The 72,089-nt window shown below is 38.6% G+C and overlaps 5 protein-coding genes and 1 non-coding gene across 7 annotated transcripts; 3 read left to right on the top strand and 3 right to left on the bottom strand.

The window, feature by feature from the left end:
- The first annotated feature begins 5,808 nt into the window (after positions 1-5,808).
- LOC134826145 (T-complex protein 1 subunit eta-like) lies at positions 5,809-12,269 on the top strand. Of its 2 annotated transcripts, none has more exons than XM_063838434.1 (13): positions 5,809-5,866; positions 8,012-8,165; positions 8,355-8,461; positions 8,641-8,766; positions 9,128-9,180; positions 9,301-9,440; positions 9,711-9,907; positions 10,090-10,223; positions 10,375-10,527; positions 10,682-10,804; positions 11,380-11,471; positions 11,597-11,722; positions 11,959-12,269. In XM_063838434.1, exons 1-13 carry the CDS (start codon positions 5,852-5,854, stop codon positions 12,162-12,164), a joined length of 1,626 nt encoding a protein of 541 aa, XP_063694504.1. In that variant the 5' UTR covers positions 5,809-5,851; the 3' UTR covers positions 12,165-12,269. The 2 variants fall into 2 exon arrangements, with proteins under 2 accessions (XP_063694504.1, XP_063694503.1); XM_063838433.1 differs by having other exon boundaries at positions 11,944-12,269.
- Trnaw-cca (transfer RNA tryptophan (anticodon CCA)) lies at positions 11,266-11,337 on the top strand. Its single transcript has one exon. It is a non-coding gene; the product is annotated as a tRNA-Trp (tRNA).
- Positions 12,270-41,903: 29,634 nt separating the features above from the next.
- Positions 41,904-43,076, bottom strand: LOC134814117 (guanine nucleotide-binding protein G(i) subunit alpha-2-like). The gene has a single exon (XM_063822155.1). It carries the CDS (start codon positions 43,074-43,076, stop codon positions 41,994-41,996), a length of 1,083 nt encoding a protein of 360 aa, XP_063678225.1. The 3' UTR covers positions 41,904-41,993.
- On the bottom strand, positions 41,904-46,050 carry LOC134814128 (guanine nucleotide-binding protein G(i) subunit alpha-2-like). Its single transcript, XM_063822166.1, has one exon. The coding sequence runs from the start codon at positions 45,994-45,996 to the stop codon at positions 44,929-44,931; it is 1,068 nt and encodes a 355-aa protein (XP_063678236.1). The 5' UTR covers positions 45,997-46,050; the 3' UTR covers positions 41,904-44,928.
- An 11,498-nt stretch (positions 46,051-57,548) lies between these two features.
- On the bottom strand, positions 57,549-60,340 carry LOC134816850 (uncharacterized). The gene is made up of 4 exons (XM_063825850.1): positions 60,236-60,340; positions 59,076-60,072; positions 58,752-58,885; positions 57,549-58,620 (listed from the first exon to the last, which is right to left on the bottom strand). The coding sequence occupies exons 2-4, from the start codon at positions 59,187-59,189 to the stop codon at positions 57,897-57,899; spliced, it is 972 nt and encodes a 323-aa protein (XP_063681920.1). The 5' UTR covers positions 59,190-60,072; positions 60,236-60,340; the 3' UTR covers positions 57,549-57,896.
- An 8,066-nt stretch (positions 60,341-68,406) lies between these two features.
- On the top strand, positions 68,407-71,885 carry LOC134819621 (solute carrier family 22 member 7-like). Its single transcript, XM_063829648.1, has 2 exons — positions 68,407-68,583; positions 68,757-71,885. The coding sequence occupies exons 1-2, from the start codon at positions 68,409-68,411 to the stop codon at positions 70,202-70,204; spliced, it is 1,623 nt and encodes a 540-aa protein (XP_063685718.1). The 5' UTR covers positions 68,407-68,408; the 3' UTR covers positions 70,205-71,885.
- Positions 71,886-72,089: the final 204 nt, after the last annotated feature.

The raw sequence follows: 72,089 nt of genomic DNA, 5'->3' as shown, positions 1-72,089 counted from the left end.
GGTTGGGGGTCCCCCTTTTTTTTCTTTTTTAATTTTTTTAAAATGACACTTGGTACGCTCGCCCATTTTCACTGGTCAGTCTGAACTTCGGTTTAGCACGTTGTACACTTATTCACCTAAGTTTCAGATTTTTTTCAGTTTAGCAGAGCTAGTACCCGTGTTTCAATAAAATCAAAAGATATCAGGGGAGTTCTTTAATAATGTTATGGTCATCTAGAATACCGAACTTCCTGGAAACGTTATTATATTTCCTCAGACAACGTTGTGAAGATGGGAGGTAAAGATATCCAATCTAGTGCAAACATTACCATATCTAAGAACTTGACTTGAAAAAACGTTGTAGCCAACCTCGGTTGGGATGTTACTGTGACAAAATGTAAGGGATACAACATGAAAATTAAAATCATCAGTTTTGTTATACACTGATATTTCTAGTCCTTCTGTGGAAATATTAATATTTAAATCAAGGTAGTTAATGGTTTTATTAAAACTCATTTGCGCGAACTACTGATTTGTGATTCTTCAAGTTCATCATCGGTACACTTTTGGTATATATAATAGATGTCGGACTTGTATTTTGTTTCAACTAGCCACATGTTGCACTTCTACTCTTGAATGTTGTGCTTCTACTTTTAGATCTATCAGCTGCTTTCGACACCATAAACCATAATCTCCTTCTTACGAAACTCAAGAATGCGTATGGTATTACAGAACTAGCACTCCGCTGGTTACAGTGTTACCTTAATAATCGCACATTCAAGGTTAAAGTTAAAAAAGCCACATCTTCTGAATGCTATCTGGATATTGGTGTACCTCAAGGATCTATTTTAGGACCACTACTGTTCATATTGTATACCAGAGATCTTGAGGAAATTGTCACAAAATATGGTTTCTCGATACATTTGTATGCAGATGACACACAGGTGTACTTTGCTTTCGATGTTCACAGTTCTAATCCTGATTTAACAGCTGTGAAAAATTGCTTTCTGGAGATAAAGCAATGGATGACAGTTAACTTCCTAAAACTGAATGATGAAAAAACAGAGTTCATTGATATAGGACCATATGTCAGCCCAATCCAGACAATGGATTTAGGAGACCTCTCAATCTGTCCTGTTAGCAAGGCCAAGAACCTAGGATTCCTTTTCGATCACCAAATGAATCTGGACTCTCAAATAAATGCTGTGTCCAAAGTATGTTATTTGAATCAAAGGGACTTATCAAGAATCGGTTCAAAGCTTTCTCATGAACTAAAAGTTCAGTTAGTTCACTCCAATATTCTCTGTTTCATAGACTACTGCAACTCAGTCTATTATGGTATAACAGAAAAGAATCTCCATAAGCTACAAAAGATACAGAACAATGCTGCTAGATTTATTTTTGGTCTTTACGGAAAAAATATACGTGAACCTATCATGCCTTACCTCAAAAAGCTCCACTTTTTACCTGTTCGGTTCAGAATCAAGTTCAAAATATCACTTCTGGTCTTCAAGTGTCTTAATAACATAGCCCCTCAGTACTTACAAGGACACATCAATCTAAGGGAAGTACGAAGACAAAGTTCCAGACTAGATGATGACTTTTATTTGTTGAAAGTTCCTCCTGCTCCTCATTTCAGACGAACGGATGCTGCATTTATGTTTTGTGGACCAAAAATTTGGAATGAACTACCCTACTCAGTGAGATCATTATCATCTGTAGAATGTTTTAAAAATGCTCTAAAGACGTTTTATTTCCACCTAGCTTTTGATAATATTTCTAATATTTGTCCATAAAGTCTGAACTGATATGAAAGTGCATAATTTTGGGAACTTCATGCAAATATTTGTTCATAAAATCTGAACTGATAAAAGTCCATAATCTTGGTATTTCAACACTAAGTCTCGCTTGAATGACTTAAATGTACATCTTTGTTGGGTATATTTTAATGTCGAAGCGTGTAATAAATGTTAGAATTTATTTATTTATTTATTTATTTATGTTTTTGATAATGAAATATCAAAATTTTGCTTTTAATTTTGGCTTCGTAATTTCAAATGATTACTGTTTTTCGGTGGGCCCAGCTTGCACAGGAGTTGCATCTGCACTCGACATCTGTGTTTTGGTGACCCACAAGTCATTTGATTACATACATTTTAAGTATTTTGCATAGTAAACTAGCTTGCAAATCCACACTTCTCTTAAGGTATATTTTGTAGTTTATTCCATTTGTATGTTATTGATTGATATTATTATTATTAAATCTAAAATAGCTAATAATTTAATTAATTATTAACAGGCCCCTTAACGTGGGCAATAACATACGCTTTAAAAATTATATATACAAATTCAAGTCTACTTTTCCGATTTTGCTAATTGTCTACCTTACTCGGGATTATTACGACGGGTTTATTAACGACCGGTTAAAATATGGTTCGGGAAAAATATAGATGTAAACATCAGAGAGAGGTCGGTTAATGTATACAAAAATATGGGATGGCTTCCTCTCCATTTGAGACGACAGGTTCATCTTAGCTCATATATGTACCGTATAATCAATGAAACATGTCCAAAGCATTTTATCGGGAAATTCTCGTATATTTCTGGTGGATCACGTGAGGCAGAAAACTGCAATCTTTATACTCCTAAATCAAGATCTCACAAGGAGTTTAACTATCTAGGAACTAAGGCCTGGAACATATTACCAAAGTCCCTTAGAGAGTGTGACGACGTTAAGAAATTTTCTAAGTTATACAAAGAAACTCTTATGAATATGGTGCTAACTGATGAGAATTACCAAGGGGATAACTCTTACGATAAATTCATGATCCCACCCAACACTAGCCAATGTATCTAGGCAGTTATGTTATTTCGGTTAAGTTATCTCAGTACATAGGTGAATCCAATCTATCCCCTGCAATCAAAGTATTTCCATGCCTATTAAGCTATTACAGGAAATTAGGAACATCAGTGGAAAGGTGCACTGTCAATCATTATTGCTCCATACCTCCAGTCCTCCTGTTATGTGCAATTCTCACTGCTATGTATGCTCCTCATTTGTATCAATTATATTGATGCTACATTGTTATTGAATATGAAATAATTTTCAACCGTATTAATTTATTAACTTATTGTAAATAGCAAGTTTGACAAAGGGATTACGTTTATTTTACCCGGAGTTCGTTTAAGTTTAGTATTGTAAATAGTTAATTTGACGAAGGGAATACGTCTATTTTACCCTGAGTTATGTTTTAGTTCAATCTTGACACAATTTTAAAATTATAATTTAATTATTTTATATATATGTATTGTCCATAACTAGGGTGGCCTGCTAACAGAACCATGATCTGCCTTGATTCATCCTTCAGCACAGAGAAAAGCTCCTTTTTTTATACATTATGATTACAGAGGATCTGATATTTAGATATATATTGCTGTGCTGTAAAAATTGACTTTATTTATTTATTTATTTTATTTATGGCGAAATTGCTCAAAACCCACCACATTTTCCCGGTCGCCATTTTACCGGTGTCCAACCTTTCAATTTAGATTCAAAAATTTTGTCTCAGATGTAAATTTCCTTATTAGAAATAAGCAAGTTTAGAAATTTTCGCATTGCTAGTAACGTGTTGGTAGTCTAGCACTCTAGAAAATTCGTTGTTTTGAATTAGCATTAAATGTTTACGTGTATCAAATAACCATTATGACTCAATTTGTAGAAAATCTTCGAAAGAATGCATCGTTCACATTGTTTAGAATTATGAATAAATGACTGATGAAACTGATTCATGTTATTGACAGTTTTAATTAATTCAAGTTTTAATTTAACTGTTACTTTTACTTTGAGTCCTATTTCATTATGTAGAGATAGTCAATACCTAAGAAATTAAAAATTGGCCTATATATACTATTTAAATCAACTTTGACAATAAGGATATATGACAAGATTGGGCAAAAAGGTGAATTTTTTGCAATTTTAGCCAAATGAAGTCGAAAAACCTACAACAAGTGTCCCAATAGTCTTCTTTAGTGAATATAAGACAACGATTAAAATGTGAGAACCCATACCCCTTGGGAACCCTAAAAGCTGAGTCGGCGGGTTTATTAACGACCAGTGAAAATGTGGTTCGGGAAAAATATGGCGAAATTACCCTAAACCCGCCACTTTATCCCGGTCATAATAATCCCGAGTAAGGTATTTAGATCTGTTTGGTCCTTCGTGGGATTTCCCCCATCTGCTGGTTGAGAATGCTCAACGTTATAACATCATGATGCTTGACTACTTTATTGACCTGGGCAGGCACCGGGCCGGGGCAGACGTATTATAGTGGCACAACAAAAGATTCCATTAAAATAAATGCTAAATTCATTGTAATTGTGATCGAATGAAGTTATTCCTCGATACTGGCTTGAATGTAAGTCACGGCATTACCAAAATCCACTTTTTACGCTGTGTGTAATTTTATGAAAGAGGACATATTTTCCTGTGTGACACCTGACACGACACGAAAAACCTACCTACCTACCCCACTCATCCTAAATTCCCATCACTTCAAACCATCTTTACTTTTTTTGAAAAAAATGTTTATGGAAAACAAAAATACGGTAAAACTATTCATGGTATAGAATGCAAAATGAGAACCTGATATGGAAAAGAATTAATGATGATAAGAGAGGCAGATCAGGTTTCAGTTTAAGAAGTTTTGCCAGATGAGCCAAACTATTCTGTCTCTGGTAAATGTGGGAAATTTTCAGCAATACAGACAGACTGCCAAGGTGTTAAAGTATTTAATTATTTTCCTGGTGTATGGTTCACCTATACTATAAGGACAGTTTGAGTATGGCCATTTCAAGGTTACTCCTTGTCCATGCTCACACAGGGACAGAGCGAGAACTTGTGGTTGAAATTAAGGATGGTGTCATGTTGAATGTTGATGAGTCGGGGTGTTATACAATTTTTCAGTAGCACAATGAATAAACAGACAACATCATGTACATGTTTTGCTTTCTGGAGATACGTGAAAAAAGCAGCGGAACTGTCATCTTTTAAATGAGGAGTCTCCAGCATCCCCGTTTTCTGAAAGAGCACTCACTGTTCCTGGTGTTGGGTAAAGAAGAATTGGGCAATTTGGGTGATGTTTCCAGAGTTGTTGTTGAGGGAAACAACTCTGGGAACTCGGAGTTTGTGTGGGCAACAAAATAAAGTAACCATTGAATGCCAGAGACCATGATAGACGGAAAGACGAGGAGGCTTTTGGCTGCTCTTGGAGAAGCATACTGCCTAGTTTGTACAGTGGGTCAAGAAAGTGCCTGTGGGAGGACTGCTACTGCAGTTCCAGATTTCTTCTATGCGAATAGATCTGCGCAGACAACAAGAGCTCTGTGCCAAGCACATGCTGATGAGAGTTAAGAGGTTAAGAGAAAGTAGATGAGGATTTGAACTGTGTCAGTTCCTTACACAGTTTGATCTTATGAGAACATTTTCTTTTGTTTTGCTCCTCCTCTATCATCTCAGGAGTGGCATTTTGACGTGGACCGAATATTCCTTATTGGTGTTATTTTGTATCAGATTTAAACATGTTTTTCGAAGACAGAGAATTTATGTTAACATTTGCATTCATGGTTAATCATCTGCAATGTTAGGACTAACCCTTATTTTAGGTTGGTCAGTGGTCACTGTATTTTATCTTGCAAGCTTAAGGTAGACTGACTTACTGATTGACTTAGGTCGGCTCTAAAGTCCAAGCAAAAGGTAGCTTAAGACCTAGATTCTATAACTGTAGAACTACAAAATGATAGTATACTCTCTGGATATTATTGTAACAAAAGCTTTAACCAAATCTTTTTTATAGGATATCCTTGAAGTCTCAAGATGATGAATTCAATGGTGAGTGATTTAAATTAATTTTTCGAAATAATTAATTAGATTGTAGTATTATGGTGTATTCTTAACACTTTGAGCCCTTATACATATATACACATGTATATCAAGCAAATGGTCAAATGGACTACTTTAAGCAAAATAGCCCATGACTTTATTTGGCTGAACCCTATTGCATTAAAACTCTGATTTACTGTTAAGTTTGGGACAAAGAAAGCAGCTGCAATTAATTATGGTTTTGTTTATTTTTGGCCACAAGGATTATTATGCAAATATTTAACCTGCTGCACTGTTTCTTCTTATCAATATAATTTACTCCCTATATTTTCCGTAAAACTACATCTGAAACAGAAGTTGCCTGTGTCTACTAAAACATGTTAATCTTCTTAAATTTATCAAGATTAATTTTAATATCAATAACAGACTGCGAATTTTTAACATAAGATGGCAACTTGTTCCAAAGCTGATAACACGTTATGATAAAAAGTTATTTGACATACATACATGCTACATGAAGAGGTCTCCTGCATCACACACATCTCTTGTACGACGTAACAGCTTCCTCCATTCCACTTGGTTCAGTGTTAACTGTCGTACTTCATCTCGGCTGATGTTGTCAACACCTGTAAAGTTAGCAGCATCCTCGAGTACACAGGCCATCCAGCCTTTTCGGGGTCTCCCTCTCGATCGCTTTCCATAGTTAGGTTTCCACTCCAGTAGAAAATTTGGTAACCTAGTCTCTGGCATTCTTACGTGTCCATACCACCGTAGTCTAGTAGTACATGAAAGTGTCTGTAGACTTTACGCCAGCACGCCTGAGAACTTCATCATTGGAGACATGGTAAAACCACTTTATCTTCAACATTCTTCAAGATTCTTCTCAGGGAGGTCAGATGGAAAACCTCAAAACGCTTCATCTGCTTCATAGTAGTGTTTTGCACCATTCCAACTAATGTTGGCACCCAGATAGACAAAGTTACTTGTCTTTTTGGTGTTGATCTCCAACCCATCATAAGAGCTGTAGTGAGCGATAAGGTCAGTGGATTCTTGCAACCCGTCTCCGGTATTGTCCATCACTGCCATATCATCGGCATAGTCCCCACATCCAGAAACACGCCATCTTGCCAGGCATTCTGGGAGGAAATTTTTTTGGGAGGAAAAAACGGGAGGAAAAAGAGGAAATTTTTGAGAAGTTACTCCTAAATTTCGAAATATTTGTTTGGAATTCAAATAGACCTCTATAACCAAATTGCTTCCATGGCTTTTATGCCTTTACAAAATTCAAAATTTTTCGCCTGCGGCGGGGTGTTTGCACTCGCCTTGCTCGTGAATTGGTCTATGCCACAGTCAGTGTGTATAACAACTTAGTGTCTATAACAACTTTCACAGCATTTGACAGCATTCTAATATTTCTATCAATATTGTAAATAAAGTGCTAACAATTTTATTTCCTGATCTACTCATATTAAAAATATCTCTCCATACTCAACCAATCCATTCACAATTATTTAGGCTTCAATAAATTTTCCTCTGACCCGCCTGTGCACATGTTGTAATCTGTAATGACTTCAGTCCTAAATCGGAGAGAAAGTCCGTCCAAACTGTGTTTCGGTCCAGGACAGTTCATATTGATCATAACCGATATCGTCTTATTTAAAAAGAAACTAAAAACTCATCTCTTTGAAAACGTATTTGTATAAGTATCATGTATTACCTTTCTCATAAAATCCATACTTCATAAAAATAAGTTCTTATGTACATGTTACTCATGAGTCGCTTTAGATGGTTTGAACTGAATCTTTGGGTTTTGAGTTCTTTATGGCTATAAAGCGATGTATAAATTCCTACTTATTATTATTATTATTATTATTTTAAAATTTACTACCGGTAGTACATTTTGGTGACCTCCAGTATCTCAATTGTGTCTCATGCCATCCATAATTACACAGCATATATCTGATCTCACCTAGCTAGTTTCTGTAATGGTCCGGAGCAGGAGTCAAGTCCCATGATAAATATTACTGAAGTCACTAAACATAAATTGACTTTAGATCTAACTTACGTAATTAAACCACATTGTTATATGTTTTAACTTACAAACCTTTTTACTGTTAGTTACTAGATAATTAAACGTTATCTCTCATTTCGCAGCAACCCCGAATCATCCTGTTGAAGGAGGGAACTGACACTTCCCAGGGAGTCCCTCAAATAGTGAGCAACATCAACGCTTGTCAGATGGTAGTGGAAGCTATCCGTACCACTCTTGGTCCCAGAGGCATGGACAAACTCATTGTGGATAGCAGAGGTAAGGAGTTAATTATCTACATCTGGTTTCTTTATTATGACAAGTAAGACTCCTCTACCAAGTAGACTTTCGAGTGATGATACATAATTATCACATAATTAATACATTCTTTGATTCTAGGAATATATATTGTTTATTAGAAAATTAATAGTAATCTATCCATTGAATTGATTCTGAAACTAATTACAGAGAAAGTAACGATTTCTAACGATGGTGCCACAATCCTTGGTTTACTGGACATCGTACATCCAGCAGCCAAAACATTGGTCGACATCGCTAGATCTCAAGATGCCGAGGTACACAAAACTTAGCAATGTTACCATGGCAACAAGCTTTACAATTTTCCGTTCTCGATTTGAGAAAATGTTTCAAATCTACATTTTATTGCAATAGAAAGTCTAAATACAAGATATTGTCCCATGTTTTATGACTCCTTGAATCACCCTTCAATGGTATAACGGTTAATGAACGACAGGTTGGTGATGGTACAACGACCGTTACGTTGTTAGCTGGAGAATTCATGAAGCAAGCCAAGCCTTACATCGAGGATGGAATGAACTCTCAAATAATCATCAGAAGTTTCAGAAAAGCCACCGCTTTTGTTAGTTTCTTTTCCGTTTTATTCAGTAACCGTTTTAACGTAATTATTTTCATATTGTTTCGTTGAATACGTTGAAACAATGGTTTCTAGACTGGTCTCTGAAGTCTTTCTTTCATTTAAGCTTGCTTGATATTGACGAAATCAAGTAATAACGACATTTATCGAGTCGTAAACGTAGCGCGCGGTGACAGTATTAAGTCGCAAGTCCATTCAAAAATACAAAAATGCGCGCATATTGCGTGCTGAAATTTGGAATGTTCTAGCAAGATAGTTTCAACGACTACATCATTCATGCGCTAAACTCACAAAATTTGCTTTTTCATCGAGTAAATTTATTACCTATTAAATATCTCCATTTCAGGCTCTCAAGAAAATCCAAGAGGTTCAAGTGACAGTTAAGAGGGACGATCCTATGTAAGTTTCTGATAGTATTCTATTATTCTGGTTAATTCATTTCGCGATCGTGGCGCTCGTGAACGAGACTACTTGACTCTGAACTATGTGTTAAACTCATTACACAATTATTTTGTTCAGGGAACAGCGTGAACTTCTGAAGAAGTGTGCTTCCACCTCCATGTGCTCCAAACTCATCGCCTACAACAAAGATTTCTTTTCTGATATGGTCGTAGACGCAGTTATGTGTCTTGATACTCTTCTCCCTCTGAACATGATTGGTGAGCTTTAGACTGTGGCAAACTATCTTTTTTCCACTTTTTTGTCGTGATGTAAGTAAGCTGACAAAACCTTTCATTTCTAGTGATTTTCTCCAGTTACAATTTTTGACCTAAACCTTAGGTTAAAACAGATTTACAATTTCTGTACTTGTTCATACTGGTATACATATTATAGTTTATTCAATTTTACTCCTTGACTACACTCTTCGATCGTGTTAAATAGTAGTAAGATGCCACCTTAAATAGTTTACAACATTAAAAACCTTTCAGGTATCAAGAAAGTAACCGGTGGATCCGTTACCGACTCCCAGTTAATTGGAGGTGTCGCTTTCAAGAAAACCTTTTCATACGCTGGATTTGAAATGCAGCCCAAGACATACAAACAACCTAAGGTCCTGAGTTTGAACATTGAACTGGAACTTAAAGCAGAGCGTGACAACGCTGAATGCAGGATTGATAATGTTGAGGTAGGTTTACCATTTTACATCCATCTTATGTTTATTGGTTATTTGTCTTGGCTTCTCTTTTATTCTTAAATTTGTACGCTGGCCATCCTTGGTCGAAGCTGTAAGTTATAGCTTAAATTGTTTATTCAATACCCTTTCAATAGTCTGTGTAATCATATCCAGGAATCATTAAAAAATTTTAGGAATACCAAAGGATCGTTGACGCCGAGTGGAACATTCTGTACGCTAAGCTCGACCTGATGGTAGCTTCAGGAGCCAAGATCATCCTATCAAAACTCCCCATTGGCGATGTCGCCACACAATACTTCGCTGACAGGTATGAACTAAATTAAGTATTCAGACTAAAGAGTATTGGGACTAAAAGTTTGACCGTTACACAAAGGAGCACAATTGAAACATTCTGTCATCTCAATTAAAGATATTATAGATAATTAACCAGAGCATTATTCTAAAATGTCCTCACTCAGGGACATTTTCTGTGCGGGCCGAGTCACACAGGAGGATCTGAACAGGACAGTAAAAGCTTGCGGAGGAACTATCCTCACCACTGTTAACGACATCAGGGATCAGGACATGGGTCTGTGCCAGTTGTTCGAGGAGGTTCAGATCGGTAACGAAAGGTGAGCTTCAGTTAGTAGTATAGAGAATAGATTTCCCCCCGACAACTTTAATTTTTTCAAATTTTAACTGTTTTTCGTGGATGTTATTCCTTGTTTCTAAATATTTGCCGGCTGTGGAACATGTAATCTGAAATCTGAATGTTATTTCTAACAGGTACAATTTGTTCACGGGGTGCCCCAAGGCAAAGACTTGTACCCTCATCCTAAGAGGAGGAGCGGAACAGTTCATTGACGAGACAGAACGATCTCTTCACGATGCCATCATGATCGTCAGAAGGTAATTGTTTAAATTGTTAAAATACACCTTTTACTTTCAGAGCCACAACATGAATAGGCATTTCAGCTAATCGGTCAGCGATTTTTTAATTATTGAAGGCTTCTGAACTTTCCATATTTTTATGTGCAACCTTGATCGGTTATAAATGACATTCGGATAATATTGCTGATGGGAGGGGGTGGGGAGGCGAAGTGAGTTTCTTCTGCATTCAAATCAGAAGGGCTTAGTTTTTCCAAATATTAAAGCCTTTTTTAATTTTCTATTCACCTCCTGCGAGTATTTCTCTTTCACTTTTTCAATCGCCGGCCAAACATAAACATTTTTGGAAGGTTACGACCTTTCGGATAAATTTGATTCGTCCCTCTCACAACCACCCAACTTGACTTATAATCGAACCAGTGTGATGGGGACGTTGCAATTATATCATGATTAAATAGGGAAATATTACTTTCTTGACATATGACTCCGTGGCGCAACGGTAGCGCGTCTGACTCCAGATCAGAAGGTTGCGTGTTCAAATCACGTCGGGGTCAAGTTCTTTTGCATTGCTAAGTAATAATTTTTGACTATTCTAGGGCATTGAAGAACGACTCGATTGTTGCCGGAGGTGGTGCCATCGAGATGGAACTCAGCAAAGAGCTGAGAAATTACGCCAAGACAATTCATGGTAACAGCTACTCGTGCAGTCTTATTTGCTTTAATGCGATTTCTTTTTACAACCATTTAAAAAACATGCTCCTTTTTTAAACACTCTTTTCTTGGAAACTCCTTTTTAAAGGCTCCTTGTTTCAGGAAAAGAACAGTTGCTGATCACAGCTTATGCTAAGGCACTCGAGATCATTCCCAGACAACTGTGTGACAATGCTGGATTTGATGCCATCACAATTCTCAACAAACTGAGACAGAAGCATGCCCAAGGTAAGTATTTATTGGATGCATGGAACGTTTTTTCGCTTATTTTTGTCGCTTTTCTCCTCCTTTTTTAGTGGCTGAATTTAACAGTCGAAATTGAATGAAGAAGTAGATAATGTAAATCTACTACATGTACTACATTTACCTAATCTAATTCTTTATTCAATTTCGACCGTATAGTACTAGTATTGCTATCCTTGATTGCTGCCCTTACTAACATATTCTAGATGATTCTTCTTCAGGAGGAAAGTGGATGGGAGTGGACATCACCTCTGAAGACATCGCCGATAACTTCGAAGCTTGTGTTTGGGAACCCTCTATCGTCAAGATAAACGCTTTAACAGCTGCCTGTGAAGCATGTTGCACAATTCTGTCTATCGACGAGACTGTCAAGAACCCCAACAGCAACTACAAGGCTCCAAATGCTTTACCTGGCAATCAGTTTTAGTATGTAAAAAGTTTTGAGATTGCAGGACAGTTGTTATTTCATGTGTTCACTCGATCGGTATTATATTTGTAATATGGAGTATTTGTATAATATTTTTATATTTAATCACGGAGTTTAATTTGTTATCTGATACTTGTATTATTAAGGAAATTAGAGAACCGTTTAAAAACTAGCCTGAATGAACGTAACATACCCGACGTAAATTAATTTTAATTACATTAAGCAGAATTGTCACAACGGCGTGCTTTGCACAACGCATGAGCTCGAAATCTTGCTCTCGGTAGACCCTTTTAATGCGTTGCGTCGAGAAAGCGCGCAAATTGTCACACAGCATATCGCAGTTAATTTTATGTGCTGCGCGCGGTCTTCTGAATTACGCTACCGTCATGATGTTCGTGTAACTTATGAATTAATGGTATTGAAACAATGCAGCCGAATTATAATATTACATGCTACAATTTCGGTTAGTAATCAGTACCGGTTGTCACTTTTTAATATTTCAAGAAACGTATCTAATGAATGTTTGCAATTGGCTGAACAAATCAAACTAATATGGTATAATTTTGATCTAATGTCAAAGTATTTGCGAGGCAGGTCACCTAAGCTAGTGTATTTGAGCATCTCTGCCACCTAAGCTAGTGTATTTGAGCATCTCTGCCACCTAAGCTAGTGTACTTGAGCATCTCTGCCACCTAAGCTAGTGTATTTGAGCATCTCTGCCACATATTTTTTCTGGAGAGCTTAAAATTCAGCACCCGATATGATCTAGTTTTGATTCCATAACATGTAAATTGTAAATGTATGCGCGTTGAACTTTTCCAGAATCTAGTTGGCCCGCTTATCATTTTTTAGTTCATTATCTCACTTTATGTACTTTATGTATTTTTTATTTATTTACTGATCACTGGGTAGACTTTTTAATAAACTTATCGAGTCTCACATACTACTGTATATCCCGGTATATCCATTTATAATTCGGTACACTTAAAACTTTCTTCCACTAAATAAGATCACGATAAATTACCAAAGATTGCGAGCTTTTAACCATTTACAGTATAAATTAAATTTATTGTTGAACACTGCTAACAATCTCCCAAATGTATACTACACTCCGGTCGGGCACGGAAATGCTAGCTTTATATTACAGTACACAGTACTCGCTGCCTTCTCTCTACGTGTATTAGTCCAGAGTTACTCAAATGTGAATTATCTGCCAGCCACCAGGTGGTATACTGGAGTAGTGGAGGCCGAGTGTTGCGTTAATGTACACTATATCATTACGGCTGCTATTCGGGCTATTGACGTCGCTCTGACGTTCTGATCTGTTGTTCAGGATATTCTCCAATAACCAGCGTCCCCGTACGAAACAGAGGTGTGAATACTTTCGGGTTTCAAGCTGTTCAATTGGTCATTTGAGGGGGTGGAGAAAAGTTAGGTCCTAATAAGGGCTGATAAATACCACTAATATATTTATTAGAACAGTGTGGAGCGTGGTTATTTAAAAGCATTTGTCACATGGGATTTAGGGATAAATTAGATGTTGTATATAAACTATTGTGCTACTCTCTGTATTAGTCTTTGTGTTACTACGCGTGTTGAATTATCACAGCCTGCTGAACAACCACGGAGGCCACACAGGATACAATTCTACACTCACTGCAACTCTCACTATTACACTCACTATTACACTCACTATTACACTCACTATTACACTCACTATTATACTCACTATTACACTCACACCAGATGTCCACTCTCTGACTCTCTCCTGGTTCTTTAATCGCTTGTCGCATGTCAGCGTCTTATTATCGCTGCCTAGCGTCTCTCTGTACTCTAATTCTGATCATTGACATCACAATCTATCCTATTTTTTCTACTTATAAACCCTCCTCATTTCCCTCTCTTCCTCTCTCCCTATCTCTACGTCTGACTTAACGAACTACCAGTAGACTGGTAACTCTTGAATTTGGCCGTATCTGGGACCGTTCATCACAATCCTTTCCTTAAAACGTGACAGACTGCACATGCTCTCAGACTACATAACTATTTCCCTCCTCTGTCTACTGGAATTAGTGAACAGCTCCGAAGTAGGACGGTTTTACAAGCTCGTCTGCTAGGGATGATGTAAAGGGTTATAATGGTAAAGGCTGAGTTCCAGTGGCGCCGTTCCATCCAGTTCTATTTGTACGGCAGCAGTTCTATTGATATGTAAAGCAGCTCATCTGGACGCATACTTCAGTACAGTACATGTAAAATGAACCGAGGCTTGTTATTAGCGGGTGAGAGCTCTATGAGGGACAAATTGTCAACTCTCTCAAATCCTTTGTTTCCTTAAAACAAAGAACCGTCTTAATATTATACATTATAAAGCTTCTAGGTGCAAACTGCAAAGCATAATATGCTTAATATTTCTAAGAAACAGATTTAGCAATATATTGCAAGTTGTTGCTTAACGTTAAAGAGATTTTATGATTAGGTGACGTCAGTATGTTGGGATCGATTAAACGGACTTTGCAAAATGTCATAGACATGATTCATGACGTCAGAGGAAGTAACGAATGGTTTGATTCAGAGTTAAACTCAGCTGCACACATGGAATGTTTAATATTTATAGTATAATTCACCATTATCCAAACGAAGGCTGAGTTATAATCATGGGCGGTATAAAGTTCATTCCCAACGTATTTCTCCGGTCACGTGGCGAAGAGAGGTTAATGAATTTGGTGGACAGACTAGAGAATATAAACCAGGGAGTATTCCTGCATATTATGAGAGGTATCATTGGACCTTGACATTGACTCAAGCGAAAATCACTGGCAAATTATCCGATTGGAACGAGTTAAAGAGTCGCATGTAGCTCTGTGAGGGTGGGATATATTTAGTAGTGACATCGCCGAGCAAAGCCTCGGGGATTACTAAGTTAGATATAAATGACGGGGGAAAACAAGGCTTCACAATCACACATGTGCAGGGTATGAGTTGTGCAATGTATAGAGACCTGGGTATTCGCCACAACACCGGAAAACTTCTTAAATCAGTGACACGTGACAGGTTACTAGGTAACGAGTGTGACACGTGTTTCCTTGCCGCAACTGGGCGCTGGATTGTCCTGACTGACGCGCTATCATCCCCCAACATCTGTCATTGCTATGTTGTAACTTCTAGTGAGGTCACACACTTACAATCATTATTACGTGATTATCTAGAACTCCCTGTTGGGATGTATTATATGTGCTGTATATTATACACCACTTGACACGCCAGCAAATGGGCGTTATCAGGAACTGAAATGTACTCCGCCGCAAAGTTTGAGCTATTTTTGATAATTCCCCGGAATTGTTATCAAATTGTTTCTAGATTATTTCAAGATTGGATACGACGTTATGACTTATGATTGCAATTGGTCGAATTTGACAGCAACTATAAACAGTCTAAAGCATTGCTTTAGTAAAGCAATCTTGAATTCAAAGGGAACAGACATTATCCTGCAAAAGCTAGATTATTTTGTACTCGGCAGGTGTCCACGATCGGACTGATGAGTTCTGCCAGTTTTGGAACTTCTTCAGAATTATTATTAATTTGTTCCCTAGGTCTTATCTGACCGTATTTGTCATGATCAATAGTTCAAAGGAAGATTTTTCAACCACAGAAACTAAATAGTTTTTGCTAGGGTATGCTATTAGATCTAAAGTTTCGCTATTTTTGAGTCTTCCCACAAGTTTTATTAATATTAACTTTGATCTTAGAACTCGCCTCGGTATATTAATTCTAGATTGAATATGACTAAATGATTGAAGTTGGACGAATTTGACAGCAGTAATCAACAGTTCTAAACGGCGATATTTAGCATGTACACTTTGGCCGGACATATCAACAGACATTTATATGTTAAACCAATCGTACGCTTTAACTGTTAATATCACGAGATTCAACTTTCTGAGCTATTATTTAGAACGACCGTGTGTACGTATCCATATTTAGAAACAATCGTTATTGAACTATTGGCATCGCATTTTTATGGAGCCAATCAAGTTCTATCTGTAGAATATTCCGGGGCATTTAGCCAATAATGCTTAGAATTTCTCTTTGGGGTTTCTGCTGACGGCAGAGAATCATTCAAGTGGTCGAAAGTCTTATCTTTGCATAATTGAGATTCATTTGCAATGTTGCAATTAGAATGTCATTAATAGAGCTAATAAACAAGGAGAAGCCCTGCCTCCCCTCAGACAAGATCCAGACCACCTTTAGAAAATTTTACTCGGCTGGCCAGTGAATAATTATCATTGAAATCAAGCCTCCTATTTCACTTCAGAAGGCGGGCGAGGGCTTCTTTCGATCGATAAATCTCAAAGAGCGCCGACCTTCCTCCTTCAGTTTGCTAGAATCAAGCACGAGAACAGTAACCCTATTGAGAATAACCCAACAAGTGACACATTCCAACACTCGCCGCAAATTCCGATCTTTAAATTTTAGTCTTTGTGAGACGCTATTGATCTATATCTCGCCTTTACCGTGTCTTTCATCTACTGGACCGTGCAGTGGCAGGGATACCACTGGGAGGAGATAATGTTACCACCAATTACTCACTCCACACGTGTAATTTGTCTGAGTGGAAATAAATGCTTTTCTGAGCATACCTGACGTGACCTTATCCGTGACCAAGTATCCCTAGCCATTTTTATTCAAATATTTTCACTTCTCAGGGAGTAAGCTTTTAAACAGAGAGAGGTTTGAGAACGGGCAGGCAAAGAGGCAACAATGACTTGATAATAAGGTGATGACATGACAGATTACTAGGTAACGAGCGTGTATTTGAGTGTAAACACTCACACGATAACAGGTTACTAGGTAACGAGCGTGTATTTGAGTGTAAACACTCACACAATAACAGGTTACTACTTACTAGGTAACGAGCGTGTATTTGAGTGTAAACACTCACACAATGACAGGTTACTAGGTAACGAGAGTGTATTTGAGTGTAAACACTCACACAATGACAGGTTACTAGGTAACGAGAGTGTATTTGAGTGTAAACACTCACACAATAACAGGTTACTAGGTAACGAGAGTGTATTTGAGTGTAATCACTCACACAATGACAGGTTACTAGGTAACTAGTGTGTATTTGAGTGTAAACACTCACACAATAACAGGTAACTAGGTAACGAGAGTGTATTTGAGTGTAAACACTCACACAATAACAGGTTACTAGGTAACGAGAGTGTATTTGAGTGTAAACACTCACACAATAACAGGTTACTAGGTAACGAGAGTGTATTTGAGTGTAATCACTCACACAATGACAGGTTACTAGGTAACTAGTGTGTATTTGAGTGTAAACACTCACACAATAACAGGTAACTAAAGTGTATTTAAGTGTAAACACTCACACAATAACAGGTTACTAGGTAACGAGCGTGTATTTGAGTGTAAACACTCACACAACGACAGGTTACTAGGTAACGAGAGTGTATTTGAGTGTAAAAACTCACACAATGACAGGTTACTAGGTAACGAGCGTGTATTTGAGTGTAAACACTCACACAATAACAGGTTACTAGGTAACGAGAGTGTATTTGAGTGTAAACACTCACACTGTAGCACCTGATTTACGACGTACACCCTGTCTCATTAGGCCTATTATATCTCCTACACTTTATCAGTATCTATCTAGATGATATCAGACACCTAGTTTGAGGGTGCTGACTGCTCAATCAAGTAATTTGTCTGATAGACAGAAAATACAGCGCACTGAAATTTAGTTTGAGTTGTCGGGTAAAGGCGACACTCAAGATAATGAGATAGATAGCATCTCTAGAGTAGAGATAACATCTCCAGGATAGAGATGATATCTCAAGACAGAGAAAAGATAATATCTCCCGAGTAAAGATAATATCTCGAGGATAGAGATACACCCGGATGATATGATGGGTGACCAGAATTGAACAGCTAATGTAAACATTAAGGAAGTAAATGTTTTTTGTTACATGATTTTTAGTAATGTTCGGCTGTTCCCAAAACCAAAACATTAAACTCTAGCTACAATACGAGCTCCTGCACATACAATTTGTTGCGGGGTGCGAGGAGGAACCCTCTAATTAAGGGAGTCATTTGCACGTGTAATATAAACGACTAGTTTAACCTTTTAACACATACATAAACGTTGTCATTATACCGAGGTTAGACTAACGCCACGTTTAACCCAACGTGAGTAAAGCAGCGACCACAGGTGCAACCTCCGCAAGCAATACAACCTCCACAAGCAGCCTGGGCCTTGTTGCAATCTTATTTCGCTGGAGAGTTAACGGGAACAACAATTTAGTGCAACGTCACGAGCAATTATTCGGCATTACTTTAGGCTTGGAGGTAAATGAGTTATGATTGAGTGACAGTTCATTTGCCTTTAATTTGCTAGATTATTTTGGTCCGAATTAGTATATTATTATTAAATATGCTTTGATTATACATTTTGTCTTGATACCTACATTGAGATATAAAATGTATTGGTATTTTAAAATTTGGCGGGCCTTAGGAATGAGATTTAACACTTGAACATTCGAATTCAGTCCACTTTAAAACATGTAGCATTTTATTTCACCAAAGAGGTGGATCAAATTTCATATGAATTTGTAGAATTACAATACTTAACATTCATCATGATAAATATAATAATGTTTTATGAAGGTTTAAATATTAAAACCTATAATTATATAACTGATACTCTCGCAAGGTTCGGTGATAATATTAACTTATAGTTGTAGCGATAACCTTTAAATAATGTAGATTCTGAGGCCGACACTGTGACGCGAGCCTTATGTCTGAAATGAATTACTGTAATGAAATCGGAGCGAAGTTAACTGTGCTCTGTTAAGTAACGACTAAGGGTGATGTGACCTAGGCCAAGTAGCTACTACAGTCATTTTACATCCTGTGTAATAATATATTGCAATGTGTGGTAAGAGTAAATGAAGTCCAATGTTATTAAAAGATTCTTAGTAATGATAATATGTTTCCCTCATGTAACGTTCCCTCCCATTAAATAAGAATTAGACCTCTACCGACAGTTAAAACCTTACTAGAAGAGAGGAGAACCATTAAATAGGGTTCAATTAATGGTATCGTGTGTCTTGTAATGTGGCTGGTAGTGACCAGGGTCACAACCATTAAATGGGAGGAGAGAAGTTAGAACCCGTTAAATAAGAGTAGAACTCTCTCTCTCTCTCCCTCTCTCTCTTGCGAGCAGGTGGCACGTGGCCCTACAATTTAATAGGGTCAGGCTAACACACACACCCATGTTACCACTATATCATTAGGCCACCAGAGTAAAGCCTTAGTCTCTCCAAGTTACACATATTACAAGGTTTATGGTGGTGCTCCTTCCCTGCTCTGCAACAAACGCCCTGCTTTAAGTATGTACTATTTGAGGGAGAGACTCAAGAGAGAGAGAGAGAGAGGGGAGATCTGCTAGGGGGGGGGGGGGGGGGGGGGTGCAACACTCATCAGAGTAGAACCGCACCTACCTAGAACTCACTAGTAGAACCTACCTACCCGAGTAGGAGGATTTATATAATAAAACCCCTCCTACTCACACTACCTACCCGAGTAGGAGGGGTTATATGATATAACCCCTCCTACTCACACTACCTACCCGAGTAGGAGGGGTTATATGATATAACCCATCCTATTCACACCCTCCTGATCCTCTGGTCCGAGATACTGGATAACATAACACAGTGCTCACACTGTGTGTGTGTCTGGCCTCCCCACCTCTATTGTGTGGTATAATTATACTATTATGCGGAGTCCCCCGGCTGTGTGTGGGGGTGCTATGCTGTATTGCTGTGTGGATCCCTGTGTGGTGGTGAGCGCACTAATTGTTCTAGAAGGGTGCTCCCCGACACACACTCTCTCTTTCTCTCTCTCTCTCTCTGCTGGTACACTATTTTCATGATTGCTAAATTACTGCGGGTTAAACATGCCTGGAGTGTGTGTAGAGTGTGTACAGGTTTGTAATGTAAATAACGAGGTAACACGTAGCCAGCCTGTACTAACTATCCATTATACCTACCACTACTTCCTAGCAGCAGCCTCGTTACACTTTACACATCATCACTCATCAGAGTGGATATTTTACACCAGATCTAATGTCGGATATGGTAGAACCCAATAGCACGTGCCTGTTAACCCAATAGCACGTGCCTGTTAACTCCAAGTTTCGACAGCCCAGAGTTCGTTAAATAACTCGCACAAAAAGCTTAAGAGAGTGCTACAAGCTACGTCTCTACGTGTCACCACATCACTAAAAGCTTGGTCTCTCAAGGTACGGAACTTTATTAACTATTATTTTATTCAGCGAAGTCTTTTGTTACACGATATAATATAAGGCAAGATCCTGGTACACATATATATTATATATATATATATAGTAGCCTGGGTATAATATTAATTACATTTCACTGGGAGGACAGGGCTTATACACACAGGCCAGGGGAGAGATATGGGCACGAAGGGAATGTTAATTATGTTGTTACAAGATGTGAGGGAACATTGTGTTATGTAACGAATTAATTGTCTTTACTTTGTGAAAGGCGGGGATTGTAGTTAGTATGATTAGGGACTTCAGTTGGTTCCTAAAATTGGTACTGTTTTACAAAACAACGCCCGCCCCACTCTGATTAAATTGCCATTCGTAATTTAACAATACCTGTACGCCACATACATGTGAGTGACAAACTTTGAAATTTTATTATATTCAAGAGAATAGAAGAAAGGTATGAAGTTATTTTACCTTGATACAGTGTACCGTACAGAATTCAGAAAATATAACGTAATCTTCCTGATTCTAGAACCTTTCAACAATTTAAATAGTACAGGCTAGGTAGTAGGTATGATTGGCATTTTCCCGGAATTCTACACACCAAGTTCCATGAAAAGTAGCCGTATAATAGCTGCAAGAATCCTTCGTAAAGATCAGCCGTTGGTTTGTTTACCAAGAAATGGGATTTAGAGTACTTAAACACTAAACAGGGTCGTGCGGAACAGGTACTTGTGTCATGTGTGTAGACATAAAAACCATTCATTTGTGTAACAATGAACCAGGACAGATACAGGAGAATGTAAAAAAATGGCGTCTCGGTGGCCCAGTTTGATCACAAGGTAAAGCTATTACCACACAATACGGAGAATATACTTTAGAATATAAACTGAACTAAGTCTGCTTAATCATAATAGTAAGAGGCCAGAGCTAACTTCTTCTAATTGTATTACTTTTCATTGAAGCGAGCCGCAGACGGGCCCTAGTGCCTAGGTCAGAACAATGTGAGACCCGACCTAAGCTAGGCCAGTGAGGAAGTTACGGCCTCTTTCCAATTTTGAGATAATAATAATTCAAATAATAACTAGAAATTTATACATCGCTTTATAGCCAAAAAGAACTAAAAATCCAAAGATTCAGTTCAAGCCATTTAAAGCGACTCATGAACATGTACATAAGATGATTAACATATAAATATTAATCATACAATTTAAATGATTTAAATGCAGACAAGGTTAGCTGCAGATTTTGGGCCAATCTCCGAACTTCGCCGATTAAGTAATGGGTAACTGTACCATTGTGGTGTACTACTTACAGTCGCATAATAATGGTTTGAGGCACCCGTTATAGCACCTTTTAAAGTTCCTTGTATAATGGTATGGGCCTTCTGAATAATAATATATATTGATATAGTGCTGCATTATATTTGACATTATTAATTCACTAGTGTAACCCGGCCTACGGCCGGGATTTCACTGCCGCAGTTAAAAAGGGTAGGAGTAATTACCCGCTGAGTCAAAACCCGGATTAGGCGAGCAATGCTATTCGGAGTGCCCTCACGTATCCAATAGTATGCTTAAAAGATAGTAATTCTTAATCAATAATCAATAGAAATTAACCCTTAACACCATGCACCACACCAGCCTATCATATTTGTGAACATGCATTACATTGTCGTATGAAAGTATGAACTCTCTCTACAGTCCAAACAGACCGTTTGAGCACTCCCTCCCCTAATAAGTTTATAGTATTATATGACCATGTAATATATACGCCATGTAATATATACGCTACATATGCAGAGAGAGAGAGAGCTAGCCCCGTAACTCTTGCCGTTCTTCTCAAGCCATTTTATGTAACATATTTTGTGGTACAAAACCATCAATTAAACCACTTACCACCGGCCGATTTTTATAAAATTTGCTTATTGGCTTCGTCAGAGTTTTGTCGGCACTATACCGAAAAAACCAGTCCCGTAACTATTACCGTTTTTTTTGTATAACCGTTCGGAAATTACACACAGACACACACACAGACACACACACAGACACACACACATTCTGGTGTTATTAAGTTGATTTATTCACGTATATAGGCCGTCTGTTAAGTTCAATATTCTTTGATTTAAATTATAAATAGCACAATCTGGTAGACATAAGATATTAATCTATCATAGCACAATGAACCACAGTATTTTGTAACAGGGATTCGTAAGCCTATAGTGTAGAAACAGTTACTAAAACCGTCTCCTACGTGACAATGTCTAGACACAGGATAATTCCCCTAAACACTTTGAACTCTTGAAGTTTCAACTGTCTGAAGATTATTTAATTGGTTTGTGTTCCCTCAAAAGCTCACTCACACTATTCACCACAGATAAGTGGAATTTAGAGGTTTCTTGAAACGAAAGAGCGACCTCCTTTACAGGGTCTTCTAAAACTTCTTCTACTTAGCTATTCGTACTCTTGGGCGTGGCCGTCTAAGACCTGTGTTAATCAAACGTTATGTTTCTCAGTGATACATGGCCAAGTTTTGTATGGTTATATTTGGAGTAATGTAGATCTCGGATTAGACTTGGGAGTACAGGTTTAATAGAAGTAAGTTTGCATGTTTTTGAGAAAATAGAAATAGCATACCAGTATAGTAGGAATAATGAATAAGATACAGCATATTTTATGTATTATATATTTTATGTATATTGCATATATTGTCTCTGATTTATCTGCAACTACAATTGAGACCTTATGTAGCAACACCATTGTGTTACAAACTGAAATTCTTACTTCTTAATCGAATGGTGAGGACCATAATTGGATGGATGACCCTGGCCTGAATACCTTGATTATTAGCACTTATTTGAACTAATGTCCCAATACCTGAAAGATATTGTACATCCTTTTATTGTAAAGCTACAAACACTGAGATGTGGTGATATTGACCAGTACTTGCAGGACGGTTATACAATATACACAGTTACCAACTATGATAAGATGTGGCGTGGTAGGAGGCCTACATCATATCAATACCAATACTCTCTCTAGCTCTCTAGCTCTCTATCTCTCTATCTCTCTATCTCTCTATCTCTCTATCTCTCTATCTCTCTATCTCTCTATCTCTCTCTCTCTCTCTCTCTCTCTCTCTCTCTCTCTCTCTCTCTCTCTCTCTCTCTCTCTCTCTCTCTCTCTCTCTCTCTCTCTCTCTCTCTCTCTCTCACACTCTCTCTCTCTCTCTCTCTCTCTCTCTCTCTCTTTCTCTGACTCTCTCTCTCTCTCTCTGACTTTCTCTCCCTCTCTCCGACCCCTCACTAGCTCGCATCTCCCTCATTATTCCTTATATGGTATAATTAGCTCTACTTTAGGGGGTAGCCACTGGACGCGTATATATCAGTATTAGCTCTCACTCACTCTCTCTCTCTCTCTCTCTCTTTCAACAACACAGCTAGTGAGCTAGCCGACTGTGTGTGTGCTGATGGCTCAATGTGCAGCCTGCTGTGTACAATATTACCCGCACTTCAGCTAAATATTATAGTTGAATATATATTGTTACAGTTAAAATATATTAACTAACGTTATATACTTAAATAAAGCTTATATGTTACAGGTACGTTATAATATGTAGTGTTATATATACACATAAGCTAACACGACGCTGAGAGGCTTCTAGATAATATATTATATTTATTAGATTTAGAGATAAGGGAGGGGTTGGTCGGGAGAATAGGTTAAATTATGTAAAATTCCTTCATATCAACTGATAATAGGTCTCATTTCCGATAACAATTAGCTCACTGCTCTAGTTAAAAGCTCTTACTTGAATTTATCAAAGAGAAGTTTTACGATTTCTAGTCTCGTACGAGAATTAAGTTTAATTATAGCTTGTTCATATATGAACTTTTAATGATTATTACATAGTACTGTAATGTGGGAAGAAGGACCGATCGTATATATTAAAATGACAATAGCTATAATTCTCAGGAGGACGTGTCAGACATTGGTGCTTACCGCATGACATTGGTGCGGTTACCGCATGTATCTTGTAATTTGTAAGCGGCAAATTACGCGGATATATCTGCATGACTTAACAAGTGTGAGCTGTAACATGTCTTGTAGCAACAGCTCTCAATGCAACTGTTAGACGTGTAATTACTCTGCTTGATAACTTTTACACTCTCCACTATAATACTTGTGTCCAGAGTTGCTGGACCAAATAATAAAATGAACCGGACATCTTACAATGTAAAATGTAAGTTACATGCTTTTTAAAACTCTTGACAACATGTTATTGCAACTGGAAGAGCTATTAGAAAGTTAGAAGGTACACCGTACAGCTCAAGGTGCGGGATATAGAGTCCCTGATATAGAGACCCCGATATAGAGGCCCCGATATAGAGACCCCGATATAGAGACCCCGATATAGAGGCCCTGATATAGAGGCCCTGATAAAGAGACCCTGAGGCCTGATATAGAGACCCCGATATAGAGACCCCGATATAGAGACCCTGATATAGAGGCCCTGATATAGAGACCCTGATATAGAGGCCCTGATATAGAGACCCTGATATAGAGGCCCTGGTATAGAGACCCCGATATAGAGACCCTGATATAGAGACCCTGATATAGAGGCCCCGATATAGAGGCCTTGATATAGAGACTCTGATATAGAGGCCCTGACATAGAGGCCCTGATATAGAGACCCCGATATAGAGGCCCTGATATAGAGACCCTGATATAGAGACCCCGATATAGAGGCCCTGATATAGAGGCCCTGATATAGAGGCCCTGATATAGAGAACCTGATATAGATGCCCTGATATAGAGACCCCGATATAGAGACCCTGATATAGAGGCCCCGATATTGAGGCCCTGATATAGAGGCCCCGATATAGAGGCCCCGATATAGAGACCCCGATATAGAGACCCTGATATAGAGGCCCTGATATAGAGGCCCTGATATAGAGACCCTGATATAGAGGCCCTGGTATAGAGACCCTGATATAGAGGCCCTGATATAGAGGCCTTGATATAGAGGCCTTGATATAGAGACTCTGATATAGAGGCCCTGACATAGAGACCCTGATATAGAGGCCCCGATATAGAGGCCTTGATATAGAGACTCTGATATAGAGGCCCTGACATAGAGGCCCTGATATAGAGACCCCGATATAGAGGCCCTGATATAGAGACCCTGATATAGAGACCCCGATATAGAGGCCCTGATATAGAGGCCCTGATATAGAGGCCCTGATATAGAGAACCTGATATATGCCCTGATATAGAGACCCTGATATAGAGGCCCTGATATAGAGACCCTGATATAGAGGCCCTGGTATAGAGACCCCGATATAGAGACCCCGATATAGAGGCCCCGATATAGAGGCCCTGATATAGAGACCCTGATATAGAGACCCCGATATAGAGACCCTGATATAGAGGCCCTGATATAGAGACCCTGATATAGAGGCCCTGGTATAGAGACCCCGATATAGAGACCCTGATATAGAGACCCTGATATAGAGGCCCCGATATAGAGGCCTTGATATAGAGACTCTGATATAGAGGCCCTGACATAGAGGCCCTGATATAGAGACCCCGATATAGAGGCCCTGATATAGAGACCCTGATATAGAGACCCCGATATAGAGGCCCTGATTATAGAGGCCCTGATATAGAGGCCCTGATATAGAGAACCTGCTATAGATGCCCTGATATAAGACCCCGATATAGAGACCCTGATATAGAGGCCCGATATTGGGCCTGATGTTATGAGCCCGGTAATATAGCCCCCGATATAGAGCCCTGATATATGTTAAGTAACATTATACTAGTAGCCGCTATATGACGGCCGTATAATAGAGAAAACAAAACCCGAGCTAGAGAGGCTCTGGATATAGAGATTTTATTAGATAGAGTGATAAGGGGGTTTGGATAAGGAGGCTTGAATTATGTAAAATCCTCATATAGTAGGCCTCGACAATTAGCCCTGCTACTAGTAAAAGCCTCGAATTATCAGAGAGTTTTGATTTAGCTCTACGAGAATTAGAAGAGCTTGATCATATAGACTATGATATAAAGTACGTAATGTAGAGGACCGATGATATATAAAACCGAATAGCTAGAATCCAGGAGAGTGTAGAGGCCCGATGACATTGTGGGCCCATGATTTTAATTGAGCGGCCCAATCGCGATATAATCTGATGATCCTAACATGGAGCCTGTAATGGGCCTAGTAGCAACGCTCTAATGAATGTTAGACTTGTAATACTCCGTTGTACCTTTACAGCCCATATATATGTGCCTGATTTGGACCTAATAAATGACCCACATGTAAATTAAGTACCCTGCTTTTTAAACCTGAAAACATGTTATAGAAGAGCTTTGAGTTAGAGGTACCCGACATAAGACGGATATAGAGATCCCGATATAGAGACCCTGATATAGAGGCCCCGATATAGAGACCCCGATATAGAGACCCGATATAGAGGCCCCGATATAGAGGCCCTGATAAGAGACCCTGATATAGAGGCCTGATATAGAGACCCTGATATAGATGCCCTGATATATTAAGAGACCCTGATATAGAGGCCTGATATAGAGACCACGATATAGAGACCCTGATATAGAGGCCCTGATATAGAGACCCTGATAATAGGGGCCCTGATATAGAGGACCCCGATATAGAGCCCCGATATAGAGGCCCCGATATAGAGGCCCCGATATAGAGACCCCGATATAGAGACCCTGATATAGAGGCCCTGATATAGAGACCCTGATATAGAGGCCCTGGTATAGAGACCCCGATATAGAGACCCCGATATAGAGACCCTGATATAGAGACCCTGATATAGAGGCCCCGATATAGAGGCCTTGATATAGAGACTCTGATATAGAGGCCCTGACATAGAGGCCCTGATATAGAGACCCTGATATAGAGGCCCTGATATAGAGACCCTGATATAGAGACCCCGATATAGAGGCCCTGATATAGAGGCCCTGATATAGAGGCCCTGATATAGAGAACCTGATATTGATGCCCTGATATAGAGACCCCGATATAGAGACCCTGATATAGAGGCCCCGATATTGAGGCCCTGATATAGAGACCCTGATATAGAGGCCCTGATATAGAGACCCTGATATAGATGCCCTGATATAGATTATAGAGACCCCGATATAGAGGCCCCGATATAGAGACCACGATATAGAGACCCTGATATAGAGACCCTGATATAGAGACCCTGATATAGAGGCCCTGATATAGAGGCCCTGATATAGAGACCCCGATATAGAGACCCCGATATAGAGACCCCGATACAGCTGGTCAGATAGATGCTCCTTACTGGTACTGTGTTGTGAGCAGTAGCTAGCGACCTGTGTGTGCGTGTAAGCAGGTGGGCTACAGCTCTACTGACAGATTGCAATTAAATCCTGGAGTTGTTGGGCGTTACCAGGCAGCAGCGCCTCTAAATCATGCGTGACTTTGACTGTTACTGTGATTGATACTTAGCCTGTTACTGTGACTGTGAAGTGTGACTACGACTTGGAGAGCTGCAGTGTTTATCGCAATTAAGAGGGGGAGTGGACATAGGAGCGGGATATTTGATGTGCAAGTCGTGGAATGTTTATTTTCCAGCTTAGTGAGTGCGAGAATACTGAATACTGTCACTGAATTATTTCCGCTGGTTGAAGTAAACAAAAGACAATTATAACGTGCACGGAACCAAGTTGATGTTTTCTAATAGGCAAAAAAGCAGAAAAACATTTTAATATGCCAGTTATGACTAAAAATATGCATACTATTGTTATGTTTAGTCACTTTGACAGGGTAGTGTCCTCGTAGGTGGTTGACATATTTGTACAATTAGAGATTTAGGCCGTGCTAAATGACAAGTACATGGCCCTCAAATTACTCTTACACTGATCAATGATGCTAGACTAATCACAGATGGTCTTATGATGACACTTCGTACGTTGTTCACATTCCAGGTTGGAGGAGTATTGAGGTAAACTGAGGAAATGAGGGACTAACTGTCAGGGGACTACTGCTCCAGGGTCTTGAACAACATGGATCCCAGGTACTCCAGGAAATGTGTTCCAGTGTGACAGATTGGTTCGATTACATAAGGATTAAGGAGGTGTGAGCGTGCTGTCCGTTACCTACGACCTGAAGCTGACATGATGTGTTACAATATACATGTATCCTCATTATACACGTGCAGATACAATGCATTTTTTGTAAAACTGTGGAGAACATTCCTTAGTGCAGCGCTAAAGCCTTGATCAGAAAATACCTGAGAGGAATAATACCCAGTACTAACGGTTTTATCAAGATTTCCTCACATTTTTACAATACAAAGCTATACTAAACTACCCATAACTTTCACCACATTTCATAACTTTCTTCGCATTTCAAGAATAATTAGCCGACCTTACTGCTCTTTACTATTTAGTGCACAGCAATACTAATAAAGAAGCTGCATCTCTAACTGTAGACCTAACTGAGCAGGCTAATTCCCGGACCAGTAGTAATAAAGGAGAATGTATAACAAGCTGCTTACACAGCAAGTCTCACTAGATGAGCTCAACAAAGTAATAATGTGCACTTCACAGCTGCCTCATTGTTGCCGGTCTAGCTTAATACTAATATGTCTTACCTACATGTACACACTGACTTGTCAGCTCTTATAGCGCGGTCCGAGGCGCCAAACAGTTTAACTTTAACTACTATGTTCTGACTTAAAAAGGCTGTTTAATGTTTAAATTGTCACATTAATTCCGTCACGGCCAATAAAAGTGACAGGCCAGTTGCAGTTGACAATGAGTACTGTGCATGACCTGTAAATTAACTATTACTGTTCACATTTTATTTCGGGTATATATATATATATTTTAAATTACTTGTTGTACGGGAACCGGTTACTAGCACTACTACTACTAGGACTAATCTAATTAGTAATTAATTTAAGAAGCTTTATTATTGCGGCTTTCTATTTGACCTAAAGTTATCGACATATTATAAGCTTTTGTAAACTGATCGCATTACATTAATTGAAGTTACCCTAAGTATTTATGATAATGATCTAATGTACAGATAACCCCAAATAATATACCGTTTCTACACTTAAGATTTGTTGTCAATATGGTATAATATAAGGTATGCTGTTCGCAACAAAAAGCTCCCATTCCAAGAAATTTTAACGTTTTTGAATGGACAGTATAAAACGTGTCAAATATTTTCCTTTTGTCCAAGGAATCCGCCCAAAATCTAGGTATAATGACATTTGTTTGAAACCACGAATACAGTCCAAAAAGACAAAAGTATGTACATCCGTCATCCATTAACACAAACACACACACGCACGCACGCACGCACGCACACACACACACACACACACACACACACACACACACACACACACACACACACACACACACACACACACACACACACACACACACACACACACACACACACACACACACACACACACACACACACACACACACACACACACACACACACACACACACACACACACACACACACACACACACACACACACACACACACACACACACACACACACACACACACACACACACACACACACACACACACACACACACACACACACACACACACACACACACACACACACACACACACACACACACACACACACACACACACACACACACACTCAATTCCTAGTAGCTTTGCAGTGCACAGCGCATTTCTTAAGCTGAGGCCTCGTTAATAAGTGCGATATTAGGCCAAGCATGTGTGTGGTTACATCCCCCCAATAAGAGAGCTAAATAGCGTCACATGACCAGCTTAGACCAATAAGAAGCTTGCAACTGGCCGGGTCACGAGGCCTGAGTAATTGTCGTATTAGAGTTAGCTATATAATATGTAATGTATAAAAATGTTGCTGGGAGGAAGCTAGTTAACACACGGTCAGTTATAATATATTTGTATCTACGCGGGAAGTGGAAGAAGGTGATAATGTGGACTTTCTGTGTCAACAAATAATAATACATTGTTGTTAGTTTACTTTGTGTCTGGTTTGTAATAACCCGGATACGCGTGGCAGAAGCAGCACCATGCTCGGTCTTCCGTCACACCTTACTACTCAAACTGATAACAGCTGTCCAAATAGCACTAGATATTATCATTACTACGACTGCTACAGTAGCAGTCGTAGTAACTACTGGGAATGACTTTATGATACAGATTGGGGTTAACTCACCTATCAAGTATTCGATTACTGATATTATATATCTTGGTGAATACTGACTTATTATTAGTATTGATGGAGTTTATATTATGTAATGGTTTTTCTTATCATGACTGATATTTATGATACACTTACGGATATCTAAACAGTATATATATATGCTAAAGAGTAATAGTGTTGTCAGATGAAGTTGACCTCTGCCGTCACCATCTACTTTGACACGTGATATGTCCTCATCTCCACACGTGACATGTGCTCACACTTACGATTGGTCGTTAATGTGAGCTGATTGGGTAACCGCTGTCACGTGGCATAACAAAGTGGCGCCGCTTTTTAAAAATGTAGGCTAGCCAAAGACCAAAGGTCAGTTTCATATGACAACACTGCAACACACTTAGCCGATTCTTTTTACTGTACCAATAGCTGTCATTAAGAGGAGTTCACCAGTTAACTAGGGACCTTTACAGGTCCCTACAGGTCACTGGACGTGAGCCTTCTCTGCTTTGAGCCGACTATATATCATTATATATTCATATACTATATAATATTTATCCATAGTGGTGTACTACTAATAGTCTCATGATCATGGTCCATACAACACCCTCACCTAATGGCGTGGAGTCATGAATATGTATCGGCTCAGTGCTGTATAAAATTTGACTTAATTCATAAATTTATTTATAGATCCTCCCTAACAAAGTTATGATTTACATTATGCAGCAAGTTAAAGTTTTAATACTATTACTAGTAGTAATAAAAACCCCTACCCACCGCTACATATTTTATAAGCAGACAAGAAAATAGAAACACTACATTCTGTATTATTCTCTGCACTACTTTTTTGCTTATTTGTCAGCACGTTATTAACTAAAACGAAAAGAAGCAGGTCTTGTTTTACAAAGGAGCAAGTTTACTATGCAGAATATTCTTAGTGAGTTTGTTAACAAGTACAGCTAATGTCACGAGTTCGTTCTTAATAACAAAGTTATTTACAGTTACAAATAATGAACAACACGGAAACGAGTCAAACTTAAAAAGTCGCATCTGGACTGTCTACGTGGTCTTGTTTATTTCACACAATTAACAATGCCCATTTCACCTTAAATATTATGTTTTACCTAGACATCATCTAAAAGTCTAAACAACATACGTACGGATGTTAACATGGCGAAAGAAGTTGGCATGAAATAAGATCATTGTCAAAATATGACAATGCAACCTTCCAGCCAACATACCTTACGAGCTAATATATCTGATAAGTATCCAATAATAATCAGACAGGTTATCAGCATATTAATTATTATATAATAATAATACGTTCATAAAGAATAAAGATCTAGTTCTATGTCCAGTGCCAGGCAGGAAGCTACGGTTCTTAAGTTGTCATCAGAATAGCGCTAGAACAATCTACTGAACAGTCTAGAGTCTAGAATTAGAACTAGAAGTTCTAAATGATAATCCTATTGACATCACCTAGAAAACGTTTAGGACAGGGTACAGCAAAACATTCAACTAAATAGAGGCTAAATACCGGTGGTTAAAATAAACGAAATCATCAAACGACGTCACATAGATATTAACGGGAAACTGGAGCTGCATTTTACTAGAAAGATACTGACGACAGTTTTTTGGCACCTTCACCAGGTATTTAGGTATACTGTGTGATAAAGTATGTATCAAAACATCACCTCTAGTTCATCTGTCGAAAACTGTCCTCACTTAGATTGGTATTTTGTTTGATGACAAAGTGGTTAAGCATTTTCCTTTAACCACAATACGATCTTCTAGGTACGATATTAATTACTCACTCCTCGTTATACATTTACCTTAATTCTAATAGCTAATGATGGTAAAGTAGGAGATATCCCTAATGTTCTTGTGTAATACTCTCCATGAACTGCTAGTTCAGTGCTTTTCTCATCAACAAATGCCAACAGACTCTTCATGGAAAAAGATAACTTGCGTCATGTCGGAGAGTAGGCTGATTGCAAGAACAGCTGACACTTCTTACCAACCCTCACATGGGTAGCAGGGATCGACCGGGGACGAAATTTAGCCGGGGCCGGGGCCGGGACCAAGTTGAATCAGCCGGGGCCGGGATTAACCGGGATTTTGAAATGTTGCCAAGGCCGGGGCCGGGATTTTTTAATCTAATTTTGAAAATTTTTGAAAGTTTCCGGAAACTCGTATCATGTGAGCTAGCTTCAAGGTCAACCTAGAAGGCAGCTTATACACAATGTTTAAAGGATGAGGAACGATTATTTCTCTTTAATAGTTAAATGTAACTCAGAAAGGCTTTCTTGTAGCCGGACATAGATATTTCGGACACTGAAGCTGACACCGGAAACGAGTAGTCATCTGTTATCTGATGACTATCATCATCATCTGCATTGAGTCGGCCTCACTCTCTACTGTATTTTGCTCCTGAACTAAATTGTTTGACGCTTGTACTAGTTATATGAAAGAAAACGGTACACGAACACATGACTTTACTCGAACTTTTTAATCAACCTCGAACTTTTTTAATCAACATTAATATTTTACATTCTTTGTTAATTCAAAGTTGAAATTTTCTGAATATCAAACTGGAATGATGTCAAGTCCTCGTATTTATATTTTTCACTCGATCTCATGTTACCGAAAATGTTGTGTTTAATTTAAGTCTAAAAATCAAGATAAATTCTGATAATCTATCGGTTTAAATTGAGGCAGAAAATACGAGAAATCCCGGCAAAAATTGACAAAAAGCCGGGGCCGGGGCCGGGATTGGGGGCCTCTGGCCGGGGCCGGGATTTTGAAAATTGTTTTGCCGGGGCCGGGGGAAAAACACAAATCCCGGCCGTATCCGGGGCCGGGATCCCGGTCGATCACTGATGGGTAGTGACCAAGTAGTCACATGGGTAGTGACCAAGAGAATGACTCTGATTCTTCAATTCTTCCCAGTATAATATATTTGAAACCGTTCCCAGACAAGACCGCATGGCAAGACCGTATCCCTTGGGAGGCTTATCTACAATTAGATTTAGAGTGGTAACCATTTAGAATCAGGAAATAATCAACGCCGATATCACACCAATTGTGAAGCCATAATATGATACAGAATGCCGATTGAAAGATTCATTTCGTTTGAAATTCGGATTATGTTGAACTTCTAGTCATATCTACAAATTGTGGCCGGAATTCTCAATCTGTCCAGAGTTACGCAAGTATTACGGAGACATCTACAGCCCACTTAAACTTATACAGGTTTTGATAATCGAAAGCTGAGCTGCCATAATTACTATCATCTCCAACATGCACTTTAAACCCCCTCACCTGCTCCTGTTGTCAATGTGAGGTAAGTGTGAGGCAGGTGTGATGTCATGACAACTTACTTGCAGGATCAAAACTTCGTGGAAATTAATTAGTCTGACATCAGTATATAGTAGTAGTGTTTTTAATACTTTCAACACTACTATATAAAAAATAATTTGAGCATGAATAAGAAGTTGTTACTTTGAAACGTCGTTTATCCTAACAGTGCAGTATCATTTGTCGCAAATCAGAATAATCAGAAACTATTCGGAAAACCCAAAAACTGTCTATCTGTAATATTGCAGGAATCTAATTTGGTACGAGATGATCCGAAGGGTTTACCGTACCACACGTTAAGAAACCTTCGTTGAGGACCATATTTGATAGTTGGCTCGGTTAATAAGCCAATATATTATCCTTACATACAGATCAAAATCAACTCCTCAAGTTCATGTCATAAGAGTCTGGGTTACCTAACATATAATAACCCGAGACAGTTGCAAAGCTTTAAAAGGCCTCAAATCTCTCAATTGTTGATAATTATGAAATATGCAGCTGCGAGGTGTATTATATGTCATATTAAGGTCAATTCAACATCCAGTTCCACTTGATGATAGCCACCCATTTAACGATGACCTCAATGTACCTACCATGACAATCAACCACCCAACCACTCGATAACATCTAAACATAAAGATTGAACCGGAGTCTAAAGAGACTGTATATAATAACTTATCTAGAATTACAGAGTAACAATGACCAGAACTCAGGACAGTGTAGCATGGTCTCCACCAATCACAGCAGCCCCTCAGCCCACGTGCGTGATCCAGGGGCTGGGATTGGTAGTCAAGGCAACCAGGTGTCGGGGAATCCTCCCCTTATTAACTATATTCGGTGTAGAATATCAGGAACAGCTGCTGGCTCCATGTAAACCTGTTAGACATAAGCCGCCAGCTGGTCGTGTCTTTCTACGTCTGCTGGTACTGTTAACGATGTGTTAACTACACTCACAGTTATTGAGTGAGAAACTGTGTGTTGACTACACTGTTAACTGTGCGCTAGACTACACTGTTAACTGTATGATATATGTTGACTACATTGTTAACTGTGTGTTGCTATAATATGTTGACTACAAGGTTAACTGTATGCTATATGTTGACTAAACTGTTAACTGCATGCTATATGTTGACTACACTGTTAACTGTATGCTATATGTTGACTACATTGTTAACTGTGTGTTGCTATAATATGTTGACTACACTGTTAACTGTGTGATATATGTTGACTACATTGTTAACTGTGTGCTATATGTTGACTTCATTGTTAACTGTGTGTTGCTATAATATGTTGACTACAAGGTTACTGGTTAACTGTATGCTATATGTTGACTACACTGTTAACTGTATGCTATATGTTGACTACACTGTTAACTGTGTGTTGCTATATGTTGACTACACTGTTAACTGTATGCTATATAATGTTGACTACACTGTTAACTGTGTGTTGCTATATGTTGACTACACTGTTAACTGTATGATATATGTTGACTACACTGTTAACTGTGTGTTGCTATATGTTGACTACACTGTTGTCAGGTACATTAACTAAGAAGATGTAGTAAGAGTAGCTCATAGATGGAAGTGTTAATTGGAACTAGTAGTTGACTTGGTTTCATGCGGATTCATGCCACGTTCTGTGATCTGATTGGACGAACCCGACAAAACGTTAACGACAGATAATGCAGGTTCAATTTTAAACTTTGGATCATTACTTATATAATATAATATGTCTAAAACAAAAGTAAATTGGTGTTTGATAATAAGTGGTTCGGTTATTATAGAAGTACCAGTTGTTATATATTAGTACCAGTTCTGCACTGGTAATGGCTTCCTGTTACCCACTAATATTTTAAAATCCAAGTTAACTTTTGAGGAAAACCTAGCATATCCCACGATAATATCACTTGTACATATTATAACCGATAACGTTGATATAGTGTGGATTACTAAGCACAGGTTTTCCGCGAGAGCTATCAGTTAATAAGTGATGTTTAGTAAATGCTAAGTGTTAAAATGTGATCACTGTGTATATCCCAGCAGCAGTTGTTAAAAAAGAGAGAGAATTAACCGATAATGTAGTGGCCAGGAATTAGGAAGCTTTGAAATTTCTCTCTCTCTCTCTCTCTCTCTCTCTCTCTCTCTCTCTCTCTCTCTCTCTCTCTCTCTCTCTATCTCTCTCGAATGTAAGTTGCTGAGATACCTTACAGCTACTCTAAAAGTTAAGGATAATGTGTGTGGATTTAGTTGCGGGGGTCGGACAAGTTGATAGCGCCCAGCTACTAGCTACACGACAAGTAGCTACCAGCCCAGCTACTAGCTACACGTGAACACACACAGTGTATCACTGAACTATTCTTCAGACTAAACTAAATAACCTACCACTAAGCACAAGTTAACCTCTGCGGATTAATCCTAAGAGGTACACACCGGGTACATTACTGCACATTGTGATCCAGTACTTAGTCTTTAAAGTCACCTTACAAAAGCTGAATAAGCTAAGAAGGTATACTCTATTCCCTGCACCACACTAGTTACCTGTTACACTCTACTCAGCAGCTGGTTTCACAATCTTAATGTCTACCACAGGCCTTGTGAACACTGTTGCGCAATATTATCCGTCCTTACATACTATGCACATAATATTAGTGACTACTGTAGACCACTGGAAATGTTAACATCTCTTTATTTTACAAACTATACATTACCTTATTTTTCGTGTTGGTTATATGTACATATTATTACCGCAGATCATTACTGCATCTAATCTAAATGATTTAATTGGTGGTTTACAAGCTATATTTATGTTTAATTTGGATATGATTAAATATATTTCTGCCCTTGGATTAGCCCGTTATCTACAGCAGTAATGCTGATTAAGACATGTAAACGAGGCTGAATTGACTGATGACTGATATACAAATATAAATATATAGATTATAAAATATTAAACCTATGATACAGTGACTGAACCTATGATACAGTAATATATCCTATGATACAGTGACTGAACCTATGATACAGTGACTGAACCTATGAAAGAAGCCAAAACACGGCCCCTGATCTTCAACACTCTTCTATTCCTACCACTGATGTATTGTCCGTGAATGTGCATACCCTTAATTTGATTAAACTCAGAGCAGGTTCCACGGAGTGTAAGTTATAAATATACGTCCCTTACTGTGATACCTGGCCTATGATTGGTATAAGATGAGTGCTTGTTAATCCGTTATTACCCCTCCAGCCCCTACCATCAGCTCCAATCTCAATCCAGTTCTAAATATAACTCCATCTCATCGCCCTCCACGTTACTAATTGCAGATATCGTTTACTATAATACTTGACAGTGTGAGTGTGGCCGTTGGGGAGTGTAAGGGGAGATTAATACTGCTGTAAGTACCTTATGAAGCAGGTACAAAATACATTTGGCAGTGCCTGCTAGTAAGTACTACAACTTAAAGTGGCAAATTAAATGGCAAATTAGAGATTTTTGAACAGCTTTCAGTGACTTAGTCGAAACAGAACCATATAAGAGATAATTTAACCACGCCCACGTTTAAGAATACCCGTTCACTACTAAATACTGAGCACCCTCCATTTACTAGATAACGACTTCTACGGAGGAGCTGGAATTTAAAATTTCGGGAGAACTCCAAATAAAACAAGAAAATCACGAGAACCAAAATAAATCATACTATTACTATGCAGAGTAAAGGTACAAAACACACTGTAACTACAACAGCACATAGCACACTACTACAAGAAATCAAGCTGCGTGACGGTGGAAAGCAATGCACGTGCGCCTATCGCGTAAATGTGCACGTGTGGAAGTGCGCATGGTCGTGCACTGGTACGCGCTTGTGGTACTGTACTTCGAGTAGTGCTGCGCTGTGCTGGTAGGAACGTGCCTAAAGGGTACACTATTATCAAAATAAACATTTAAGAAAACACTGATCATCATTGATTCTAGTATTCTAGATTCTAGTATATTCGGATTTTTCACTCAGAAAGATTACGCTTGCTCTATTGCACAGCTTAAGGGAAAACCAAATATATCATTAACTTAAATGCCGATCTCAAATACAATTACAAAAATAAACAAAATCGAGATGAAAGTTTTTAGAAGAGCAACTTCAAAAACTTAATAACAAAATCGGTGCACCAAAATTTCATCATTACACATCGTTGCTGCATGTAGCTAAATTTGAATTATACGTAGTTGTAGATTCTCAAATAAGTAAACAATCAATATATCAAAATGACAAAAGCATTGTCTCGCACGTGGTTCTCACAACTATTATTGTAATGATATATCATATTATGGTATAAGGTTTAAATGTCAATCAAATCAATTACTCCACGCCTGAAAACAAGAGGGCGTCTTTTTTGCTGAACCTTCCTACCTTATACCTCCCCCCACCATTATGTGCATATATTACACAATATGTAACATATGTGTAAGATAATTACACACCTTCATGTTTCTTCCCATGTCTATATTACCTGCCTAGCTTGATTGTGGGGAAACTTCAGTTGTCTCACAAAAGAAAAAGCTAAACCACGTGACCTTCACAACAAAAGTACTGTGAAGATGATCGTGTTCAGAAGAAGAAACTACGGCTATAGTATAATCATGATTATACAAAAGAATTACTAGAAACATATGTGTGAGACAGAGACACTGGGTGTTTCGTGTGCGTTGTTTGACGCTGTGTGTGACATTGTGTGCGTGGTGTTCTCTGGAAAAGAATTGAAAATCCATTCCATGAGTTTTCATGTGTGTGACGTTGGAGAATGTCGGAGATTGGAATGAAAAGCTCTCTCTCTCTCAGTGCACGATAGTAGAAGGTGAGCAGAATGAAAAGCTCTCTCTCTCTCTCTCCTCAGTACACTCCACACATTATGTATTCAATGTAAGTTATCATCACCCTCCCTAGCAGGGAGAGAAGCCCTGCATAGTCAGCAGTGTGTGGCCTGGTGAGGACAGATCCGTCGAATAACGAGCCCTGCATTTTTGTAACTACATCTTAAAGTCATCCTCGCGACGTTGACACATTCCCCCGGAAGCCACAACACACGGGTAATACATCAATAATATATAACACTAACGTTGACAAATAAACGTAACGTTAATTTGCTCCAAACTGAGAAAAGTTTTTGAAGAAGTTTTGATAATTCTGTTTTTAAAGGATAGTATCACGTTTTACGAAACTGTATATTACATTTTGTGATAACGTTTTGAACGAAACTCTTAAAATTAAATCAAAAAGCTGACACCGAACTCAAATCGCAGCTCGAAACTCTCAAGGAAAACTGCAAGTTTAAAGAAATCATACAATAAATCACACCGTTATTAACGGTTAAATGAAGTTATATCAATTGGGTGAAATAGCTTGAAACACAACCCAATGTCAGTTTCACATTGAGACGGGAAGAAAGCCAGCCCCATTTCACATCTCAGCATTGGAAGGGAGAATCACAAAGTTGAACTAAGTCTACATGGACAAGGTTCAACTGGGGACTCCCAACTTCTGCTGGGCCCATGATGAGTAAAGAGGGTTGGCAAACCTCGCCGCCTCGCCTATTTGAGGAAACATCCTTTCCGTTATTACATCGAAATCCAGCCATGTAAATCATATGTTGTTATAATAATTCTCTCTACGTACTTTTTCCTATATAAAAGAAATAGTAATCATCAAGTAACTAAAGGCAATATATGTCAATTACTCTTAAGACTAACCAAAGTAAAGAGTAAATTTTGACATCAAAATAATACAGCTGAATTGTAGCAAAGTAAATCTGGAGGCGACCCACAACCATCAACTAAAAGTTTACCTCATTTTTCCTATCATAGCGGAAGTTAACTCTAGTCAATAATTTAAACGAGGGAACATTTTTCGTCATCAACCGGTGAGATATCGTGAGTGTCCCCCTGCGTCCCAAAGCCTCTGCTGCCCCAGGGAGGTTAATCCCCACATTAGCTTCAAGGGACGCCAGAACACCCGCCGTAAGTTAATCAGATCTCTTGAGCACTGTTTTACAACAAAATTACAAATTCAGAATCTTTAAACTGGATCTGATAAACCCTCTGACCGCATCAGAAAAACTGCCTCCTTTAAACAAATAAGATATATCTTAAATCTAAGTCTAAACGTGCATGCTAAAATATAATACTAAATCATGCTGTGATGTTTTGGCTTCAAAGTTGGGGGAACTCTCGTCAACTCTCTCATTGAAAAAAGAAAAATACAGAAGATCTGGGGGAGCTTAAGACTCGGAACGGACCCGTCCACCACCTTTATCCGGTATCCAATAATAAGAAAGTTACGTCCTGGTGTACTACTAAAGTGTAGCTGACGACGCTCAATTGTTTATCAGACATGATGTTGGGAGGGAAGCCACCCAAAAATATCACCTGTCACAGATAATGGAGATCAGTAGTGGGTGTAGAGGTTTAATACACTCTGTGCGTGTACTGAGATATATGGACACAGGTCAGCATACATGCACGCCTACAACAGGTCAATTGGTTGTGATTTAATGAGCGGGTGTGTTTTGTCTGTAGATGTGTGTGTGTTCACTTCGTTTGTGTGTGTGTGTGTGTGTGTGTGTGTGTGTGTGTGTGTGTGTGTGTGTGTGTGTGTGTGTGTGTGTGTGTGTGTGTGTGTGTGTGTGTGTGTGTGTGTGTGTGTGTGTGTGTGTGTGTGTGTGTGTGTGTGTGTGTGTGTGTGTGTGTGTGTGTGTGTGTGTGTGTGTGTGTGTGTGTGTGTGTGTGTGTGTGTGTGTGTGTGTGTGTGTGTGTGTGTGTGTGTGTGTGTGTGTGTGTGTGTGTGTGCGTGTGTGTGGGCACAACTAAATACATCATTAACAGAGAAAGTAGGCTAATACCCGACATATATATGAGAATACTTACGTTTTAAAGGCTATATTAATATAAAGTTAGAGTAAAAAGGTACGGAGTATGTCATCATAAAAACTGGATTGAGAACTTGTTGTATCCAATGATGTACTTCACTCCAAATATGGTCAAATGATAATAAAATCGACAACTGAAGTTACCACACAATCCTTTGATCAAAAGAATACCTGAATCCCTGATTAAACCCGAGCTCTCGCGCTTTGTAACGGCACAAAGGAGGATGGCCAGCATATACGCACAATGAGAGTGCATTGCACGAGTGTTTGTGGCCCAATAGCACAGGTCCTTGCGCCCCGGAGAAGGGGGCCCGAACCTGCGCTACAAACACCCGCTCTCCGCACACTCGCGTCGGGACTCCTCTCGTCCTCGGTACGACACAGTTTAACAAAATCATCCTGTTACCGGCTACAGAAAACTGATCAAGGGGTTTTGAACAGGGTGCTGCTGAACGAATAGTGTACGATAGTTGAAGTTCTATCGGAATGTTGTGGTGAAAAACACGTACATAGAAAGTTTGAATCTTCTTGTTGCCCGGCTTTAGAATAACATGAATAACACATTTTGATTCATGTGCTGTTTTAATCATTTTAGAAGGTTGTGATTGGTGTATTTTAAGCTGGATTAAAAACCGATTAAAAAATCAGGAAGGGTAAAATCGTGATTATATTATTATTAAGATTATTATATTATATTGGCAATAAATGGGTAGCGTTTTAGCTATAAGCTTCTCGGTTTGCTTGATAGCGGATAGCATGGTGCTTCAAAGATTAGAGAAAGTTTTCCCATCATGATTGGAAGAATTGAGATGGATTTTATGAGTAATAGCTATAGATAGAATTTTTTACCCTAGAATATGATGTAGGTAAAAGCAGAATGACCGTGTAATTAGAATATGTCTATGATTAGTGCTTTGTTAAGTACGATAATCGATTATAAATAAAAAGAATAAATATGCTCAAATCGCAGATAAAAAGTAAGGACGATATAAACTTTGCTAGGTGAACTATTAACATTAAAACAGTCCACAGTCTTTTAGATTATTCTTGATGATGACATCCGTTACTGCGTCAAAGACGAACTGGATGTTACCGGTGTCGGTTGCACAGGTGAAATGTGTGTAGATTTCCTTTCCATCTTTTCTATTCAGAGCTTCAAACTTGAGCTGAATATATTGGGCAGCTTCACCGTACGTGTTGGCGCCTTGGTACTCCGGAAAACATCGACTTAGGGGATACTTGGTTATCTTAGCTTCGAATAAATCCATCTTGTTTAGGAAAAGAATGATGGAAGTGTCAGTAAACCACTTGTTATTGCAGATGGAATCAAACAGCTTCATGCTTTCGTGCATCCTGTTCATGCCTTCATCTTCAACAAGCTTCAAGTCGTAGGCACTCAAAGAGGCACAAAATATGATAGCAGTAACACCCTCAAAGCAGTGGATCCATTTCCTTCGCTCAGACCTCTGCCCACCAACATCAAACATGCAAAACTGAAGGCCTTTGTGGCTGAACTTCTGTTCGACAATACCTGTTGTACGAACCCTAGACCTTAAAACATCTTGTTCATTTGGCAGATAGTCCGAATCGCATATTCTGTCAATGTCATCAAGATAATACTGAGCTGAGTCATTCAATTGGTACTCATTCGACCTCCCGAAGCATTCTTGTATGTTCTCGTTAGTCCAAAGGCGTTTAATGCAGTCTTGAATTTCCTCAGTTAACTTAACTTCCTCTCCCTCGATTTCATCTCTATATTTCAAAACAGTTACTGCATCTGCTGCCCTTCCAGAATCCTTTATCTCAATATAAGGGCTGATGGTGCCCAATGCCTGAATAATGCTGCATATGGAATTAAGAGTGTTGTCGTGGATGATCGGGATGTAGTATCTGCGTTCCTCGTCGTTGTAGCCTGACTTATGGATGATGGTCATCTGTTTGACGATGGTAGATTTGCCTGATTCTCCAGCTCCAAGGAGAAGCAGTTTGACTTCTCGGGCTGCTCGTTCTCCATCAAACTTGAGCTGTCTATCAAGAGCTTTGCTACGCTCTACGGCATTTTTGTCAACCCCCTCAAGGGCAGATGCTGTACAACCCATAAACAAGTCACTTCAACAACATCACAGACATTCCACCTAAAACGAAAGGTACAGCGGTTCAGATCATGCAATAGTAATATCTGTTGCCAGCCTTGGGGAAACGGTTACTTACTTACTTACTTAACTTACAAAGGAGCAGCTTAGTCAGTTCAAATTAAAGTTTTTGCAGCACGTGCATTTGAGCTAAAAAAGTTGGATTAGAACTGAAATGAAAATCACATTGATACTTATTTACGTGTGCTTACCTTAGGCAAAAATGACTTAATATTACATATCCAAGGTCTGGCAACATCCTAGATTAAATCATTTGGAGTCATTTTGATTGATCAAAGTATTTTGGTTAGTAAAACGAGAAACCCTCAAGGTTAAAATATAGAGTTCAATTTGAAGCACATAATATTGTACACAATCTCAGATGTTCCTATTTATTACAGATCCCCGAGGATTTCAACTACATTGGCAGTTGAACTAAACGATTAATTCCATAACACACATATTAAACAATCGACACAACGTTATATTACAAAACTAAAAAGCATGACACATACTTTAAAGTTAAAGTCTGGATAGACAAACAGACGTTGTCCTTATAGTGTGGTCGGTAGGCATAGGGATTTAGTCAAATATATAAAAACAGCATTATTACAAATAAAAGCATTCGTTTAAGTGGTGGTGAGTGAATGCTATGATATAAGTAGGATAAATATATACTTCAAATGATTGAATAAATATATGGTTGAATATAATTGTGTATAGTTTTGTGCCGGTGTGCGACAAATAGCAAGAACTCAGCACTCAGCAAAGACTGCTCAGCAAAGTATCATTATAAGATGGATGAAAGTGAAGTGAATGAGCGAAATTATGAGAGTTAATTGTTTTTTGTAATTTGAAAATTTTGTTCATTTAACCAGCCCAGCAACTTTCCGAAACTAGGCAACAATTGTTCAAACTTTCCTGGGAGGGTAAGTATGTTAATAGGAATTTGAAAAGCAATTCATCTGGTCAGTTTTCTGTATTGAGTAGTAATAAGAGCTTTAAGAAAAACAGTTTTCACTTGCCTGTAACAAGTTCTACCACCAATCTTATAGAAATCTACTATTAGCTGCCACAATTGACTAATTGACTGCATCAAAATGATACAATTAATTAATTAATTGAGCCCTCAACCACATCAGAGCTAAGAAACAAGTATTTTTCTCTTTAGCTTCTAAGATTCATATGTTAAATACCTGTAAAACAGCTCGTCTTTAAAGATTGTGCCATCTGCTGAAAGATGACACACCAGTAATCCGAAATGTTAGCAAAAATTGATCAAACAATCTGTCATAGAATAATTCTAATATCTAAACGTGATTTTCATGCATCTATACAATTATTATATTACCTGTTAATAAATATGTCCAGCACAGACAAGAAACTTGAAAAAGCCATATGCTACAAGTAAGCCAATGGCAAACACACATATTAAGCGTATTTCAAACCAATGCAAGTTGACGATACTGTACCTTGAGCATTTTTAATGGTCTGGAACCTTACATTTAAGATTGCTGCTGAGGTCCAAGCACTTTTAGTGCTAAGGGTCAACGTTAAGTTACAAACATTATTCGAGTTCAATCAATAATAGCCCTGCCAACTTGAATGATAGCAAGATCTTTTAAACACAAACTTAAATGTTTGGAGCCAGATTTCAGAGTTTTTATGTTCAGGTAGTTGTTTTTACAAATTGGATTTGGGAATCAAACGTAGAGTATTATCATTATTACTAGGGTTAATTAAATTCAAAACTAAGCAGTCGATGGTATCTTAGCCCTATAGCCCTAATAATAAAACGCTTACCTACAAAGAACACATTTTAAAACAGTCCACAGTCTTTCAGGTTATTCTTGATGATGACATCCGTTACTGCGTCAAAGACGAACTGGATGTTACCGGTGTCGGTAGCACAGGTGAAATGTGTGTAGATTTCTTTGTCTTCGGTTCTGTTGAGGACTTCGAATTTACCTTGAATGTACTGAGCAGCCTCTGCATATTCGTCAGCACCATTATACTCAGGGAAGCATATCTTTAGAGAAGACCTGGTTATTTTCTCCTCGAAGAGATCTTTCTTATTCAGGAAAAGGATAATTGATGTATCCGTAAACCATTTGTTATTACATATTGAGTCAAAGAGCTTCATACTTTCGTGCATCCTGTTTGTTGCATCATCTTCAGCCAGGACCAAATCATAGGCACTGAGTGATGCACAAAAGATGATAGCAGTTACTCCTTCAAAGCAATGGATCCACTTTCTTCTTTCAGATCTTTGACCACCAACATCAAACATGCGGAAATGTAGATCCTTGTGAGAGAAATTTTCTTCGACAATACCAGTTGTTTGCACTCTGCATCTTAACACATCTTGCTCATCAGGAATAAAGTTAGTTTCACAGATCCTATCCAAAGCATCTAGGTAGTATTTTGCTGAATCCATGAGTTGGTACTCATTGGAGCGCTGGAAGCACGCCTGAACACCCCCATCAGCCCACAAAGCCTTCATGACCTCAGGTGCACCATCAGGGAGTTGAGTTGCCGTTGTATCCAACAGCTCATAGGATAAGAGCTTTTCACCATCAGGTTTCCGTTCTGAGTTGGCAAATTCAACATGAGGCGTTATAGAGTTCATAGCTTGTAGAATGTTGCTGAGTGACACAAGAGCGTTATTGAGGATAACATTTATATACTTCTTTCGACTCTCCTCGTTGTATCCTGACTTATGGATGATAGTCATCTGCTTCACAACAGTTGATTTGCCAGACTCTCCAGCCCCCAATAGCAGCAGCTTAACTTCTCTCGCCGACTTTTCAGCATCTTCTTTGAGTTGCTTGTCAAGCTGCTTACTGCGCTCTTTTTCTGCTGTGTCGTTACCCCCACAACATCCCATTGTGGACTTGTAACTTTATTATTTGGCTTTTCTCAGTCTTCCCGCATTACCCATTACCTGTGAGATATGGGTTATCATTTGAAAATACAGAAAATAAAATCAAGATGGGTGCAAATGAAGTTATCATCATCATTTAATCATTAAACCCATATATATTCATTGTTATTATTACCATTATTGCATGTTAAAGTGAACAGATTCATCGTTAAGAGTCTTGGAAAGATAATACATTGTAATGTTAATACTGTGCACAATTTTTGCACACTTGCACTGAAATTTAAGTTCCAAATTTTGCTTATTCTCCCAACAAAATTTGTTGTTTTCTTGAAAATCAAGTTTTTAAACGACATTTTAAACAACCAGAAGCTGAAACAGCAAAAGGCAACTCTTAAGCCTGCAATCACTAAGCATATTGACATCTTGAATAAAAAGGCCTTATCAGCATATCACAGGACTTCTTTGTTGATACTTATTTCATCCTGGAAGCTATACACGCATGAAACAAGTAAAACATTGATGCTGCATTCGAGAAGCACAAGGAAGAGAAAAGGTTAAAAAGGCAATCTTCATTCTTCACTCCTTTAAGGGTATCAAACAGTGGAGGTATGGGAAAAGAAGCTCAATTACTTCATATCACAGAAAAGGGATACTACCTATATCAATTGGGTATCATTTCACAAAAAGGAAACTCAGTTTTTGATTTTCATGCACAACACTTATAGCTCATGGGGCAACAAACGAAAGCAGAAATCTTATCTATAATTCCATGACATGACAAATTACACAAAATTAATAATTATATGTTCGTGTTGTTCAAATTGATGTAATTTTGATAGATATTATATTTATAAGATTTGTAACTAGTTAAACAATTATTTCTAGATGTGAAGAGTATTTAAGAGGAGCTTATTTTGTATTCTATTAGAAGACAGTAGCTAGAGGAGAAGAGGACAATTATGGTGTTTAATTTGCTAGAAGACAATAACAAGAGGATCATACGAAAAGTTGGTGAGAAGTTATAGAGAAAAAGTTGTGATGGACATTGATTATGCCGATGAAATGGCAGTGATGGATAATACAGAGGATGGGCTGCAGTAATCCACAAACCTAATCCCTCACTACAGTTCTTATGCTAGACTGAAGCTCAATGCCAAAAAGACACTGTGTAAAAAGTAAAAAGTAAAGTAAAATTTATGACATCACATCATCACACATGTCTACAAAATATCATCGCACTATGTGAAAAAATATATAATAAATATTTCCCCATCAACATTAATTATTTATCAAATACAATATTTAAAAACAATTTTATCAAAAACATTATCCTATTTTAAAAACTTTCCAGTGGAATAAAGATTTATAAAACGCTTCTTTGCCACATAAGGATGGAACCAAAGATAATTGTTATGTTTCTCTTTATTACTGACATAACTGGCTCCCTCAATTCTTACTAAAACTTCATTAGAAACATTCCAAATAAAGCAATCATTTGTAATACTTTTAGAAATCATATCTATCTTATATCCTTCTAATTTAATTTTAAAACCTAAAACTGTCACAGAGATCTTGACGTCCGGAGGGAGTTTGTTCCAATATGGAAGAACTCGCTCCGGGAGAAAGGACTTCTGGATATTCTTGACCTTTGTCACACTTTTACTACATCTATTGGATGAAACCAGATTAAGACCTGATCTGCTTGGTCTGAACAAGTCTGAACCATAATCAGTCATACCATTAATTACCTTAAAAGCTTCAATAAGGTCCCCACGTATTCGCTGCTCTGCCAGCGTTGTCAAATTGAGGATTTCCAGTCTACGGCTGTAAGGAAGAGTACCCACCTCATCAATCAGACGGGTAAACCGCCTCTGGACGCTCTCCAGCTCCAAAACAGTCCCCCAACTTCCATGAGCCGCAGGTGGATTCCACAATTGGACACAATACTTAAGATGAGGTCTTATTAAAGCTTTAAATATAGCAATCATAACAACCTTTTCTCTAATAACTAAATTCCTTACAATCCAACAAATCATATGATTTGCCTTAGCAATACATGCTTTGATCTGTTTGTTCCAAAGCAGGGAGCTATGGGTAATAACCCCCAAATCTTTTTCCTGTGCAGATACTTCAAGTTCTATACCATTAACCTTATAATTTAAATTAGGATTGTTGTTAAAATTAATATGCAATACTTTGCACTTGGCAGGATTAAATTGTAAAAGCCAAATACTTTCCCAAACTTCTAATTCTTCAATATCTTCAGCAACACTACTGTGGTAAGCTGCATATTACCAATTAATTTAAGAAAAACATTTCTTCCCATTTGTATTCTGTTGTTTTCTTGAAATTGTTGTTTTCTTGTATTCAGTTTTTTGTTGCGTGGCTACACTTGTGAACTGATATGATTACCGTAGCTGTGCCATATATTCTACCTTGTTTGTAGACAAAATACATTGCACATATCAATTATTGTAATGCTGACTGTTTCCGACGATATAATTTTGCAAAGATCAAGCAAGATGACATTTATCAGTGAATTGCTAAACAGTGCAGACGTTATCAAGTATAGGACGGAAAACTAGAGGATATGATGAATAATAGTAATATAAGGATGTGCTCGCTAAACAACTCAAGCAAGGTTATTAAGCCAAGATTTCACAAAGGAGCTTTCAAAAACAGTTCAGAAACCCATACAAACAGGGATCACTAAGCTAAGCAGAAACATAATGGTGTTTAATTTGCTAGAGGAGAATAACGAGAAGATTGTATGAAAAGTTGGTGAGAAGTTTAAGAGAAGCCTAGGGTTGAGGCTAGGCATTTGGGGAAGGAGATGAAATCATCTGTATGGCCTGCGAAAAAAAAACTTTGTCCTCCTGGAAACGAATGATGAAGTTCGCAGGTGTACTGCACTGCTGTTGAATCTATTGAAACCCTCAGATCATCGGTTCTGTTAGACTGCGGTGGTACGGACAAGTTGTTAGAATGCCAGACAACAGATTACGAAAAGAGGTCACGACGGAGACCCAGAAAACGCTGGTTGGCCTGTGTACTCTACAGCCTGTGTACTCTAATGCCTGTGTACTCTAACATATACTGCTGAAGTTACAGGTGTTCAGAACATCTGCCAAGATGCAGTAATATAATTAGCATTGAACTTATAAGGTCGTATGTAAGAGATTTGTGTTGCATGCCATTCTCAGAACTAAAATACCTTCTTTCTGTAATTAGATTTAAAGAAAGGCCAGATCAATATTGCAATGTGTCAACGAAAATTATTGCTTGTGGTTTGGCAAATTTTGTTCTGTCAATTTCGCGAGGCTCAAGAAATTTAAAAAATTGTAAAGCAAGAGGTCTCACTGGAAGGAAGAAAATAAAGTCATTTGTAAGTTTGAATACAAGATGGAGAAAAGGATAATTGAATAAATTACATTCAATTTCAGCAATGGCCAATTGGCTGACTATAAGGTCGTGGCCTGAACAAATAAATTTTAAAAATAGTCAAGTGATGCTAAAGCAGAGCACAAATGTGTAATAAGTTAATAGATTAAAAACTGATTCATGTGATGCATTACGCAGAGCACAAATAAAAATACTGATTCAATGATTAAAATTATAGCTGTGAGTGTCAAAGTCATTTGTAAGTTGAATTTAATTCGCTATTTTAAAATTTTGAGTCTTTCCACTTATTCCATTTAAAGACACTTAAGAAAACAAACAGCACTGTAAAAGCGGTTGGAATTCTGTTAGGTTTTGTCTCGGATCAGTGTGCTTTGAATGAGACTGAAGTATAGTATAGTATTGTGGTTTACGCTGCGGTCGCGGTTCATGTGGATTTACTGAAGGGTACTGCCTACATTTATATTTGATTGTAATTAAAGATCTTAAGGCGTTAGTGCCGACTAATGCCTCTGGGTAATGCTCCTCAATCATACAAGATAATAGATCTTTTGGAACAACCCTGGCCTTCCTCATATAATCCTTCATGACGAAATTCCCGTGTCCCGATTATTTGGCTGTGTCCACTGAGAACATTTAAAGAGATGTGTACTTTGTAATTTTGCATAGTTTTAACAAATTATTAGCTTACTCCCTAGACAAGGCCATTGATTCACTGAATGGATGCTGAAACCGTTACCTACTGGGGACCACAGGCTATAATGTTCATGAGCGCCACTATAGCGAGCCCATCACGATTTAGGGGTCGTTCACGTAAAACGTAATATAATCAGCTGAAGGGGTTCCGAATGATTACGGTAGTGTAATTTTGACACAATAGCTATTGAGCTATGTAAAAAACTGATTAAAAATGTTCCAAAAAATTATTACGTAATATGTGAACAACCCCTTATCAACTATCCCACTGTACTTCAAATAACATCCGTTACTCTGATTAACTACCCTAATATAAACCTAACTCTAACCCTAACCCGGCCTTATCCTAAACCTAACCCTAACCAATAAAAAGACTGGAATGGGCCCATTTTAGTGTTTACCAATGTTCAGAAACATAGCATGGCGAATCTGAATTAGCTGAACCCTCTCAAACGCGCACCCCTTTCAAACAGGCACGTATTTGCTCGTGGAATGGTTAGTACAGTAGTCAGTAGGCTCAGTACAGCGTGCATAAAATGTGTTTTGTAATAATATCATATCATTTCAATAAACCTTTTTAGACGTTTATGAAAGCGGTTTTTGACAAATGTCTTATCATATTCCATACAACCTGGGACCCCAGGCTTTACTGTTTATACTTTATAAGCATGCAGATATGGCGGAGTGGTAGGTTGACCATTGTTAATGGTCTGGCCCGGCGCGCGCTACTTCGTAGCACGTGCCATCGAGAAGAAAGCGGCGCGCGCTACTTCGAAGAAATTTAGACGAGTAACATCCGTCAAAGTAATAAGCCGAGCCCCGCCCAGTTAATTCCATATTAAATTTGAAAATCTTATACAGTACAATGCAATTTTATGTAACACTAACCATATGTTTATTGTTTGTGTTAATCTGATATAATGACACGGATCTGTGCAAAATGCAAATGGAAATATTATAATATTAACTAGACTCGAAATAATATGCTATCAATAGGTGCCTAGTTAGATACGTACATGGTGAAATTAACAATTTATTTGATCGGTTAAGCGCCGCACGCCAATGATAATTTAATTTAGATTTCAGAACATTTGACATTGCGCAAAATAATTAAAAGCATTTTTACCCTACGTTATGGGGGGTGATTCGGAATCAGCGTCCAAAAATACACCGATATAATATCGATCAATTTCATACCCAAAGGGCCTTTTCACAAGAATTTTCTTAAAATTTGGGCGAGCGATTTGGTAGGAGCGGTCATGAATAGGGAAAAAATATTAAAGCAATTCCAATGGTCCGTGAGTTTTCTATTTATCAGCGGTCTAAGATACTGCGCCACAAAGGGACTATAGTTGCTCTAACCAGAGCCCTCTCGCATGCAGTAGCGCGCGACCGCCGGAGGCGGCAAAGATCCTACTTGTGAAACAAGCGCGTCACGCAGTACGCGTAGGCACATGGCTATGTGAAGGACTATAGTGCAAAGAAACTGCTTCTAACTGCTGCTGACTGCTGTTAACTGCTGCTAACTGCTACTATTACTAACTGCTGCTGACTGCTGCTAATTAATTGACGATGTCAATTCATCTCAGCTCGGCGCGGCACAGTAGCGCATCTCGCCGATCTAGTGAGAAGCCTCATTGAGTTTGTAGGTTAGAACCTACCAGGACGCGCGCCGAGTTGGACTCGTCGTATATGGAACAGATATTTTACGAGTATCACCCGTAAAGCAGTTAGCAGCAGTTAGCAGCAGTTTCTTTGCACTATAGTCTCCCTGTGAGCTGCGTCGCGTCACGAATGCGCCTTCCAATCACTTAGATATGAGGTGATTCTAATTGTCATACGTTGTATGACCCGCCTCGCACGAGTGCGCGGCTCTCTCTGTATCGCGTAGAAACGCTATGCCTGTATCGTAGAAACGCTACACTTAGTGAAACAACAATGGGGGTCACGACATACAAAATTCTATATACTACATTTAATATATTTTGAGTCATTATTAACACATATAAGCATTGTCCACACCATCACATTCAGCTGACTACGATTAACACATGTTTATTGAAAGCTTCTACAAGTTAAACCAATAACCATCGTATCTCTTTATATATGTTTCTAACCCAACTCCATTCATATATCTGCCAAAACCACAGTATCTGCCAAAACCAACATGGCCTAAGTAGAAAGGGGCCTTGACGTTGTCTCCCGCTTGGCCCTGCATCCCAAGCTGACGGTTGGCCTCCACTCTAAAGAAACTTACCTTCAGTGGAGGCCGATGGTCAACAATTAGCGATGTAAGAGCTTGGCGAGTACAAATCCTGACCTCCTTTTACACCTTTGGGACGACTTTCGCAAATGCGAGAGGAATGACCCCGAGGAGGGCTCCATTGGTTTTAGTAGGTTGCATATTAATAAAAAAAAAAATTAAAAAAAAATTTAAAAAAAAAAAAAACACTGAAGATGTATAATGTATATGTATAATAGAACATATCCGTAAGATTAAAGTTAAATGGAGTTGGGTTAGAAACATATATAAAGAGATACGATGGTTTAACTTGTAGAAGCTTTCAATAAACATGTGTTAATCGTAGTCAGCTGAATGTGATGGTGTGGACAATGCTTATATGTGATGGAGTGGTGTCAAGGATGGAGGGTGGGGGTGGTGTGAATGAGGTGAGTAGGGGGTGTGGTCTTCGTTTTGGTGAGGAGGTTGCGGAGGGAGGTAGCCGAGGAGTGGTGACTTTAATGTCGTGTTGTCCGAGTATCTTGGAGATGGGTTTGGATAGGGAGGGATGGAAAGGAAGAAAAACACGAAGGGCATGTTCACGGGTCTGTCGGTTGAATGAGGCTAGGGATTGGTGGCGAGGGGGGTTGGTAAGGTTAAAGAATTTCCTGGTTCTTAATATTTGGATAGAGCAGTGAGGACGTAATAAGTATAAGTACTGTATATTTATCTGTCCACCATATCAACTGTTATTCTACACGCCTTAATTCACATTAACAATATTATCGTCCGTCTTGCTTGTCTGTTATTTCAGAATGATTTATTAATGCAATTTGTAATCATTGACTTATAATTTTGTCGAGTAGCTTATTTGCATACATTTTGTCATTATAATCTGCTTCGCTTAAATTATCAGAACAGCCGTACCATTTTAGAACGAACTCCAGCAGCCTATAACCACCCTGGTAATATAGCCAGGCTGCTCACCCGTACTGTTAGTGTTACTAATATTGAATTGGTCTAAACAATGGCACATCAATCATCGGAACTGTTTACCCCAGGGCCCAGACCAATTAAAAGTTACGCCATTTTTCCCTCCATTTCTTTATACACCTAATGTATTTTTTTATAGAATGTTATATATATAGAATGTTTTTATTGCACTAAGTATAAAACTTCAGTGTAATTTTTAAAAGTTTAAACTGGTTCCGGGATAGAATTAGAATCTTTTTATAGCTCATAAATGAGCCACTAATTACGTAAGCCATCCTAGGGGAAGCCGGTTTGGAAAAGCCTAGCATAATTTCTGCACAATTTCTATTTGGAATATGGGCATGGCTCACAGAAGGGATCAAAGGGGGTTATTGTTAAAAGTAAGGTCTGAAATGGTTGAAATCTGGCTAAATTAATATGCGAATGACCCCATATCGTAATGTATCATACTTTAAAGCAATTAATTATGTTATGATTTGCTGAACAGTTCAAGGTTACTCCTTTATCAATTCTTGACAATAACTCTTTAAACTTGACAGGAGTATTGTTTTGCGAGTTTTATTCCTTCGAATTGTTTAAATATAGTTGTTTACTTATTATGTGAAGGTGACTGTAGTTTGTTCTGACACTTCCTCTTTAATTTCAAGTAATTATAGCGATTAGAGAAATCATAAATGCTCAGGCCAGGGAGTGTTTGTTGAGTGAAGGCCTGGACTGCTTGTTGCAGTGATGTGAGCATTTTAAATATTCTGTTACATATTATAGCTTTATAGTATCCTATTTTTAGGATGGCGTGTAGTTCGTGATGGACTCGCATGGTTGCTGCAACCAGACTATCTACCCCTACGCGAACGATCGCTGTAGAACTGGACACCGTAATCCTTGTTACCAATTGCTCTTCTCGGCTTTGCTACTTGGAATGTTCGAGGTTTGACGAAGACAGACAAGCAGTGCTTGCTTGCTAACGACTGTGACAGGTATGACTTGGACATTATAGGGATTCAAGAGACTAAAATTTGTCAGTTTGAGGATAAGAAACTACCAGGAAATCATCGCCTCCTTTTGTTTGATCAGAAGACAGGACGTCATGGTGGACTGGGTTTCTTAATCAACGCTCGTGTAAATCATTATTTCCGTTCATTTCATCAGATCAGCGATCGAGTTGCTTTCATGGACTTTTTTATTCCATCCAAGTTTGTTAACAAACCACCATGCAAAATGCGAATCGTGAACTGTTACAGTCCAACCAACCCAAAAACTTTATCAAATCCGGCTGCTACTGACCAGTTTTACTGTGAGCTTCAGGAAGCAATTAATGTGCCTGCAAGACATGAAATCTGGATCCTAGGAGATTTCAATGCCAAACTTGGCAAAAGGTCTGATCATGACTTTCAAAATGGCCTTCATAAGAACATTGGAAGGCATGGCGTTGGAAGACGAAATGAAAATGGTGGGAGATTATTGGATTTTCTTGTTTCTAATGGTTTGTTTGCTGCAAACACTGCATTTCGTCATTCCAGTCGTCATATAACCACAAGAACTGGTTGGGTGAAAGACAAGAAGACCAAAAGAAGTCGCCCTTATTTTTCTCAGATTGATTATGTTTTATGCCGGTCACGCAGCACTGTTTTTCTCAATGATGCAAGGGCCTATGCAGGAGCTAAACTACATTCTGATCATAAGATTGTAAAAGCTACCATAGACCTGAGGCAGCAAACTAAGTTATACCGAAACAGTACATCAGCTGCTAAAAGGTACAACACGACATCGCTGGTTTGTAACAAGGAACTACAAGATCAGTACCAGCAAACTGTCACTCAGCAAATTGACAGTCTTCCACCTTCCGCTGACACTAAGACAGGATTTGAACAGCTGTTTGAAACTATCAAGTCTTCAGCCTCTAACACTGTGGGTGTCAAGAAGAAAACCCAAAGACATCATCATTCACCAGATCAGCATGTATGTAATATGTCTGACGAGAGACACAAACTTTTACAAGAACTGAACGACAATTCAGTTAGAGACAGGACAGTATTGAGAAAACGTATCAATAAACTCAAGAACGATATCAATAAACGTCTTAAAGTGCTAGAGACAGCTCTAGCCAACCAACTAGCTGACACCATCAACGCTGCAGATGACACGAAGAGGATGTTCGAGGCTACCAGAGCTCTTGCTGCCAACAAAGAGTCAGAGCCAATATCTGTCTTCAACTCTGAAAATCAGCTAGTTGCAAGTGACGATGAGAAAGCAAGTATCATTAGAGAGTGGTTTAAAAATCACTACACCAGCTCAGACCCTCCTTTGGTACCTTTCACTGGACTCCCACGTCCTCTGAATACTCCTATAACTTCCTTAGAAGTCCAATATGCTGCTTCAAAGTTGAAAAATGGAAAAGCAGTAGGTCCTGATGAGATTCCTAATGAGCTGCTGAAGTACGCACCACCTGTATTCTTCCAGCAATATGCATGTCTCATTAATCGATCATTCGAAGTACATGAGCATGTACCCTCTTTTACGGAAGGGTTTCTAACCCCTCTTCAGAAGCCAGGGAAACCAAAAGGACCTCTAAAGAGCCTCAGACCTCTTTGCCTTCTGAATGGAACTAGGAAACTGCTCTCCTTGATAACTCTACACAGAATTCAAAGACAAATTGCAGAGTACACAGGACCATGGCAAAATGCCTACAAGGCTGGTCATAGTTGTGCCAATATTGTCTGGACTCAACGAATTCTGATTTCTGTTGTGAAAGAGAAGAGATGGGAATTCCACAAGATGGGAATCGACATGAGCTCGGCCTTCGATACCATCAAGAGATCAGTTATCCTGGATCTTTTGGCTGATGCTGGTTGTTGTGAGGATGACATTCGTTTGGCGAGATACTTGCTCTCCAACACCAAATTGAGGATAAAAATCAACAACACCATTTCTTTAGAGTTTGAAACATCCGAGGGTTCGTTTCAAGGTGATGCTGCATCTGGTGCATTCTTCACACTGTACTTTGCTGGAGCTTTGTACCACTTCCGTGCAGTAGTGATTACCATTCGGCCTAACCCACCGTTCAACCCCGAGACCCTCATGCCTATTGAATGGGAATACGCCGACGATGGCGATTTTGCAGATGAGGATGAGGAAACTCTTAAAGAAATGCTGCCCATATGTAAGGAGATCCTTGAAGAATGGAACCTGTTTGTGAACGAGGACAAAACAGAACATGTCCACTTCTACATTGCAGATAAGGACGAGGTAGACGCCAAGGGTGAACCCGTGAAGAACAGAGAGCCCTGGCGCAACACTATTTCTCTTGGATCCAAGCTCTGCAGTAAGGCGGATATCTCTCGCCGATGCATCCTTGCTTACGTTGCCTTTGAGAAATACAGCAAGGTATGGGCAGAGAAATCCCGCATTTCTCTTCCTGTAAAAATCAAGCTGTATGAAGCATTTGTTACCCCTGTTTTATTGTACAACTGTAACAGCTGGGCAGCTCCACAAAACATTATCAATAAAGTTGATGTGTGTCAACGCAAACATCTAAGACGTATCATCAACATGACCTATCCCCGCATCATCAGCAACAAGGACTTGTATGCTCGTTGCAATGTAACTCCACTTTCAGAGAGAGTTCATAAATCCCGCTGGAAAATGTTTGGGCACATTCTTCGTAGCGACTGCAACTCACCACCACAACTAGCTCTAAATTTTGCTGTTGATAGTATGTCAAATATGAGGGGAAGGATTGGTAGACATCAATGTAATATTTTAAAAACTATTTTAGACGATTTGAATAAAAGAAAGATTAATTTGAATAATAGTGACGACTTGACAGACTTAAGGTATTTAGCCTCGAACCGCCAATTGTGGAGAAATTTATTTTAAATTTGTTTAGTTCGATAATTTCAGTTTTAAGTTCAATTTTTTGCATAATTTTTGATTTTGATAAGTTCAGTTTTAAGTTCCATTTTTTGTATTTATAGTAAGTTTTCAGTTCTACAAGTCTTTTAAGTAGACTTATCAGGTCTTTAGGATGTTCTTAGTAACTACTTTAGATTTGTGTAAAGTTTGATAATAATAGTATTATGGAAATTATATTTTCTGAGTTGCGGAATTTTTATTTTCTATGGGCTGCCTTATATATTACAAAGAGGATTTTTATAAATTGTACCTGATTTTAAAGATTTTTACCGTTTTATTAGGTATTAGTATTACATTTATTGTATTGGTTTATTAATAATAATATATGGTCATTGGACAATGACTATTGATGAAATTGTTTGAGTAAATTGTTTGAAGATTATCTTTCTTCTCAAAAAAAGAACAAGAACAAGAATAAACAATAAAAAAAATTCATTTTTTTCAGCAAAAAAGTCATGAAGATAAATTAATATTTACTATTATATTAAAGATTGCAATACCTACTTTTCTCAATCATCACGAATTATATGATTTTTATCTTGCCACAATTAAAAACGTAAATCGAATTTTGTATTTCAATACTCGCAATTATAAGTACCATACATAGTATTACAATTGTAATTATTGGAATACAAATTTCGAGTGCAACCATGCTCAATGTTCATTCACAAGTCACATTTGTTTAAACAAGATGGACTGGGATCTTAGAATGTGAATCCACATTTCCTTTGTAGAAGACTACGTTTCCTGCCGAGCTTCCCCAATTCTGCACCCCATCACCCTTGATATACCAGGCACCGTTACTTGGGCGATACACAGCGATCCTCAGCTTTCCCTCATTAAAGTAATCGTACGGGACCGGAATATCACCCTGCATACCGCACTGTACGGCTACATTACCACCGCTCAATGCCCAGGAAGCTTGGATGGACCCCTTGATGTACCAAACTCCGTTACTTGGTCTCCAAACAGCAAGACGAACTATCCCGTCCCCAAAGTAGTCTCCAGGAACTGGTATATCACCACTCATCCCGCATTGTAGGGCGATATTCCCGTTGCTTTGATTCCAGTGTAGTATTCTGTTGTCTCCCTTGATATACCAGACTCCATTGCTCGGTCTCCAGACAGCCAGTCTTAGTTTCCCCTCGTTAAAGTAGTCCATGGGAACTGGGACATCTCCTCTCTGTCCACACTGCACTCCTATATTTCCCGAACTTGCTGCCCAGTGCGAAGTTCCCTTTCCTTTGATGTACCAATACCCAACGGAAGGGCGCCAAACAGCGATGTCCACGATGCCGTCTCCGTTGTAATCTCCAGGTACCGGGACATCACCATTCATACCACACTGGAGTGCCACGTTTCCAGCTGAAGCACCCCAGTCCTTTTCCCCTTTACCCTTTATATACCTGAAAAAGTGCTGTTAAGTGCATTAATTCTGATTGTCATCGATGTTTAACGCCCTATTTATCTGTTTTCATCATTAAACGTTGCTGACGATCAAGGCCACATCATAAAGCTAAATTCTAGTTTGACGTACCAGTATCCATTACTGGGTCGAAATACTGCGATCCTTTTGCTCCCTTCGTTTAAGTAGTCTCCAGGTACGGGGATATCGTTCTCCGTTCCACACTGTAGTCTGTGATCCCCAATTCTCCACCAACCACCAACATCCTGTTTCATAAATACATTTTAGGGAAGGGCCGGGCTGCACCCTACAATTTATCTTAAAGCCCCGTATCAATTTCAAACGTCTTGCGATGAAATGTCGACAAATGAAATTTCGTGCACATCCATCCGGCCTTGCACCTTCATTAGCACGAGACAGGGAACTCAAATACTTCGTAGTTTAAGTGAGCATTACTGTGAATGTAGTCAGTGGTCCCGTCAGTTTTGTAGCGTATGGATGATCAGACGCGTGACCATTTATCGTGGTCCATATACCGAGCACCACAAGCAAAGCTAAAACTTCTCTCATCACCTTTGAGTTTGATAGTGTGTTAAACTTTAATTGAATAGTTTAGCTCTAAGTTTTATTAAAACTCTAATTTCATCAAAACTTTTAAAATCTAAAAGTCAGCAGACGTTTTACCAACTGAGATAAGAAGGGAAAATAATGAAATGGAAAGACAAATGAAAGTGGAATTGTTATGACCGGGTTTATTTTAATTATGCCTTTATGTACAGTTATGTTAGGGTGTGGAGTTTACTGTGCCTGGTTACTTAAGATTAATATTAATTATAGAGATGTTCGCTTTCTTAATTGTCTATATGGGGCTGTACGGTGCGGTAGAACGGCTGAGTACAGATGTTGTGTACTCAGGCCCGGCTGCAAGGAATATGCCATTGAATCTCGGTCTCAATCATGGCCTGACTTACAATTTATTATTTAGTTTATAAGGGCTCCTTAATCATGAGTCAGTGCCGATGCCTTTAATTCTAATGGTGTAGTTGTGGCCTAGTATTAGGTTAATTAACGGGACGGGGTTCGAACTACGACTCCGGAAATGCAGAAAGTATTCTAAGGATTCAATTTAGGTTTAGATGTTTAATTTGTAATTGGTTGTTGATGCAGTAAAGACGAGTATATAGGTGTTGCAACGAAATGGAACTAATAGTAGTAATCAATTTAATATAATAATGCAATATCAACAAAACGTAAAAGTAATAATATCAGGTAAAATTATTTAAACGTCCAATCAACGATGGCGTCAAATACGTAGGAAGTAGGGAGGATCATGACATCGAGGTAGACGAAGGTGGACGAAGAGATAATCGGGCAGCTTGAGTGACAACCAACTATGAGGATTAAAGGCTATGGCGACTTATAAGTCAGGAAGATAGTAGGTTCGGAACGAATCCTGAAATGAGGGAACGATAACATTATGACGTATAATAACTGATGTAAGATAACTACCTAAATGTGCCGACGCACTATAATAACTAACGTAAGATGACTACCTAAATATGACGACCACTTTACATATAAATATCTATATTGGGATCCCGAGCTCTCAGACGTACCTTTTAGGGAATATATGAGACACGGATCCTTAGAGGGAAGGGGTAGCTCTAGTATTAGGAAGAGTGAGCAAGTGTCAGCATATCCGAGAGCTGCGGAAAAATCCCATTTGACCTGATGCGACGAACCCTTATATAGTGTGAGTACGGCGTCCTCCAGTCTGTGGTTATCTTCTTGTCTAGGAGGCCCATTTAGTGTTATCTCTGCGTTATCTCAGGTTTCCAAGGTAAAAAGGTTATCTGTTTGGAAGTATGGGTTGCAGGACGGTCAGGTGACGTCTTTAGGTAAGAATCAAATTCAAATACATATAACAGGACATAACAGGAATCCGCCATCAGTAGGATCCTAATCCTATTACCTTTCAATTATAGTGTATGTACTAAGAGCGTCAACTTGTGGGTGAGATTTTATGTCTCAAAACCCAACATATTATACACCATTGGAAAGTTCTCATTGAGTAGAGTCATATGGTACCAAGTTTTGGGGAAATGGCTGCTCCTAGCGGAAGTTATAACCCGTCAAAGTCCCAAAAATGATCAATTTAGAAAATGGGGCGGGACATCGTGTTTTTAAATTTTTTTACGAAATTTTTTTACAGAATATTGTTAATCACATTTTTTTACACAAGATTTGCTGTATGCCGTAATTTTATTTTCCGACATTTGAATCAAAAATAATTTTTATTTGGATTTCAAAGTACGCGCTACGCCGCGCAGTTAGAAATCGCAATAAGGAGATTTAACCAAATTTTTTGTTGCGCCATTTTTATTCTCATATCAAATATGCGCTGATACTTTTCGGTCGAATTTCTTTTTGTTGCCGCTCATAGCAATTAGCATAGAGCCTCAATGCACACACCGGTATATTTAGATTGATAGTAGTTGTTTTGTTGCACATTGTAATATATAATATATAATGCAGATGTTACTAAATGATCTTGAGAGGGTATTTAATATAACTGAGTTAGTGTTACTGCGTTTTGGCTGTGATGTGCTGGAGACTACTAGAAACTTGTTCTAGTATAGAATAGCTTAGTGGATCAGGATGTTGCTAAATTAAATCCCTTGTTACACTCGTTTAGTTCTGGACAGGATTTGAACGTTTTACACTTTTATCAGATCATTTCAATCATGCTTCATACCGAAATTACAATTAACCCATTCAAGCCTTGTATAAACAATAACGGACAGTATTCTGTGTTAGAAAAAATATATGTACTTCCAATCGAATCGTGCAATTGCCTTGGTACACAGGTGCACATTCTTTGATGCCCGAAACGCATTCCAAGCTCTAGATATCTGCCTTCAATAATGGCCTATAATCACATTTGCCAAAAAACAGCTGCTTTGTAATGCTGGTGTGTCCCACTTAGTTTGATTATCTTAGTTAAGCTGTAATATCGAACTCGAAGACCTGTTTCGTTATTATTTCTTGAAATGCAGGTATTTGAAGGTTTTGAAGCAATTTTTTCAATTAATCTATTTTCCTGGTGTAGAAACAGACCTAACTTGATGTATATTGTTTATTCTAATTAAAGTATATTTGAATTTAAAATATGAACTTCAAATATCATTATTTCTAGCTGAACCAGAATTTCCTTTGGGACGAGATGCTGTCCTGACAAACATTATTGTATGCTGATATAATAATTAACAACCGATCCTATGGGCTGAAATATGTAAGTACTTTGTTCAAGCTTGATGTGACCTTTTTTATCTTAGTATACTTATGACTGCTTTAGCTCAGCCTTTATAATAAACTTGATAACCTCTTACCAAGCGATTGTGGAGAGAAATGACAGTCATATTTACCATTACCATTTTACAACTTTTTAACAGTACCACCAACTGACTGTAATTTTCAAGCAAGAATTATTACTGATGAAAACCCATTAAATACCTAAAACTGCGTTGTACAAACACACTTGTTTATTGATAGTTAACATTAAGGATGGTTGATGCCTGTTAAGTTCATTACAGTGGAGTTCCCACCTACGAGTGGTGGCTGAGAGGTGGCGCGCCTGAGAGGTGGCGCGCCTGAAAGGTGGCGCGCCTGAGAGGTGGCGCGGTGTATGCAGAGTATGATAATGTCAGCCTTGCCGCGGACGCGATAATTCAAACGTAATGAAAGCTAATGTCAGCTGCGCCGCAAGGCTGACATTATCATACTCTGCATACACCGCGCCACCTCTCAAGCGCGCCACCTCTCAGTTTACCACTCGTAGGTGGGAACTCCACTGTTATGCTCATCTACTTACCAGTTTATTTACAGCCAATTCTTATCATTGTGACTTTAGCAAGTGGATATTTTCAATGCAACATTTAAACATCGTTTTTAGGCAAGATTGGGCAATTTGGTTTTGATCACTGGATTGATCACCAAAAGTTACTTAATTGAATAATAATTTGAAACTAAATCATTCGAAATCACTGATTAAGTGCCATTGATTGAGTGAAGAAATCACAGATTAAGTGCCAGGATCATGTATCCGGGCAGATCTTAAAATGGTCATAACTCGGCTTAGTTGTAAACAACGAACTTGAAGTTATAGGAAAGCACTTCAATTATCAAACCAAGTCCAAATGTGTCTGGAAATTTTGGAGTTCCTAACTCGAAACGTTCTCAATTTATGGTGACAATAGAGAAAAAGAGGGAGTGTACAACCCTATACAATCTCACTAGTGACAATATACCTTTATTTACTTTTGAAACACTGAGACAGTCTGAGTTCTTTAGCTTTGATCAGTATCTGATGAACGGTGCTAGAGTTTCAAAATGATACTTTGACAGCTCTGGGTTTTTCAGCAGACATATTCCCAATTTGAGCAGCTTCGAAGCGTGGCTTTTCTGCAATTTGTTCAAACACATCACAAATTTGATCGCCAAGTTTCTCTCCTGTATCCTCCTTGAGACTAAAAATGAAGACATTTCTGCAATCTGCTGCGATCTTCTTCAGCTACAACATTCCAAACTACTTTCTTCAAGTTTTCTGCCGTGAAAGTGGAGACAGAGCTGGGGGAAGGGTTTCCTCTGCATTTTTTGCTGATTTCTGAGCACTGATGATTTCACTTTTCATTTCCTCTATCTTTTTATTCGTGGAGAATACGCTGATATTAGACAATACCCTAAAACGCATCAAAAAGGTGCTTTACTAGAACGTCCTTGTTTGGTTTCTTGAACTTCTCGAATGTGATATCACTATCTTCATCAAAGTTTATTGTCTTCTTTACCTCAACCCAAATACCAAGATCATTAGAAGCATCTGAAAGCTGGTCAAAATGTTTACTTGACTACATTAGAGAGTCTAAGTACACATCTTCCATAACGTACTCACAATTGTAAAGCACCGGACACAAAGTAGCAGATAAGTCGTCGAATTATAGCAATAAGAGATGCACATGTAAGAAATGTAGTAAATCAAAGTTTTCACTTTTTAGTCCCCGTCGGATCACATGATTTCTCTCCGCATAGAATTGGTTCCCAAATAGTGGTTTTACAGTACCGTCGAGCTAGAATAAAGACTCCATAGTCCATATGAGTGTGTTACGTATTGTTAAGCTAGGATCTTAGCATTTAGCAATAAGGTGTCAGAGAGCTAAGAGATGACAGGGAGTGATTGACAAGGTTCGACCGGGATCCCGGTTTAATCTCGGATTTTTTAAAAAGGTAAAAAGGGTAAGCTGTGCTTGTGCTTTTTATCAGTTGCGGATACCAGATTTTAGTGTAAGTGTTAAGTGCTGGTTTTCTTAGCTATGATCCCGGTCCCAAATCTGGCTGAATCCCGGTCCCGGCGTATACCTGGTTCCGGCACTCCTTTCCAGTCCCGGCCAAAAAAGCAGTCCCGGTCGATCCTTGGTGACAGAAGGGGCGGTAAATTTTGTTTCTGATGTTGGTCAAAGAGCGTAACTACTGTATAGCATTGAACCTACACAGTTTTAGTACCCCTCACTTGAGTACTTGTGAACCATAGTCCATACTCCATGACCACTAATTGGGAACCAATTCTGTGCGGAGAGAAACCATGTGATCCGACGGCCAATGGGACCAAAAAGTGAAAACTCTGATTTACCGCACTATTTATCTTTCCCCAAACTGTACTGTAAGTCCGGGTTTTACTGTATATATTATCACGAAGATCAGCCCAGGCTAGTAATTGCCATCCTGATATTTAAAGTAAATACCATTTTATTTAGAAAATAAGTGCTTACTTTCTATCACCATCTTATCAGTAATACTAGGCAAAATAGTGATACGTATACACATAATATAGTGCAGAGTGCTACATAGAGATCAATTGTTTCATCTTAAGTTTGTTACGCAGCTTACGCTCATACCTGGTAGTGGTAGTGGTACCAGTAGTAGTGATAGATTGCCCGACCCTAATCGTGGGTTTTAATCACGTGCTTCATGCTTGTTATAGGTGGTTATCAGCTGTTATGTTCTAAAAATTATAGCGCTCATTGTAAGACGTAGGTTCAATGTTGGTATGGTTTTAATTAAATTAGTTACCCAGAATTTTATTAAGATATTGTAACGTAATAGCTTTTTGAGTTCCGTTATTTTGTTTAAGTGTAATTGTTATTCAAAACATATAATTTCAGGTGTTAAAAGCTTGGAGCAAGACACATTACGATCGATGGCGTTCGCTGACTGATGCATTGCTATTTACTGCTGACTAGCTTATCCTTTTGTTGCCTCTAATCAGTGATGAACACCAATTAGAATCAATTGCAATCGATTTAATTCACAGGATATTACGATTGTTTACAAGGGCCCTAGCACCTGTAGTTTAAGTTATTCGATCCGATTTTTATTAAATAACGCCATTTTTCTTTTTCTGATCTATTATTAGAGCTGTCAATGTCTTCATCTTACATTTATTGCTGCGATGTTTTACTTTATTTTATGTATCAGTTGAGACTAATTAATGAATTTGACAAATTGACAAGTTTTAAATTTTTGATAATATTTGATATTTCGCCATATTTATAATTAATGTGTTATCAGTAGTCAATAACTACACGATATTATGTAATGTATTTGATTTCTGTTTGTGTGTACAACCACTCCCGTGCATAGTAAAGCAGGCGGAGACTTGCACGTGCACGTGTTAAGAATTTGGAGCTAAATTTCGATCATTTACTGTTGAGTTTAGAGTGTTCTACGAAATAATAGCATGTATCTTCGGTTGTGATATAAATTTTATGATACGATAAAAATTGATTTCTAGCTTCCTCCCTGTGACAACGGATTTTCTAGTATGTCTTTAGAGTAAAATAAAGGTCGAGACATATTTATATGGTACGAAATTCGGGGATTTTTGGAAAAAATGGGGAAAAATCCCCGTATTTTCGTACTGAATTTCTGAAATTTCGAACTGAATTACTGAATTTCTGAAAAAATCCCCATATTTTCGTTCCCCCATAATTTCGATCCCCGCTAATTATGATCCACATAAATATGTCTTGTAAGGTATGCACCACATACGATGGAATCAAACATTATACTTCGATCAATTATGCGCAATATCACGAACATCTTCTAGACCGGCAACAGAAATCAAACTAAAATGATGCTAAATTCATCTTGTATTGTACTGATTACAATTACGATTCACTCGATGTCAGAACAAATTCGGGAACTAAGACTTGTGAAATGGTAGATACCTATAATCTATATTTTTATACTCACTATTAGGGATACGGACAGCATTACAGCAATAGTCTTTAATGCTTTAAATGTTCAATAAACTCCTCGCATGTTTGGGTGTACATCAGCATACTAGTTGCATACCATAAAGATTTAAGATATAACCTGATCTCGTTCTATTCACAAACGGTTCTAGATACAGTTGGGAGCAAGCAGGCCATAAATGGGGGCACCAGGCCACCATTTCATTAATTTATGTATTGGTTAATTAAGTAATTAGTGACGTGGCTAATTAGTAGCTGAACTCTCTACAATTAATTCCAATTATAGTTGTTAATAACTAGTTTCAGAATAAGTTAGATTCACATTCGACACAAAAACCGAGAATGCACTCTGGCATTGTTCGTGCGCTGCTCGGGAGAGCACGTTTCCTTGATTTGTGTAGGGGATTTCACACTTGTATGAGTTCCCTGGTATTTGGAACATTTTCAGGTGGTTTAATGGTTAGTACTTGTCCCTAACAATTAGAAAAACCGAGTTTCGACATCTTGACCCACTCAGGCTACTCCCAAGGGCCACGCCCACCCCAAAATTACTGAAATCCAGGTCAAATCAAGAATGAGAATCTTTACCCCTGTAGGAGATTTATGTTCCGGGGTATTTGGAACATGATTTGGTGGTTAGATAGGAAGTACCTGACCCCAACAACCAGAGAAACTAATTTTCGACGTCTTGACCCACTCAGGCCACTCCCAGGGACAATTCGAAACTATTTCTAGGGGATTTGAAATCCGTGTCAAATCCCCTACAAAATCCCCAACAAAATTCAGGGAAACGTCTTCTGCTACGTTACTCGGAATTGTAACGCGCAATTTAACAATTTGTAGACAATGAAGCGCGCCGCGAACCACGCGGAATATCAATTGTCTCTTTAAGTATTTCAAACTCTGTTGACAAAATAAATTTATTGTGACTCTAATAATGGATTAAAAATTACGGCATACAGCAAATCTTGTGTAAAAAACTGTGATAAACAATATGCTGTTAAAAAAATTTGTCAAAAAGTTTAAGAACACGATGTCCCGCCCAATTTTCTGAAGTGACAATTTTGGGACTTTGACGGGCTATAACTTTCGCTAGGAGCAGCCATTTCCCCAAAACTTGGTACCATATGACTCTACTCAATGAGACCTTTCCAATGGTGTATAATATGTTGGGTTTTGAGACATAAAATCTCACCCACAAGTTGGCGCTCTTAGTACATACACTATTATCCTTATCGGTAAAAATTGATTATATTTATACTGCACATGATTCCTTTCTTTATTTTATCAGACTATCGACCTAGATGGAGTCCGGAAGTGGAGTCATATACTTGTGAGACTGTGCCAAGTACTGTTATTCGGTACGAAAGAATGAGTAAGTCGCAAGAGGGTTTTCCACATTGCAGATCAGGAAAGGTCACACAGTGTATGCTTATATGGAAATCTAACCATGTAACGAATATATCATCACGCCGCGGAAACTGAAACAATTGCGGCACTTGCAGAATTTCTGTTCATGCTCACCGTGAGTCGTGACTAAGTCTGAACTGTGGAGTGTGGAGTTGGTCTATGGAGAGCAGGGAACTGATACTTCCAGACCGTCGCCAGCAAGATTGCTGTAGTTTTGAAATTGACAATTATCGTACTTTTCAATTTCATTTCTATTCGCGTACTTACGATAAAGGTTGCTTTTCGTTTAAGTTGACTTTTAGATTAAAAGAGCTAGATTGACTTAAGTTAATCTGTAGAGTGTAGAACCACTGATAATAACAAGGCTCATTAGTAATTGAATTCGAAGATGCAATTGAAGGTACCGGTAGGAAGTTGAATGTGCGATAAAATGGCCGTTCTAAATAACAGGATTAATGGCTGCCCAGTCAGTTCGTTACACGGAGCATTGTATTTATGTTACCCATTGTTTCACGCTTTCTCATTCTCGTTTGCATTTTGATGATGGCCGTCCAGTATTGGTCGATCTCCATGCCTCTTTCTAGTTCCCCGCCCTTGACCGTCTTTATTGAAGGATGGCTGATGCTAGAAAACGCAAGGGCCAAGGCGATGTTATGCTCTGTGCGTCTATAAAACATCTTTTGGATTCGAATATAATATTAATAATGTGAATCGTATTTTCTACTATTCATTAATTCTTCAGTGCAGTTTTGCGTCGGTTTTAGGTTTTGTAGTGTATGGTAGTAATATTCAAGCGAAAGGAATCTACAATCTTACTATGTATATATAAAGAAAGGAATCTACAATGGTTCTAAGTCGGCGCCACCCTTAATCACCTGGAAACTCTGGTAACAGGAGTGGCGCTGCAGTGATCATCATGTTACTGACCAGCGCTACTTGAGCCAATTTAGGTTAAAGAACAAACAAGCTCGTAATATAACCTTATAGTGTCTTTCTCATACAGTAAAGGGATTTGAAGCAATCCAAAAAACCGTCATTAACTGACACCCCAATTACCTGTGATTAGTAGACCATGTATTCAGAGACGGAGAGAAGTGCGTTTGTTGCATCCGGAAAGGAGGTTACAACAGATGATGTGATCGAGGAACTGTTCAGACAGCGAACCTGGAAATACACACTGCTCCTGATGTCTCTCATGATAACCTGGTTTAACGGCCCCACCGCTGTGTATCTCACTTCTTTCGCAGGTCTTCATCCTTGCATATATTTTCATGCGTTTCACATGTAGCCCCAATAGCTACAAAAAATAATTGTTTATGTCGATAGTTTCATCTGATATTCTTTCCCATTCTTACATATGCCAACGTGATTGAAGTTCAAACAGTTGGGTCGACACAATTATGAATTATCGTATTTCCAGGAATTGATCCAACCCCAGAGACCAACTGGTCTTGCATATCCCAAAAGTGCCAAGATTATATTACATCAAATAACTCTCTGCTTCAAGAATTTCCCTGCAAAATGACCGAAGAGAAAAATGGAAAAACTGAGCTCGTTTTAAAGTCCTCTGACATAAAATGGGAGATGACTCATTCTTCATTTTCTGTGGAATTTGATCTGAACTGTGGTGTTGGGTCCAGTAAAGTATTGAAAACACTTCTCTCCTCCATTGTTTTTGCAGGAGGCCTGACCGGTCTGATTCTGGGAGGGTTTCTGTATGATCATATCGGCAGAAAGAAGACAGCCGTATTAGGATATTTCATTGCAGTGTTGATCACGTTTTCGGGAACCTTCTGTCACGACTACTATTTTTTGCTGATCATCAGATTCCTTCAAGGTCTTGGAATGTACTTGGCGTTCACTGGAGTGTACATCATGACAGTTGAGTTGGTTCCAGTCGAGCAAAAGAATTACATCAACGGTTGGGCAATGTGTCTCTGGGCTTTGGGTTACCCACTCGCAACAGCGGTAGGGTACTTGATTCCTAACTGGAACTATATGTTCCTCGCAGCGGCCATCATCATTGCAGTTATGAACGTACAAGTATTGTTTTGCCCTGAGCCCCCGAGTTTTCATGTTATCAACAACGATATCGAATCTGCCAAGCAATCGCTGAAAGCTTTACAGCTCTTAACCGATTCTAAATTGGATATAGATAACATTGAGATATCGGATGCCGGGAAAGTTCGAGATAGGAATCAGACTGTTCTTCGTCAGCTAGCAGACCTTTGTTCCTACCCAAGTCTTCTACTGGAGACATCGATCTTAATGTTTTTGTGGTTCTTTGTTGGAATGGCCTACTACGGTTTTAACTTCGGCTGGAGTTCCATAGTTCCAAATAGATATCTGGGATACTTGATGGCTTCAGTTGGCGAGTTGATAGCTTATATATCTGCAGTGCCGCTGATAGCTCGTATTGGTCGAAGAAGAGCTATGATGTTGATGTTTGTTGGGGCTGCTATATTTTACTTGATAGCCATTCCGGAGGTGAAGCTAGGTAAAAACACCGACTGGACTTTGGAGAGTGTTTCTTGCCTGATTGGAATAATCTTTGTATCCGGATGTTTTTCTGGAGTCTATCTTTGGACTGCAGAGTTGGCTCCTACTTCCCACAGAGGTTTTGTGTTCTGCGTGTCCTCCAGTTCGGCCCGAATTGGCTCCTTCCTGGGGCCTTACATCTTCAATAACTTATTTCCCATCACCCACAAAGCTGTTCCTCTGGGAGGCTTGGCAGTTCTGGCCCTCCTTTGTGCACTTGGGTCGTTCATTCTAGTGGAGACTGGAGACAAGGAGACAGCCCTTACCGGGGAGGATGTTGTTGCTAGAAGAAACCTTCACAGGTACCGCATATTTCAAACAGAAAAATAACACTCACACTTGAAATTCCAGTCAGTGTGTCATCATATGACAGAACTACGGCGAACCCATTACAACATTTAGTATCCTTACGTTGTCGGACTCAGACGAGGAATTGGTGGCCTTCCTTAATGGAGACATGTGCATGCTCATTCGGAAGATGAGAGAACGGAAAGTTAAAGTGCTCAGGATAAATGATATCGCCGATTTGTCAGATGGGTAATTGCCTGGGGCTCACAACCTAATGAATTTCCCTAAAACTTGCTACCCTCCCCAGACATCTTAATATATTTTCTCGTATGATGTCACTTGAGCATCTATAGTACGTACGTTCCTTTTGACCTTTTTTGCATGAAACTTCGGATTTCAGTCATCCAATATATTTCTAACCCCCGTCGGTAATTTTCGGTATATTGTTGACAGTTGCAAGACTAATTTAGGCCATGTATTTATTCGGAGGGATTTAAAATATAATTTTAGCACGTTCCAGTGTAGTCATCGGCTTCAGTCAAATGTAAATACTTTGATGGGATATCTACTGGTGATCTTGATTCCAAAAAGATGAACGACAAAAACAATGGATTATTTAATTAAACTCCGCAATATAATCTAGTCGACCCACACTCCACAGCAAAAGAACGCTCGTATAGGCATCAATTACCGTTGTGGTACACGTGTGGTAAAATTGTATATTATTTGGTACTAGTGTAACCCGGCCTTCGGCCAGGATTGCACTGCCGCAGTTAAAAAGGGTAGGAGTAATTACCCGCTGATTCAAAGCCCGGCATTAGGTGAGCATTGACACACGCTGCAACCCCTTTTGAGCGCGCGCCGGCCGAGAGGTATACAACGTGTAGCAAGGTGAGCAATTCTATTCGGAGTACCCTCACGTATCCAATAGTACCTTAAACAATAATCTCATAATCATTTCTTTCTCGTGGGTAATTAAGTCATTATTAGGCACCACATTCCATGATCGGCACTATACCGAAAAAAACCAGTCCCGTAACTCTTACCGTTTTTTTAATATAACCGCTCGGAAATTTCCCGCATACACACATACACACGGATTTCTTGAGATTAATAAGGCGATAATAATTATATGTAGGACAAGATCAGTGCAGTGGCACGCTTTGCGCTTGTAGTTGTACTGGCGGGTTTTACATCTGATACCGGATCCCTGTTTTTATGTCTGTGTTTTCTTTCTTCTGTAACTTTAAGCACAATGGATAACAGTTAGCATTATAATAATAAGACCCATACAGCTTGTTATTAATGCTAATGGTCGCATTGTTAACAAAAGATCGAACGCTAAGCTATTTTGTTGAATTGTCTATCGATGATGAACTGACCCGGCGCACGGTTATAGAATGAAGCCATTTAGTTTTACCGCACTGGAATATAGCATATCTGTATAATATACTGCTCTATTCATGAATTTGACCATGCCGCTTTACTTCCATTTTAGTCTCTGTTCTCCAATACTGCACATTCTGGATAAGTTCCCCCTTCACTTCGTCAGTGACTGCGTTTGTCCCATAGTCCAGTGGTCAGTGTTATTAATAGAAATAAGTATTTTAACGAAATTAATCTTTTCGATTGAAGAATTGATTGAATTACGAAAAAATTGCAAAACTTTTTGTAAAAAGTACAAAAGAACCCAAAATGGAAAAAAAAACGTTATAAACAAAAAAACAAAAAATCTAATTAGCAAATTTTAGCTTTACTTGTTCTCAAAAAGCTTATGTGTAATTTGAATTATTGATAATATTTTTTTGAATAGTGAATTGGCGAAGAGATACAATTTGAACTGAAGACTATTTTATATGGATTTATTTTAGGAATTGATTGAGTTAAAATTGTTGTGCAATGCCAATACAATAGAGATATTATTTTT

Source organism: Bolinopsis microptera, chromosome 1, assembly GCF_026151205.1.
Source record: "Bolinopsis microptera isolate Bmic1 chromosome 1, MBARI_Bmic_1.0, whole genome shotgun sequence".
Classification (NCBI taxonomy): Eukaryota; Metazoa; Ctenophora; class Tentaculata; order Lobata; family Bolinopsidae; genus Bolinopsis; species Bolinopsis microptera.
Note: the sequence above shows the minus strand (reverse complement) of the source record. Positions and strands in the feature narration are given on the sequence as shown.

What these genes read in the sequence shown, in the direction of transcription:
- LOC134826145 (XM_063838433.1), top strand. An exon ending in ACTCATTGTGGATAGCAGAG is followed by an intron (nt 8,166 to 8,354) that starts GTAAGGAGTTAA and finishes AACTAATTACAG; the next exon opens with AGAAAGTAACGATTTCTAAC. An exon ending in TTACGCCAAGACAATTCATG is followed by an intron (nt 11,472 to 11,596) that starts GTAACAGCTACT and finishes TCCTTGTTTCAG; the next exon opens with GAAAAGAACAGTTGCTGATC.
- LOC134814117 (XM_063822155.1), bottom strand. Translation starts at nt 43,076, where the DNA reads ATGGGTTGTACAGCATCTGCCCTTGAGGGGGTTGACAAAAATGCCGTA.
- LOC134814128 (XM_063822166.1), bottom strand. Translation starts at nt 45,996, where the DNA reads ATGGGATGTTGTGGGGGTAACGACACAGCAGAAAAAGAGCGCAGTAAG.
- LOC134816850 (XM_063825850.1), bottom strand. Translation starts at nt 59,189, where the DNA reads ATGAGAGAAGTTTTAGCTTTGCTTGTGGTGCTCGGTATATGGACCACG. An exon ending in GACCACTGACTACATTCACA is followed by an intron (nt 58,886 to 59,075) that starts GTAATGCTCACT and finishes TTTATGAAACAG; the next exon opens with GATGTTGGTGGTTGGTGGAG. An exon ending in CGACCCAGTAATGGATACTG is followed by an intron (nt 58,621 to 58,751) that starts GTACGTCAAACT and finishes GCACTTTTTCAG; the next exon opens with GTATATAAAGGGTAAAGGGG.
- LOC134819621 (XM_063829648.1), top strand. Translation starts at nt 68,409, where the DNA reads ATGTATTCAGAGACGGAGAGAAGTGCGTTTGTTGCATCCGGAAAGGAG. An exon ending in GTATCTCACTTCTTTCGCAG is followed by an intron (nt 68,584 to 68,756) that starts GTCTTCATCCTT and finishes TCGTATTTCCAG; the next exon opens with GAATTGATCCAACCCCAGAG.